The sequence below is a fragment of the Taurulus bubalis genome (assembly GCF_910589615.1).
Source record: "Taurulus bubalis genome assembly, chromosome: 16".
NCBI lineage: Eukaryota > Metazoa > Chordata > Actinopteri > Perciformes > Cottidae > Taurulus > Taurulus bubalis.
The window spans coordinates 14,719,960-14,791,774 of record NC_136604.1 but is presented as its reverse complement, the minus strand read 5'-3'; the positions used below and the strand labels follow the sequence as shown (position 1 = coordinate 14,791,774).

General features: G+C 41.8%; 9 protein-coding genes across 9 annotated transcripts in view; all 9 read left to right on the top strand.

Moving 5' to 3' along the window:
* The first annotated feature begins 2,484 nt into the window (after positions 1 to 2,484).
* On the top strand, positions 2,485 to 4,777 carry hoxa13a (homeobox A13a). The gene is made up of 2 exons (XM_079232465.1): positions 2,485 to 3,184; positions 3,688 to 4,777. Exons 1-2 carry the CDS (start codon positions 2,530 to 2,532, stop codon positions 3,930 to 3,932), a joined length of 900 nt encoding a protein of 299 aa, XP_079088591.1. The 5' UTR covers positions 2,485 to 2,529; the 3' UTR covers positions 3,933 to 4,777.
* A 9,340-nt stretch (positions 4,778 to 14,117) lies between these two features.
* Positions 14,118 to 16,940, top strand: hoxa11a (homeobox A11a). Its single transcript, XM_079232093.1, has 2 exons — positions 14,118 to 14,799; positions 15,584 to 16,940. The coding sequence occupies exons 1-2, from the start codon at positions 14,130 to 14,132 to the stop codon at positions 15,814 to 15,816; spliced, it is 903 nt and encodes a 300-aa protein (XP_079088219.1). The 5' UTR covers positions 14,118 to 14,129; the 3' UTR covers positions 15,817 to 16,940.
* Positions 16,941 to 21,509: 4,569 nt separating this feature from the next.
* LOC306749096 (homeobox protein Hox-A10-like) lies at positions 21,510 to 24,392 on the top strand (the record flags this gene model as incomplete). Its single annotated transcript, XM_079232346.1, has 2 exons — positions 21,510 to 22,362; positions 23,434 to 24,392. The coding sequence occupies 2 exons, from the start codon at positions 21,510 to 21,512 to the stop codon at positions 23,706 to 23,708; spliced, it is 1,128 nt and encodes a 375-aa protein (XP_079088472.1). The 3' UTR covers positions 23,709 to 24,392.
* Positions 24,393 to 27,889: 3,497 nt separating this feature from the next.
* hoxa9a (homeobox A9a) lies at positions 27,890 to 29,970 on the top strand. Its single transcript, XM_079232161.1, has 2 exons — positions 27,890 to 28,536; positions 28,928 to 29,970. The coding sequence occupies exons 1-2, from the start codon at positions 27,990 to 27,992 to the stop codon at positions 29,170 to 29,172; spliced, it is 792 nt and encodes a 263-aa protein (XP_079088287.1). The 5' UTR covers positions 27,890 to 27,989; the 3' UTR covers positions 29,173 to 29,970.
* A 3,247-nt stretch (positions 29,971 to 33,217) lies between these two features.
* LOC306748495 (homeobox protein Hox-A7-like) lies at positions 33,218 to 34,806 on the top strand (the record flags this gene model as incomplete). The annotated part of the gene is made up of 2 exons (XM_079231671.1): positions 33,218 to 33,599; positions 34,493 to 34,806. Exons 1-2 carry the CDS (start codon positions 33,233 to 33,235, stop codon positions 34,804 to 34,806), a joined length of 681 nt encoding a protein of 226 aa, XP_079087797.1. The 5' UTR covers positions 33,218 to 33,232.
* Positions 34,807 to 40,074: 5,268 nt separating this feature from the next.
* Positions 40,075 to 41,647, top strand: hoxa5a (homeobox A5a; the record flags this gene model as incomplete). The annotated part of the gene is made up of 2 exons (XM_079232192.1): positions 40,075 to 40,660; positions 41,263 to 41,647. The coding sequence occupies 2 exons, from the start codon at positions 40,075 to 40,077 to the stop codon at positions 41,511 to 41,513; spliced, it is 837 nt and encodes a 278-aa protein (XP_079088318.1). The 3' UTR covers positions 41,514 to 41,647.
* Positions 41,648 to 50,075: 8,428 nt separating this feature from the next.
* Positions 50,076 to 51,495, top strand: hoxa4a (homeobox A4a; the record flags this gene model as incomplete). The annotated part of the gene is made up of 2 exons (XM_079232121.1): positions 50,076 to 50,493; positions 51,030 to 51,495. 2 exons carry the CDS (start codon positions 50,076 to 50,078, stop codon positions 51,371 to 51,373), a joined length of 762 nt encoding a protein of 253 aa, XP_079088247.1. The 3' UTR covers positions 51,374 to 51,495.
* A 7,246-nt stretch (positions 51,496 to 58,741) lies between these two features.
* Positions 58,742 to 66,679, top strand: hoxa3a (homeobox A3a; the record flags this gene model as incomplete). The annotated part of the gene is made up of 3 exons (XM_079231721.1): positions 58,742 to 58,773; positions 62,610 to 63,186; positions 65,895 to 66,679. Exons 2-3 carry the CDS (start codon positions 62,727 to 62,729, stop codon positions 66,677 to 66,679), a joined length of 1,245 nt encoding a protein of 414 aa, XP_079087847.1. The 5' UTR covers positions 58,742 to 58,773; positions 62,610 to 62,726.
* Positions 66,680 to 71,140: 4,461 nt separating this feature from the next.
* Positions 71,141 to 71,815, top strand: part of LOC306748546 (homeobox protein Hox-A2a) — a gene marked incomplete at its 5' end in the record, with an annotated part of 2,030 nt that continues 1,355 nt past the window's right edge. Inside the window, one exon of the mRNA XM_079231723.1 lies at positions 71,141 to 71,504. Coding sequence (XP_079087849.1) covers positions 71,141 to 71,504 — 364 coding nt within the window. The remainder of the gene's footprint in view (positions 71,505 to 71,815) is intronic.

Below are 71,815 nucleotides of genomic sequence, written 5' to 3'. Positions count from 1 at the left end.
AATACGGAAATTCAAAAGTGAATTTATTAAAATGATTGCATACGTTATAAGAAGTTCAACCAACCTTGATTTGCGTAACAATTATTGAAGGAGTACAGTCTGTGACATACAAATGCAAAAACGACGATATTTAACATTTTAAACCCAAACAAGCTGCTTGTTTTATCTAGCATCTTTCCATGTAACACTCGAACGTTATAATAAAGTAATACCAGGCCTAATATGTGATATAACCCTGTGTTTAATGACTGTTCCTCAAATGGCTTTGTGTTAATTGGCTATTTTACATATTTGTTTTAATCAAACACACAGCATTATATTAAATAATTACAAAATAATTGTTTTGTTATTTAGATGGACGTTGACACATTACCTATCAAATTACTTTAATTAACAAAAACATCACATAAGTGTATATATTGTATAATATGTTCAAGAAAGGATGCACCTCCCCCCACATTATGGAGCCATTTCAACATTTTCGTGGTTACAACACACCACCTTTTAATCTTGGTTCTTGCTCAGTATAATATTGTTTACTCTGTTGGGGCACTTTTGTTCAGTACTGTTTTTTTTTCCCGTGCCAATAGGCCGACAACACAAAACCCCTAATGGTTCCGAACATTCTTAAAGCCCAACTGTGAACAAACTGTAGCTGTCATTGTTCACAGTTGATCATTTTGGGCATTGAAATTGTGTAGTTTGATGATTTTTGTTATATTTCCGTATCACTCAAAATGACTTGATATGTTGTTAAAGTTTTCTGTTTAGGCTTACTGCGTTGACGTTTAGCTTTTGACATATCACAGGAAGCAGATGAGACCAAAAATATTTTTTTCCCCTAATTTACACTTTAAGTACAGACTGGAAACCAAACGTCTGCATCCGTGTTTTACGCATTTGAGTGGCAGCTTCTGTTTAGTCAATATTTCTCCTTAAATATCAAATAAAATACCAATAATTACACTTAAACAGGCCAAAGCCAATGCTGAATGTTGAAACTCTAGAAAATCCAGTGAAGGCTCCACTCCTCTAGGTACATTTTCTCCAGCACAGAATAGACGCAGAGCGTTGTAAATACAGAGCAGCAAGAGCACACACACACACACACACACACACACACACACACACACACACACACACACACGCACGCACGCACGCACGCACGCACGCACGCACGCACGCACACACACACACACACACACACACACACACACCCCTTATCCCGTCCCCTCATTTCAGAGATCAAGATCATTTTCACACGTATCTGCCAAAAAACACCTCCAAAAGATGAAAAACGGCAACGTTCCTTTTATATTTCTAGAGCTGGAATACAAAATACGCAGAACCCAAGTGAAGCAGATAAAGACTAGTTTGTGCACTAAGCTCTGGAGAAAACAAAATGATAGTAAAAGTTAATGTCCTCCAATCGCTTTCATTGGGACAGGAAATCTCACCCCTCTTCCGCTCTTTTCAAGCCTCAGACGGTTCCTTTAAAGCCTGAATAGCCCGACAGGCTGATGGCTAGACAGCAACTTTCAACTTGACCTTGGCCTCCAGCCGCGTCTCCCTCCTATATCAAAATACACACACTGCCGAGTGCAGAGCTGTTTGCTCTCTTTGCATATTGTAAACATGTCGGAAGTCTAGTGTCTTAAAAAAAATCACCCAAAACCACGATGTTACATCCGTTTTCTTTGTTTTTGTTTAAAATCTGAAATTGGTTTGGAATATTTCAAAGAGGGGTGTGTGACTGTGTTTCTATAAATATGTGAATGGTTGAATTAAATTATTTGAAAAATGTTTGGGCTTTTGTTTAGCATTTCTACATCCCACTGAATACGATGTTTCATAGACGAACACGAATAGTACACCAGTGTGTCGGTTCATCAGCGGGCGGCAGAACATGTTCAATTCCATGTAGATCGTGTGCAACATCGCGACACAATATCATAGAATATTGTTTGTATAATGAGAATCTCCTTTAGTAAATGTCTGTGTGATGATACCTTGTTCTTGGAGCGAAGCAGACAAAGGCTGGCCAGTGTGCGTTATGCGTAAAGGCCATAAGGCTGCATATCAGTCATATGTGTATAGCTTTTTTTAATGTTGACCACTTTTCAATAATCGACTCTCATTTGAGCTTCAGACATACAAGGACATGTTTGTATCCATTTATTATGTAAATCAATCATTTGCGATTCTGAAATATGTAAATAAAATATTCGGCTCTTTCTTAAAGAAACATCCATCTCAACAGAATAAAACACGGTGAAGCCAAATCATTGTATAGACGGGTCACCCTGCTTCGCCGCATTTTTCTCCATTTAATTATCTGTACAGGGTGATGTTTACCGTCTTCTTTGCATAACCAGACCACGTGACAACATCTGGGCCAATGGCGGGCGCAACCTCTGCGCTCTTGTGCGCGTCAGAGTGGTATTACTCTCTGGGAACCAGTATCTCCTTTTCTCAGTCTCTCTGCTTTTTAAAAAAGGAGCCAGAAGCTTCAATGTTGGATGCCGTGCTATGACAACGTCACTGCTCCTCCGTCCTCGCTGGGTCGACCCGTCGGTGATGTTCCTCTACGACAACGGCGGAGGTTCCGATGAAGTCAAGAACATGGAGGGTTTTGCTGGTGGCAACTTTGCTGCGAACCAGTGTCGGAATCTGATGGCTCACCCCGCGTCCCTGGCACCCAGCACGGCTTACTCGTCCAGCGACTTGCCCACCTCCGGTATGGGCGAGCCGGTGAAACAGTGCAGTCCTTGCTCTGCGGCTCAGAATTCCTCCAGCGCGTCCCTGCCTTATGGGTACTTCGGTAGCGGCTATTATCCGTGCAGAATGTCGCATCACAGCAGCATTAAGTCATGCGGAGCTCAGCCCCCTTCCGCGTATGGAGAGAAATACATGGACACGTCTGCGTCGAGCGACGACTTCACCTCCCGGGCAAAGGAATTCGCTTTTTATCCGACCTACTCGACGGGCCCTTACCAACCTGTCCCCAGCTACCTGGACGTCCCCGGCGTGCCAACTCTCAGCCAGTCAGAGGCCAGGCACGAGTCCATGCTCCCTATGGAGACCTACCAGCCGTGGACTCTCGCCGCCAACGGCTGGAACGGCCAGGTTTACTGCGCCAAGGAGCAGCCCCAGCCGGGCCACATGTGGAAGTCCTCCATACAAGGTAGGCGACATCCCTTCCAGGACCGAGCTGCTTGACATGTTAGTTTGTTACCACCCAGTAAACAGGATGAACACCGTGTAGCTGCTGCTGTGTCAACCTGCAGAACAAACAGCACAATAAATAGCTTGGTAACCAAATTACTGAAATAATGGAATGGAAAACAAATATTTAGTTTACTTAAAAGTGAAGCAATAATCTCAGCGCATAGTGGTTTTCTTAAATTTCCCGACCATGAACAATTGGTATTCTATATTTTAATTAATCCACTCGTTATCACAGGGTTGTAATCCGTATATTTGTTGTTTTCTATTATAACACGTCCCTCTCCATAGCAAACCCCGAAAGATTGGATTAGATTGTATAGCTAGTGGAAATGTGTGGCTCAGTAATACACGAATATACATTTATTGATAGGAAAAATGCATTTTGAGAGTTAAATGTGAAATGTAACCACTTGTTGAGAAGCAGCTCCTGACAGCGTATGTTCTCTCTTTTTGTTCCAGACACGGTGTCCCACACCGGAGGGGAGTCTGGCTCTTATCGACGTGGAAGAAAGAAGCGCGTGCCATACACCAAGGTGCAACTGAAGGAACTCGAGCGCGAGTACGCCGCCAATAAATTTATCACAAAAGACAAAAGGAGGAGGATATCTGCCCAGAGCAACCTGTCCGAGAGACAGGTCACGATATGGTTTCAGAACAGACGAGTGAAGGAGAAGAAAGTGGTCCACAAATTGAAACCCAGCTAGTTTATTTTTTTTAATTTTTATTATGGACAACAGGCTATCTGCTGTGGGAGACTCACACACACACACACACACACACACACACACACACACACACACACACACACACACACACACACACACACACACACACACACACACACACACACGTAAAAAATATGTGTGTGTGCGCGCACGTTTGGACTCATGGATTGGAACCCCAAAACTCCTTCCTGACTGAACATGATTTATTTGTATGTTACCAAATGATTTCCCGGAGCTTCTGGAACAAAATTTCGGAGGCCTGAATGCTGGACCCTCCTGCCACTTGCTGTTAAATGGCGTTTTGATTAAGGAGTCAAGTGGAAAAAGAGAACATATATAGCTGCAGTTTTTCATTTTTTTTTTTTTTTTTTTACATTTTTTGTTTGTTTGTTTGTTTTTCGACATGCTCACTCTACACAGGACAACTGACCCGAGTTCAGAAGAGGTGTGCGCCACCGAGCTACGCCTTTATCTGCAACTTTATCGACGGTGATAAAACTGCGAAGATTCACAGGAAGTGATGGTGTTAGGGATTTGGACCTTGGAAATGTTAAATATTAATCTCTACTGGCTTCCTTTTTTTTAAAACCTAACTCACATGCTTACGCTTGTATGAAGTTTAGTCTTATCATATGAACCCGTGCCCCATATGCAATCCATGGTGCAGTTCTTATTATAATGCTTAGATAATCGTTCGGGATGTGTGATCATGTCAATCATAGCTTTTTATAATGTGTGCGTATTCATGTGGTTGTACATAAAGTAAATTCCGGCTTGTTATCCAGGTTATTTGTGTGTGAGTCCAGTATGTCGGTGTTAAAGTCCGTCCCAATAAAATATGGACTTTGTTGACCTGTATCTTGTTATGTTGGACATGGATCTCTTTCATGGCATGACACGATGATACCTCAGTTTGGTTTTATTTAACCTTTTTGGGCAAACTTGCTCCTGCGTTATCGCTGCGCTTTCAAACGCAGTTTTTAGGCCCATATTTCTGCTCCCTGGACTATATGGTTTAAATAGTACCTTGTGGCCGCTTTGCTGGGTTTGTAGCAGCTTTCTTTATCCAGAAGAAGGCTACTTTAGGCACATTTCTATTTTAAAAAGTCCGATATTTGCAATGTGCACATGGAGTTCTGTCTCGTCCTGTAAAAGAGGAAATTAGTCAGTTGAGGCTGATTTGTATTGAAATGTAGGCTGACAGTGTCATCTAGCGGCGACTTTGGGATCTTACCCAAAATGATTATCAATGGTCAGATAGTGCGATACAGACTTCACTGAATAATAATAATAATAATAATAATAATAATAATAATAATAACAATAATAATAATGTTCATGATAATAACTATATTAATAATAACCATTTAATTTTAATTGAATGATATATGAATTAGCTAAATAGGTGGACTGTGACCAAGACAGCAACCGTGAAAAAACGACGCCGGTGTAAATAGCAGGAACATTTTGGCTTACACAAATACAAGTATAGGTTTATTAAACTCAACACATATTTCCCCTGATTCATTCGTAGTGGCAAATAGTCACGGACATTTAATATTGAAGGGTGTAAAGGTGAATTTGCGTGTTTTCTTTCTCCAAATGTCTTCGTGCTTTTGTTTTACGTTAAAAGTAATATCCATACAATACGAAGATACTTTTTTAAATTCGACTCGCGCTTTTAAAAAAATGCTAAAATATTTATGCCTACATTGCTTTAATGTGTTGCGTTTACTGAGATGCAGCTATTTTACATTTACGTTGAAAGTTGCTACTTGTATCTTTATTGTGCTCAAAGAAAAGGACTAATTGAATTGTCAAACTGAAAACCTACATTTTAACAACATTTAACGATGTTTAGGCAACTAGTTTTAAACGGCACAGGCCACCGCGGGTCGATCTGTTTGTAAGTCTGCATTATAACCTACTTTAGACGCATTCAATCGCGTTATTGTGTTCCTCCTTTAAGAGTAGGCCTCTATGGCATATTGTGTAATTATCCAAAGGCCTATAGACAAATGTCAGAATGCAATAGAAATAATTGTATTTCTTTTATTACAATTTCTGCAACCTTTCCATTTATACTAGATTCATCACGAACAAGAAATTACATTATATTTAATCTTAATCTCGGTCACCGTGATGAAAATATATTTTGATGTTTTAAAATGTATTGATGTAATGTTGAATGTTAATTTGGTGCAATATCTGAATGATTCGTGGAAATGTTTTGCATGGAAATACGTCACTTAAAAAAATGGGCCCTATAGAAAAATACAATGTGCTGTATCAACACAATCGATGAATTACACTTTTAATTTAACAGAATTTAATCTGAATAATTTTTCGCCGTCTCGTGGTGTTAGAAACCATAATCAGTGCTTCTAGAAACGTATGAACTGCATCTCAGTCATTCGCATCGTTCACTGACATTGTGGCTTTGTGTGAATATTTGCTTGTTCTAACATATATTTTCATTTTCAATGACTAAGTGCAGTTGTTATGCAGCTATCCACGCAACCAAAACGCAACTTCACACAACGCTTGTTTGTGTTGGCTGCTTCACTGAATGTGATTCAGTTTTACTGGCAGGCCATTGTTGAACCAAACCCCTCATTCAGAGCTCAGCTCCTCTCTGACCTTTGCACCTGTTCGGTCGGATTGGCGATGTAACAATTGTGTTAGATGGAACAGTTTGTCTTCTCTCGATAATTTCAAGCACATAGACCATGTACTCTCTCTCTCTCTCTCTCTCTCTCTCTCCCCCCCCATCCCCACATTGAAAACACATAGCCTGTGGGTTATACTCGTACAAAGTGTTATCGTTATTTAAATGTATTATATTTTGCTTTGCATGCTCTTACAAGCCTAAACGTGAATAGCTTCACTGAAGATATAGCCTATAAGGCTAATTATCTTTTTTATTATCATATGTAAATATATAAATCCTTATCCAGAACCTGGATGATACATCACTTGGCTACTTTAAATATTATTACACCTATTGTCAGTAGTATTATGTGTCGTATAGTTGTAGTGATTTTTTTAAATGTTGAGCCTGTTAGTTGTATATCTATACATATTCTTGTTTTTATTTATTTATTCAGACTTTTGAACAAATATCTAATCTTAGTGAATCTTTTGTTTTACCATGTAACGTGCTCGTTAATAAGAGTTCTATTTACTATTCATATGTTCAGCCTCCTTGTTTCAATTTTGTAAAAAAAAATGACGAAATTCAGTCACGCAAACAAACACGATCAGAGAATATTCACGTCGATAAAAGGCCGAATTGTTTTCTAAAGTAGTTAGCTGTCTCATATCTGGTGTTTATGATATCTACATGGCCAGCTGGCTTATTGAGAGAAACACCACAGAAATGTGAGACGGAAGCCTCCGCTCGCGAGCACGGAATGCAGCGTAGCCCTGGGCACGTCCTCTGACGTAGGCACGGCGGGCCGCGCACGTATTACACAATCAATTCAGAGGTGGGATAAATGTGTGATGTCTGACTGCTCAGTCTTGTAGTCCAAAAACTAACGACCGGAAGAGCTGACGCTTTAGAGCGGAAGTTTGCTGCAGTCACGTGATGGTCGAGCCAGCTAATTGGCTGCAAGCGAGCAAAGCAGCATCGTATTGGTTCGTGAGGACCAAAACAATGCTCCAGGTCCCGCCTCCCCCATGACGCAGCCGCGTGGTAGTCCAAAGCTCACAGAACAAAGCTCCGCCCATCACTCCTCCTCCTCACGGCTGGCGGGACAGCGCAAACATTGAGTTCTGCCGCCACACTAAGGCACAAATAGGGAATTACAGTTAATTTCAGTTTTCAGAAAGGGTTCAATTAACCTTTTCTTCACTTTAAAAAGCTATACATTGACTCATGCATTATTTGTTACAAGCACAAATACGTGTTGTGACGTAAGAAGGAAATAATTTTCTGTTAAGGGCGCTTTCAAACTACACATATCATAAAAGGAAAAACATTTGTACTATTCAATTCCGTCACATTAACAGTGAAATAGTATATTTAAAATAAATAACCACGTCACGGTTCTATTCGTCAAATAATTTGATAATGTAAATATTGTATACTATTCTCAGATAGTCTGTATAACGGCTAATATGCAGGCAGAAACTCAATATTATCAAATAAACTGAAACCTTTTGAGGTTTTCGGATCAGTGACTTGGTCGAATAGAGCCCGGATATCTCTAGCTCGCATGCTGTGGTTGAACACAGACAGGGCCAACAATGGCCATTGCTCTTTACATTGACCTTCGCGGTCCTCTGGGCGTAATGGCGGCTACGCCTGCAACCTTCAGTCACTCAACATAGTTCTGGTTAAGCTTGAAAGAAGGAGTTTGGAAGATAATCTCGTAATACACCACAAAGACCTGAGCAGACACACATTCATCAAAGACCGTGGCAGCGGTCATATAGGAGCACTTGACCGAGATTATGTGAAAGCCTCAGTCGGCGCCTTTTACTTCCTCAGACGGGCTTTTCCTGTCCTGGTCTCATGCGGTGTGAAATATAAATGACAAATACTGTACTGTGATAATTTATGAAGGGTATATAGGTATGTCTTTAAAGGGAAGATACACTTTTTATGATTGAGTCCTGGATTACAGTGGCGGCAGAAGGTCTGTCTGCATTGCGTTCCTTTTGTTTGCCATTCCCTCAAGAAATAAAATACACATTTCACGTTGATAATACTCAAGTGCAGAAGATATAATAAGGCCAGTTTGTGCAGTAGAAAGCATGTTTTTATTGGATGTTTGATTCCTTATTGATACATGTTAACAAAAGCCATATGGGAGATTGTGGAAATCTTTCTTTCAAAAATGTTTTAAAAACGCTGCAGAGGCGTCATATTTGGGACTAAATAAAGTCAAAAATAAAAGGTAGTTGTGTTTTAAAAACATGAGTTGTTATAACATAATTGAACCCTTTTTAGGAAGCTGGTCCTGGATCAGTTCAGATCTGTGAATAAAACTATATTATACTATACTATCCGGTCATGAGATTCCTTCCTCGTTTGTTCATGAGGTATAAATGAAAGACAAGAGCGAGAACTGTAATTCAGCGCGGTTCAGTTAAACAACCCTGTTTACCATGAGTCACAATACATTTAATCTAAAGGCTCTAGGTGGCGAAGAGTAAATACTGCAAGTTCACGTGACTGTTAAACGATATTTTCACACAATGAACAAAACAAAAAACGCAATGTCTTCCGAATTTCGTTAAAAAAAAGACTACCTGTGTCGTATTGGTTTAACTGAAACATTCAACATGCCACGTCAGCAACTGCGACTGTTAAATATGTAATATTTGCTATTATGTTGTTGTTATTAATATGTTGAAAACCAACCAAACGAGATATACTCTTTATAGATCTTAAAATAAACCAAGAAAGAAAAACACCCACATAATAAAGTTGTAATATTCACCTGATCAATTCAGACTCTTTTTTATTATTATATATTATTTAAATTATTAAAATGTACTTTTTGAGCATGTGCACATAATTCACTTTCCATTTGTGCTCTGAATATCTTGTTTGTTGAGGCCATCAATGAATGCACCATTAAGACGAGGAGTGTCTGACCAGCCTAGTTTCTACATCGTGGCTTCCTTTTTCAAATCAAATTGTAAAATTGCATTTATTCCCCACTGAAGTGTAGCTAATGTCCTTTTGTCCATGCAGGCCCTCTCCTGCTGACGCCTCGTTTCCCAGGATACCCTGTACAGGCGGACTCAGCACTGGGAGTCTCCACTGGTGAGTCAGAGGTGCTCCCGTTGACCGTGGAGTTGGTCAGCTTCCCGGCATGCCTGTGTGGTCCGCCTGCATGGCCCCTCCGTCGTCGCCATCGCTGTGGGCCCACACTTCCTTCACCTGTGGATGAATCAACAGTTGTTCGCTGAATCAGGTTCAAATTTACAGATATGTTTAAATATATATTATTTGTGTTCCCACCTCGTTCATTTGTCCGCAACTAAGTACTGTGATTGTTTCGTGTTTCAGTCTGATGGTTTTATAATCCCCCCTCTGCTCCAGAGTTGTCCATGTAGCCAGCAACACAACAGCTGAACCAAGACCATATATCCACTCGAGTTAGAACTCGGTTTTAAAACAATCTCAAAATGTGGAAAAAACAAAAGTCAACGCGCCAATGTGGATTTTTTTAACGGATGTTTTGGGCTAAAAGTTCTAAACGTATCAATTAGTTAATAGTGTTGTTTGTGTTGTACGACCACATCACACACCTCCATGTTTAAGTTGTGTTTTGTGGTCGTTGAATATAATAGTCTGTGCATCAAAAGGCCACAGTCGGTACCCGTATTGTTATTGTATCACACTGAATATCTTTTCGGACTCTCGTTTTAGCGCACTATGCTACAAACTGCTTTCATTTGCTCAGATGCTTTGAGGCGCAGGTGTGGTGCCCATTTTTTTCCACCATAAAATGAAAACAAAAACCCGCCTGTAAAGCTCGGGGCTTTTTTTTATTTCACTTCAAGACCTAAACTACAGGAGGTTTCTCTGCAGGGCACTGAATGCGCCCATTGAGCCTGCTTTACAGCCCGTAGGCCTACCTGACGTGGCGTTAAACTGTACGTTCAGATCCTCCCCACACTTGATTGTTTACTTGTTGTCTAGCAAGGTTTTATGGCACTCGGCTTGGTTTGGCTGGCTTATTCTCTCCCTGACAAAACCACTGGCTTCTATCACTCCAGGAGGGAAGTTACACTTCATTTAATTCAAGTTAAATATGTTATGGGTTAATATCTGTGAAGTTATATAGTGTAATTGTTTGATTTGAGTGTTTGATACAATCCAAATGACAAATGTCTATTTAAAGTGCGGGCTAAGGTGGACGAAAACAGCAGGAAATGGAGACGGAGTAAAGCTCTTCTCTTGACTTTAAGGCCATAAAAACAGTGTCCCTGAGTACATACTGATTATCTTTATCTCCATGTCAAATCTATTCCATAGCCATTCGTGGTCATGTATGACCAAAAGTCAGTGCATTGATGTTTATCTTTTAGGCTCCATGTTTCCATTTTGGTTCAAATCTGATATGAACTAAATATTGTCAAGATCAACTTATTATAAACACAAGGAGTTCTGATGAGAGCAAATGCCCCAAATAGTAAGACTTTGAATAAGCGGTTTACTATTTCCAGCTAATCTAAAAACCTATACCAAACTGTGCATTAATTAAAGGCCTTCGTCTGTCATGATTCTCTATTAGTGTGAAGGTGAAGTTCGTTAGACTTCTCAGCTCCGAGTTAGAGGTTCACATTATCGAGTACTCTTGTAACCTAAAGCCTGCGTAAACGTAGAAGCAATTAAAGGAACTCCATCCGGGGCACAGTGGGCCCTTTGCTCTCTGGAAAAACACCCTCTCCCTCCCCCGAACTTGAAGTCGACCGTACAGACAAAGCTTTGGCTTTGAGAGCTTTTACGCAGCGCCAGACAGCAGTTGTGATGACCAAAAAGCCTGAACACAAATACAAAACACATTTGACATACAATTGACTTTTATTTATTTGATATGCTTGTCATTATTCTTTAACTAATTGTTTTCATTTTTTGTTTTGTCAAAAGGTTGGAAAAGCGTATGTTTATTGTCAGTAAGAAATCTTACCTTAGTTGTTTACAGACATGTTATGTTTCTATGTCGTTGAAAATCCAGCTGCTGACTCTGAGTCCGCGTTGGTGGCGACTTCCTCTCACGCTTGGCCTGTTTTGTGGTGTCTGTCTGGCCGGGGAGGAAAAAAAAACGCAGCAGAATACTATAGCAGCTATAAAAATGCAGGTCTGTCCAGAGCTGGCTTTGGTTTTCCTGGTCATCCTGTGCTCAATTACACCTTAAAAGCTTCAGCACAAGTCAGAGAATGTGTCCAGGTTGACTGAGAGGCGGAGCGTGTGGTCGCAAAGACACTCGACTTGTTTGTGCCCCTGCAATTTATTAAATAAAATAGCTTGCAAGCAGGACGGTGCAAAACAGACTGCATGTTGTTTTTTAACTTCTGTTTTGATAGACTCACATTGCGTTAGTCGGTGCTTGCGCAGTCTTAATGTGTGATATTTTAAGGTTGTGTTTCACATGTGCCATCAGGAACTTCTTGGATCCGAATGTGCACAGCGGGCTGTGGGGCCAGGCCAGCCGCGGCGAGCTTAATCCTAGCTCACGTCTCTCATTCACAGCACATTAGAGTCAAGTTGCAGCCTTTCCAAATCAAGCTGCACGGTGGCCCCGGAGCAGGCAGCCATGGGAATGTGCAGTGTGACATGTTCACCAAATCAAAAAGAAGAAATCCGTGCATACATGGCTAATTTTAATCTTCATTTGCTTTAGCTTCACGAGAAACGAGACATTTATTACAACATAATTTCCAACTCCTGCATGTGTGAACATAACACACGTTATTCACAATCATGATTTTAAAGAAAATGTTACATGCACATTTTATTTCAAATCTGAATATAAGCTATAGTTTTGAAATACAGCTGCAGGTATTTAGAAATCCTGCAACATGATCCGAAAATGATTCATTTTCTTATGTGCGTGTTGGTATTTACGCAATTGTATAGATGCGTCATGGCGATACATAGAATAAATAGGGTTGGATGAATATTAAGCCATTTATTAATTCATAAAATGTTTTCTAAATTTATTGTATTGGTCTTGTTACTGCACAACGCACATTTGGAGACACATTTGCACCAAAACGTAAAGAAAAGGCCGTGCGTAAAAGTCGATGGGATTGAATTAAGACGATTTTTGGAGCTGTTGTTGAATCCAATAAATATGAGACAAACCAGAGAAATAAGACAAGAATAGTTCAGAAATATAATATATGTGTGATTCTAAATATGTTGTTACATTTGACTGTAGTACACTGTTTTATTATCAATTCATGAGCATTTTCCTCAGTGAGCCTCGTCTTTTCTGAGATGTCGTTTTTTCTTTTTACTGTTGATACTCTCCCTCACACGTAAATACAACATATTATACTTAGAACATGTAATTAACACTTTAAACAATTTAAAATGTTTGTTTATTGGTCTAAGGTTTCTAAAATCACCCAAAAATAATTGTCAGGTTTACCTTACATTTGTATTCTTTTCACTCTAAATATTGCTATCCTGTCCTGTATTTATTTAGTCACCATTTGAGTTTGGTCTTTGTTAGAGGCTGCTACTAACACAAGGCTGTAGCCTGTTGAAACATTAGCCGCTACTTTGAACATGACCCTGATAACCAAATGCCCACTGGGCCAAATGCTATGTTGTAAAACCACCAAATGATGATGACTAAGAGGTTTCTAAAAGCAGACTTTACAGATAAGCTGGTTGTCTCCTTCCACCAATTCAGGTCAATGTTGTCAATGCTGGTTAAGTCATGTTATTGTCAGGGGTTTGTACATACTGGCAGATGTAATTTGTCCTCGCATTGTGTACATAACTCCAAAACGAGAAAAACTAGAAAAGGTTAAATATGTATCCAGGGCACATAGTGTGGAAAAGCACCGCATGTCTGGGAAATTGCTAATCATATTCAGACTAAAACTTCGATTAAAATCCCTCATCTCTCTTAAACCAGCATTCAGTGATAGTTATCTTCCTCTGTCTTTGTTTCATGTTAAGGAATTCATCTTTACGCCGCATGGCGATAAAGCAACAATGCCAAGCTTTAAGACACATAGCAGTCTCTTACACTCCTACACACACTCTTTCTCTTTCTCTTCCCTTCACACACACACACACACACACACACACACACACACACACACACACACACACACACACACACACACACACACACACACACACACACACACACACACATACACACACACACACATACACACACACACACACACACACACACACACACACACACACACACACACACACACACACACGCAGGCACGCACACAGATATACACAGCCTGAAAATCTGTCAATTTTCTGCTGCGTGGTCACGTGACCTCCTCCTCCGTAGAGTGGATGGAGATGGCTCTCCACGTCAGCCTACGTCTCCAAATTTTTGCTTAGCGAACCTGCTTCAAAGAGGCAAGAGGCACGGCGCTTCAGAGCCATGTTCAGGGCGGCTATAGAGGAATCAAACCCCAACAAAGAGTTATAGTAAAGGGTGAACTACGATGATGGATTTTGACGAAAGGGTCCCCGTCGGATCGAACATGTATTTGCCCAGCTGCACTTATTACGTCTCGGCGGGGGCTGATTTCTCCGGTCTTCCCTCGTTTTTATCCCAGACCCCGTCCTCCCGCCCCATGACATACTCTTACTCCTCTAACCTGCCGCAGGTCCAGCCCGTCAGAGAGGTAACGTTCAGGGACTATGCAGCCATTGAAGCGTCTGGTAAATGGCCGCACCGGGGCAACTTGCCCCATGGCTACCCGACCACGGAGGACATGGTGCACCGGGACTGTCTCTCGGCTCAAAGCGCCGTCGTAGGGGACATGTTCGGTAAAAACAGCCCCGCAGCCGCCGCCGCCGCCGCGTACCACCACCACCACCACCACCACCACACCAGCGCCAGCTCCGCTTCCAGCAACTTCTACGGTAACGTGGGGAGAAATGGCGTGCTGCCACAAGTCTTCGACCAGTTTTACGATACGGCGTACGGGAACGCGTCGGAGAGCTCCTCCACGCACGGCTACTCAGGGGACAAGACGCCGAGCAAGCAGCCCAGCTCTGCGCCGGAGGACGAGCCGTCGTGCGGGGACACCGATGCGAAGGAGCCGCGGGATGAGGCGAGCAGCCCGCACTTATCTTCCGGCAACAATGAGGAGAAATCCAGCAGCAGCAGTACGTATTAAAGTCAGCGCCTCGGTTATGAGAGAAAGTTTGCAATCTTGGGCGCTGCTGTTAACATTTTTATATGCTGTTTTATAAGCATATAAGGTTTATAGAGGGCCTGTGGACCCCCCACCCCCAACAAAAGTTTGTTATAAACTGCAGGATCACGTGCTTGGAATTGAAATTGGCCGTGAAAGACATGAGGCCGGTGGTTTTTCCTGCAACACTCCCTGACGCTACCAAAAAGCACCCAGTTATCAATGTGGATTCTTATACACAATTTCACGTGTTATAAACGTGCGTGTTTCACGGTTTCTTAGCATTAAAACAGGGGTTGCATGTAATGAGGACTGTGCCTCTGATTTAAGGTTTAGCGGGCATGAGCTCTTGTGTTCATGGACTCTTTGTGTTCTATACAACTATACCACTACTACTACTATGATACAAACGGTGTAATGCAATGTGTCCTCATTTCCCTGTTGATAGATAGTTGCTAATGTTAAAAGGGGAGTTTATTGTTTTCCTTTGCTGAAAAAGGTCAAAGCCCAAGTGTATTGTCTAGCGAACCAGCACGAATGGTTTGGTAATCCTTCCAGTGTAATTTAATATCTTGATATGTGACACTTGAAATGTGGAAATAGGAAATATGCTATTAATGCTTTATGTAGAGGAAATCCACTCGTGCGTAATCTGGCACAACCACGGCGTATAAATCTTGTTGTAACATAGTCAGGGCTAATTTGAAACGTTTATATTTTCTCTGACCAGTACACTTTTTTTTTGTGCCTTCCAGATGGACAGCGGACCCGTAAGAAAAGGTGCCCTTATTCCAAATATCAGATCAGAGAACTTGAAAGAGAATTCTTCTTCAGTGTGTACATCAACAAGGAGAAACGCCTGCAACTCTCTCGGATGCTCAACCTCACCGACCGACAAGTGAAGATCTGGTTTCAGAACCGTCGCATGAAGGAGAAGAAACTGAATAGAGATCGGTTACACTATTATACGTCCAATCCTCTGCTTTAGGGGTCAAAGCAGCCCCGCCACAGCTTCCATAGTCCTCCGCTGTGGGACTCCGTTTACAGACACACTGGCTCTCCGGCTGTGACTCCCCCAGTGTACATTGTGTACCACATTGGCCGCGACAGCAGCTACACTGCTCAATGGTTAATTTCAAGTTCGAGGACAACAGTATCCGGCGACTGGAATTACCCACAGAATGAACATGAATTAAGTCAAGTCTGCGGGCTTTGATTTCACTCCTCAGACTCTCTTTTGAGAAGAAAAAAAAACACGTAGAAACGGATTTGTGTCCCTTTTTGCGAGGGCCCTTGTTAATATTATTGTAACTCACAGACGCCTTGTTTATTTACCTTTCACGCGGGCAGAAATTAGTCACTAATTGACAGACCCAGTGTATTTTGTAATCAAAAGATTTGTTTAACTGTCTTTCTGTTTTTAAAGTCAGAAAAGTGGTGGATTTTTGGATGATGGTGGCTATGTACTTAAATAACTGAAATGATATTGGTGTGACCAAACAATGAGTTCGAACGGATGAGAATGTAATGTGATTATGTTTTGTGTGCTTATTTATTTGGTAGCCACTCGTTTACTATCTCCTGTAATGCCATGGCTAACCAAGTCGAAGTCCATTATTACCAGCAGGCTATTGGGATTCCGTGTTGAGTCTGGGCTGACCTTTTGTCGTCTTTCCTGTATATAGCCTGCAGAATGAGGGCTATAAGTATTTATATGTTGTGTATGTTTCAACACCCGAATCCATGTTGTCCTTTTGGATTTTTGGAGACTATCAGTCGAGTATTGATAATGCAGGCCAAAACCAGAGAGATAAGCTTGTCCACTGGATCCGTGTGGAGTTGCACTGAGGTACACGCCCAACATATGCACACAGGTATATATGCAGCGGGCCTGTTTGGTCTGATATTGATACGCATAACAGAATATTTTTTTCATTACTCGTGATCCTTTGGTACTTGCTATCTAACAAAGATTTAAAAAAGAAAAGAAGCTACATTTTCAAGTTTGCTATCAGGGCAATGCTGGTCAGGGTCATCGCATTGAATCAATCGCTTGGTATGCCCAATTGTGTATTGTACTATATTTCCAAATAAAAAAACAAATGAAAAGATCATTGCCAAAAAAAAAATCTGCTTTTTGATTGTTGTTTTTTTCACGAGCTTTTGGTTTTCGCTGAATAAAATGGCGCACATGTGAAACATTTTACGCACATATTATCTGCTTATATAATGTTGCAAACTATTCAAATGATGAACTATCAAACCTGATAGAGGGACACACAGAGTACACACTAAACATGTTTATGTTGAGCCTTAAAAAATAAGTCAGTGAAGTAAATAAATGTAATAATTAACCTTTTTAGTCTTCATTGTTTTAAAATAACCTTAATTAAGTTAATGGGTTTCGATAGATTAAATATAGATTAACCTAAAAATAAGTATAATTCCTCTGCTCTGATTAGCTGTCTCTCAATATTTAGACCCATTAACGAAATGTTGCCACTCTTGCTTTACATTTAAATCACAACACTGTTATTGAATCACTGCAGATCACCTTTGTCCGTCTCCGTTACATGTGTTGTTGCCAAACATTCAGTATTTCGCCATGGAGAATTATATTTATATTCTTTTTTTCACTCTTTCTCTCTCTATAGTTTGTCTGTGCAAGCTCTCATTACGCTGATTGGCTTTGGAAACACTTTTCCAACAGCAGTCTCCTTTGGTGAGGGTCGCCATTTTCGCTGTTATCACCGTGTTTATGGGAGCTAGCCGCAGCGCATTGGCGTTCATATATGACAGTCAAAAGGGCCATAAACGCAGACAGAGAGGCTGAAGTTTATGGTTGCCTCTCTCTGCCATAGTCCGGCCTTGCCTTGCGCATCCTTTACTGCGCGCTGGAATTCCGTCCCTAATTACGGGACATCCTCCCCGTTGCCGCAGCAACGCGGCCATAAAAGCTGTCTGAGTCTGGGGCATTTGTACAATTGGAGTGCAGTGCAATAAACCGTCTGAGACCCAAGGTTATTAACTGTTACCAAGGAGGCGAGCGCAACGGCAGGGAGAGCCCAGGTAGGAACAGCCTTTGCTTGCTCGCTGCAGCGACTTCATTTCAGACGCTTCTCCCCTCGTGCGGTTTATCCACCTCGAATCAGTTTAGAGGCGACACTCAGGAGGAGTCTCCACTCTGCCACCGGGCGGCGCTATTGGGACCAATGTCATGGCCGTGGATCTTTTCGTCTGCAAGCTCTCCTCGAATGCAAGCAGGTAAAAGGTGTTGTCAACACCATGGAGCTTGAATAGTTTGCTCTGTTGCAAGAAACCTTCTCGAGGTCCAATCCTCCGACTCTCCTCTCGCGTGTTAGTTTGAGATGGGATCCGTTTTGTATTTAGTCTCCACTTTTCTCTGCTGCACAAGTCTTCCTGGGGGCCCTAATAAGGCAACACATCTGTGCCAAGCCTTCATGCTGCATGTGCTATTCATTGTGCTGAGCTCGAGCTTTTTAATGGTTAAAGTATAGCATGGCCGTCTTGTACCTGGAGAGATCTGCAACTCAGTCCAACAAAGGTTTTGGATTTGGGGGGAAATCTGTCTTACTTAAAAAAAAAAAGTATATGTTAACGATACAGTATAAGCAACGGATGCTGGATACATAACATATGATTTTATTGTTCAGATGGTTCACATGCTAATGCAGGTCATCTTAAAACACATGCAGCAGTTGTGCTCGGTCCTCTTCCTCTTCTTCCTCTTAAAAGAACCCGCTAACAACACTGGACGTGCTTCCAAAACACATTATTCCCAGTACGTGCCAAGTGGATACAAGCTGCCATTATAAAAGTCGATCTGATTGTGATAGGGCAGCCACAGCGTCTCCGTTTCCTTCCTGTCACAGATACAGAGCTGCATGCAGGAGGCTATTCGGTGTCAGTCCGAGTGGCGAGATACTCCTCTGCACCTAAAGTGCGTGTGGACTGGCTCTCTTTCTCCTTTGTCTCTCGTGAAATATAAATGCTTCCGCTGGATGTAATAAAACACCGCATTATTGTTCATAACTGCACTCGGGACGAACATGATACGACTCAAACGGCCTCTCCGGCCACGATTATATGGCCCGGATCAAAGCCAGTGGTCAGAGGAAACTGGTTTGAGGATATGATAGCCGGGCAGCTGTGAAAATGAAGATTTAATAGCAACAATTAATAACTGTAACACAAAGATATCGATAGGCCCTCCCCCCATGCCAGTACAACACCATGAAGTGTGTGTGTGTGAAACTATTTAATACTCGGCACACATAATTAATTGATGTATTTAGTTTCCCTACTGGCTTGCATGTTCCTTAAGGAACACGCCACTGTGGGGAAGACTACACACTCTGTATTTAGTGGGTCAACTCTGTAGTAAATTATTTTATGGTTTTTGGGGAATTTACTAGTCGCGCACAAATGTTCGCCGCACGGCCTTTGTCTTTAGAACTATATCGTGCTACCAGAAAATGCCCTTTCTTTATATATTTCTACCAAATGTATTTTTTCTTTTGAAATACATGATTATATTTTATCCGTATATACGTAATCAACCTTCAACCAACTTTTCAGTCATTTAAATCATTTGAAATATGTGTGTTTTGAGCGCGAGCGATTGACAAATGTCCACCGTCGAGGCGCTATACAAAACTAAGCCAGTGTACATAAATGAGCTGTCAATGACAGGACGTTTGAAAACTTAAATGGGCTCAATTTATGAATTTCTCCCCAATTTCCCCATTTCAGTTCCACAGGCTGCGCACAAACCCGGGGGGCTCGCGGCCACCTGGGCCTGGTAATGGCAAAGCTGGCCGAGATTAACTTCAACCTGGAGAGAGCAATAGAGTGCACATGGCCAAGGACACTACGAGATGGAGGAGAGTTTTATTGTGGCCCTTATTGCACCAAATTGGACCGACAGGATGACAAGCTTTATGTCTGCTTTGCTTTGGCACATTGAGCCAGTTCCGTGCACAACACCGTGATCAATACTTTGATACTTTAAGAAAAAACATGTTTTTTTGTACTAAGTAGTTGGATTTTTTTAATTTATTTTTTTATCACTTTGCTGTATAGCAGTATTTATTAGTTTTTTCTTAAAAAAAAACATATGTGTTCTTATAACCTTTGTAAATATACATACAGGTTAAATATGTTTTGTGTATGCGTAATGACCAGGGTATTAACTCATTTGCATATCCTTAATTGGTGAAAATTCTCAAGAGTAGAACCATTATTATTACAAATCTTAATTTGTATATCTATGAAAAATACTTAAATGTAAATAGTTTATTCTTCGTAGTTTTATAAATCCATAAGAAAACCAAAGCCTAAAGCTCTATACATGGAACTACTATATATGCAGATACATAATGTCATTTTAGGAATTTAATGTGTAAAATGCACAGTAAGTCGTTGAACATTAAGATACATATTTATTATATAAAGGCTTTCCCTGTTATTTTATCTTAGGTTTTAGTTACGGCCAAGGGATTAGTTTGCTGTTGTTTACGCACGGATATAGCTTGGTGGATCTAACTGAATTTAACATAATCAAGATACATTATAGACTATTTGTCGAAAACCTTAAATTAAAACGGGTTATATTTGAAGTATAAACCTAAAAAGACCGTTCAAATATGTCAACTTGATGTTGACCACTTCAGAGACGTTCCCTGTGCAGCAATAAACTGAAATCAAGAATCAGAATCCGCTTTATAGGCCAGGCTCCACGTCCACGGAATTTGTTTTTGTTAGTCCCAGTATACGTTCACAGAAAATAGACATACAGCCAAAGACAAGGACAACACAGTTTAACTAGAGTGAACACATTTAATCATTATGTACATTAAAAGTAGCCTCGATAACTGAGTGAAATAAGAAAGAAGTGTGTGCGTGGCCAGGCAGTTTCTGTTGTGAAGAAATAACAAAGTGTGTTTAACAATACTCTCAACCTCTAGGCTATCGTCCTACCTTTGCATTTAGTGCGGAAGAGCGTCTTCACGCTAATGGGTGCACCAAAACGGCTTTTTTGCCAAGTCATTTGGCTAGAGGCAAATTCTATTCAGCTAAACACACTTTATTACCTCTAAGTCCCATTGCTTTATCTATGTCGTTGTTGATTCTGCAGTTCTTTATTTTTAAACCTGATTTACCACCTTCAGGCCATTTTTGTTGTAGTTTAATTTGACCTTCCATGACTCTCACTTGAGGTTAAAGGTTTTTATAACTCGGATACTCCTGTTTTGCATCTATTGAGTTGTGTGGTATTTTTTTATTTGAATGTGGTAAAGGTTCAATCATGTCTTCAAACGTGACTTGTTGTGAAAATGATTTCAAATAGTGTTGCATTAACGATCAAATGAATGAAAGGCTGCTTTTCAATAAATATCTATTTTTTCCAACTTTGTATCATGCTGGACCTCGCCCCTTCTAAGGGGTAATGGTGGTGCATTAAGCCAAGGTGAAGGAGCACACTGATTGCTCTGCTGCCTTCTTTCCCCGTCTCCTGCTCCATGATGGATATGGCTCCGGCTGCTACGTAGCCACGGAATGGGAGGGACTGCCTCTCTTCCAGCCTTTCCATTGGTTTCACAGTCCGCACGGCGGAGAGGGGGGTGCCTCTAATCATATCCAGCATGTTTTGCACAAGAAATGTCAGCCAGAAAGGGCTATCTTCTCCCTTCGCCAAAATACACCACAATAATGTCATGTTCAGACAGTCCGTCAGGAAATGCGTTTTTAGTGGATTCTCTGATCGGTGGCCGCACCGAGAGCGGCGCAGGTCACTACGGCGGGAGCGCGGTGTGCGTGCCCCACAGCGCCGCTACAGAAGTGCCTTACGGACTACACAACTATGGATACTTCCCAGGTATGGGAAAGCGCGGTGAGGTGGGTCCCCAAAACATGGTCTCCGCCTCTGGCGCGTACATGTCCAGCATGGAGATGTGGATGGACGCGCAGAGGTCATGTCGAATGGACCAAGAGCACCCGGTGGGACCCCAGGTCGCACCCTGCTCGTTCCCGCAGAATATTAAGGAGGAGAGCACCTACTGCCTGTATGAGCAGCCGAAGTGCCCTAAAGCCTCCACCGCCGAAGATCTGACATATTCGAGGTTAACAGCAGCCGGCCTGGGCTCCAGTTCTTGCACAGTTACCGATGGCGGCGGCGGGGGCTCGGTGCCTGTGCCGGGCTACTTCCGCTTGTCTCAGACGCACGCACATTCTCATAAACTTTACAACACCACCAGCCCCCAGCCGAACCCTTCCCATTCTCATTTTGGCCAACACCCCATTGCTCCTGCTCGCTTCCACACGCCACCAAGTGCTCCAGCCACGACGCAGGAAGGGAGGAACGCCGAGGAGGAGCCCGTGTCCTCGGGAAACGCCGACCTGCAGCCTCACGCTGCACCGCGGACCGAGGAGGCACGCGAGTCCTCGGATGCAGAAGTCTCTTCAGCGGAGGAGACAGAAGAGCATAACAAAGAGAGACCAGCAAAGATAAAAGGTAAATAACAGTTCGTCATATAGGTGTGGTCGGATACTGTTGTTTTGTTTGCATGCAGTGCAGTGCAGGTATAGAGTGAGGCTTTTTAATGGCACCTGTGAAGTTCTATGTTACTGGTTAGACTTGCAGTGACACGTCAAGACACGTATGGATGGACGTTTTATTTACATATTATTATCTGTCTTTTGTCTCTAAGTTGGTATAACATGAGTACGTTGTGATGCACAGTATGTGCACAAAGAACAATCAAGCGCAACGCGGGGGAAAAGCTATTCATTACACATTATTATGGTGCGATTTCAATTAACCTGAATTAAGTAATTATTGTATAATATAAAATACAATAAAAAACATGTTAACTACCTATCCCCTTCGCCATGTATGTTTAGGAGCGCTGCGTAAAATGTACCGGCAAATAGGCCTATACGTGTATTGGGCTTTTATATACTTTTTATTCTTTCACGCCTTAAAACAAACAAAACAAAAGTTTGTTTCACCGCACTATTGCTATAAAATGTGCATGAGATATTTTCAAACTATTATTGACGTTTCAACTCTGAGTCAAGTCTGAATCTAACAAAGCAGCCATAGTTTACGCATAAGACACACATGCACACACACACACACACACACACACACACACACACACACACACACACACACACACACACACACACACACACACACACTCACACACACACACACACACACGCAGATACACACACACACACACACGTAACACAACCACAAACCCATTCCAAGATACATCTCTCTCTCTCTCTCTCTCTCTCGCACACACACACACACACACACACACACACACACACACACACACACACACACACACACACACACACACACACACACACACATATATATACACACACACATATACACACACACACACACACACTCACACACACACACACACACACACACACACACACACACACACACACACACACACACACACACACACACACACACACACACACACACACACACACACACACACACAAACATAAACATGTTCCAATGCGTAAAACCATGTATCTGCCATCTTCTGTATAGGAAACACAAAAAGTGAAAGCACGGCCAACTGGCTGACAGCAAAAAGCGGCCGGAAGAAACGATGTCCATACACCAAGCATCAGACACTGGAGCTGGAGAAGGAGTTCCTCTTCAACATGTACCTGACCAGAGAGCGCCGCCTAGAGATCAGTAAAGGCGTCCACCTGTCGGACAGACAAGTTAAAATCTGGTTCCAGAACCGCAGGATGAAACTGAAGAAAATGACGCGGGAAAACAGGATCCGGGAGCTCACCTCCAACTACGGGTTTTCATGATTAATAAGGTGATCACATTGAAATTGAAGATCACCGGTGAACGCCATGTCCCCCACCCCTTCCTCGCCACACTGTCCACATAATGACTCATTTCACTGTGGTTTCTTTCCAGACACGCGTAAAGTCGATGTTTCGTCCTCGGTGAGCTACTGAGAATAAGAAAAAGGAAAAATAGTGAATTTTATGAGTTCTATTTGATTGTTTTCCGATGTTGTGTTTTTGTATTGTCGAACTGGTTCTGTCACTTCTGTCGTCTGGTTGGATAGTGTCATCAGTGGAGTGAAATTTACGCAATTCCAAAAAAAAATACATTGAGCCTTAAAATTACCACGTATCCACTGACAAATAAAATATCTTTAAATTTACTCAAACAAATATGCATTTATTTTCCTTTTTAATTGGAATTGCATGATATAAAGTTTTCTAATTTAAAAAAAAATACATTTAAAACCACTGGGATATAACGCCCACGTATCACCAAGGTAAGAATAATTCACCTTTGACCATTAGATGTAGTCTTCCATAATATAGGCCTTTTTCTATGTATGAGCTAAATGTTTGAATCTTTAATCACGTTGAGGACGTTTACACGAGAAACATGTGCAAAGTGAAAGGATGTTTTTATTGTATATTTCTGTGTACATATGACATTGTGTTTTTGTGTAATGCTTAATAAATTATCAGCTGGCATTGAGGAGTAGCTGCTTGTATATTTTTACTATGGGATTATATGTATTCAGTCAAAATGTACTCTACAAAATCCCCCCCAAAAATTGGTTAAAATCCCAAATAATATGGTTTCCATCGCTGGAGACTCAACAGATCTTTTGTGAACTGGCTAACAAATGTTCTTGAGGCTAATGTAATGGCCGTCGGAAATAATTAAGATATTAGGCTATAAGCCGTCTAGCTGCATGCCCAGCCGGCTATTGTAGAGTTTTATGACTGGCTGCTATATGAGCTTTCTCCCTCTCATCTAAGAGCAGCTTCAGTCGTGGGAGAGCCTTCCAGACGGAGAGGAGGCCTGGCTCTCTGCTAGAAACCCGAACTGTACAGACACACTGTGGATATAAAACATTATTCTGCTTTAGTTTTGGAATACTGGGAGTTATATTTCCAGGATCGGGTAAGTCCATTTATCATTGTAAATGTGTCTATTTTGCGCCTTGCTGCCCCGGCTTCGTGTGTACAAAACAGTTGTACTTTCTCAATACAGCGGATTTTTTATTTTTTTGGACATTTGATGACGGGACTGATGACCACGGTGCATTACGAGTCGGCTGATTGTGTTTCACTTGAGGCCCGGATCGACTGCCGAGGTGGTTTAGGTAGTTTCATGTTGTTGGGGTCCGTTTCTAACTCTGCAACATGATACTGTCTTAATTGCCCCAGTTCCACACATCCAAAAGGGAAGCACATCGGCAGACATAAAGATGATGGGGATTCGATGAGCTTTTGTGGAGATGTTTTTCAATCATGTTCTAAACCTTCTGGCTTTTAAACCGAGAAACGTTGCCTATTGTGTTAGGCTACATTCTCAATCTGTCTCCTGTAACGTTTTCTTTAGACTTCTCTACTTGTATTTCGTCGTTAAAAATAAGCCCACGCGGGAATATGTGCTGAATCCAAACGTGATCAAAGCAGAGCTGCAGTATGCGTCGTGGACTTGGGGATTAAGGGTTAAGCCGTGAGTGTTTTCCGTGAGTAGTAGTGACGCAGACACGCCAGACAAGGCCTCGGTTACGACCACTGCAGTGGAGGGGAAGGGGAAGGTGAATTGGGCAACAGCGACCTCCGTGGGCAATGAGACCGGATGCTTCCGCTGCGCAATAGTGGCTCAGACAAAAGGAGGGGAAGGGCTTTATGGCGATATTTAGATCCGCCAGACAGGCTGTTATCTGCAGAGGCAAAAGAAGTGAATAGCCCCTGCGGTAAACCGGGTGAAAAAAACACCCTGATTTAGGTTTACAGCCTGAGAGCCATTGGCAAAGTGGCGTCTTCTCCCTTCTCTGAAGGTGTTTGTCTATTCTAACTTTTAGTGCACAAATAGGCGGACAGCCGCTCCTTTCCCCCCCATCGGCTTGTTTGATCTCTGCTGGCCAAATAAAGTGCAACTACCATTGAGGTGATAGCTTGCAAGCAGAATGCACATTATGGACAGCTTGCACCCTTTGCCTTTGCTCCTCTACTAAACGCATTAGTAGGAGCTGAGTTGAGAGTATAGCCTGTGGCCTTGTGGGGTGTTGGCCAAGCCCTTCGTTTATTTGCTGGTAATAAATAAAACCCGCAGCGTAATGTTTGAGAACTCAAGGTTGCTGTTTTGTAGATGTGATCTGCAATGGGATTATGGTTAGGATATTGGAAACGCTTATGCGCATTTCGTAAAACATTCACGTTTAGATGGGATATTTATGTATTTCTTAAATATACACACACTCTCAGTATTTTTGTTATTATTGTGAGACAACATTTTAAGCTCACTGCATGTGCCAGTTGGCATATGGATTTTCAACAAAGACAAAGTTAATATGTATGCCTTTATTTCATTATTTTAGTGTGACATCTTCTTGCGAATGCCATTTAATATACGTGTTGTGCATTTTAGAATCTCCATCTCGAGTGTTAAATGTGCTGTTGTCTCCTGGTGTTCGCCATTGCTCGCACCATTTCGTTTTACAAGGAGAAAACCACACGCACCACATTACGCATATGTGTAGCTCTATTTAAGTGTAACGTTACACCGAGGCGCTGCTGCACGCGGGCATTACAGTTAATTTGTTGATGACGGTGATGATGGCGACGTATAGGCCGATACAAGTGATAACGGCTGTGTGAATAATAAACGCATCCTGCGGTGGGTTAACTGTAGGAAACTGAGATGAGACATTAAATGGTGTTTGGAAAATATTCAATACATATCAGGGTATCACGAGTCAATGCAGTGGGTCAATATTACATTTCCCCACACATTTATTCAGTTTTATTTTGTCATTTTAATTCATGGTTTGCTATATTTTTATGTTCCATGTTGTATCAATTTTGAAACAGAACTGTTTCATGTTTCATAATATGCCGTTATAAGCTATGAAGTAAATGTTATTTTATTTGTTATTTTAGGCCAGTGGTTTTACATTATTATATACGTATTTATAGCCAAATCAATAAAGTGCTGGTTTGCAACTGCAACGAACAAGACCAACTGCTTGACTTTCATTTTGGTTATTTTGATTGACATTTTCAAAATAAAAACTTCCCCAATTTTAAAGAAATAATCATGCTCATTAATTTCCTTTTCAGACTATGAGAATTGTACATCGTCCTGCATTATCTTCCAAAACTTTAAATACACTGTAATGTAGATTATTAGATGTTAGAGCTGTTGCCCCAACATAGCCGTGAAGCTATAATCTAAAAGCTAAATCACGAAATACGGCTATAGAAATATCAGACCAGATACGTAATATGCTTATAAACAGCATAGGCCTACACACAAACCATCTTTTCTAGATAGGTTAAACTGAAAATTAAAGTTGTACCCGCCTATACTGTTATATATCACCCTCATATATTTTAGAGCTGTAGTCTGTACAATTGTTTAATGTGTGAAGCTGAAAAAAGGAAAATAAACGGACGTTAGAAGATGTCTAATACAGCCTAAAAAAGAATATTACAAAAATGCAATTTGTATCGCGGTCATGAGAGTCCAGGCGTTGTTTCAGAATTGATCTGCTAAGTTTCTTTAATATAGTGGTTACAATGTGTTTTGGTGAACAGCAATGGTAGGGTGCTTACGTGTCCTATAAAGAACCTCGTAAAATAGGGCCTCCAAAAACACACTGCATCGTTTTGGATAACTAAATGGGATTTCAACAGCAGCAGTTGGCTAAGATACTGTAAAACACCTTTTTATTCAGTTATTCATATTTTCCGTCTCGCAGATAAAACATCTAAATAATATACTGATAATTCCTACCTTTAATACTAAAGATTGTTATAGGAAAACGGGTGAGTATTTAATGACCAAAGGGATTGATTTATCCTTTATTGTTCAGCCTTTATGATCACGTGTGTCTGCTAGCCAATGGCATGGCAGCCTGGCTCCCCATTACTAGCCCACTGTAGTTCTCAGTGGGGCCAAGTTGCTACTTGATTTCTCCACATTGTTATTTTGTGAGGCTGGGTTTACTGCGTGTGTATGTGTGTGTGGTGTGTGTGCGCGTTTTACTTTTTGCATGAATCTGTTGTATGACTGCGTATATGTGAACGTCTATTTTTTCTGCCATGTCGACATCCGGAACATTGAGTTACTACGTCGATTCCCTGATTCTGCCCGACAGCGAGGAGCACTCTGTCCCGAGATACCCCTCCGGTCCCGGGCTGCAGCACTCTAGGCAGCCCGCCTCCATTAGCGACCACAGCGAGCTCGGAACCTGCACCTTCCCGTCCAAACCTTCGGTATTCGGGCCGTCGTGGAGTCACGTCCCATCTCAGTTCCCAGGCAGCGTTTCTTCTGTGTATCACCATTATGGGCATCCCCAAGGCCCGGTCGGTGCCGATACAGATGGCCGCTATCAGTCATGGCTGCTGGAGCCGATGTCCGGTTCCCTGCCCATGGCCGGATTACCGACGAGCCATCACTACGGAATCAAACCGGAGGGTCTAGGGACGCGGGGTGACGGCGCGCTGCCCGGCTCCCACACGGCGCTGCTGCTCTCTGATTACGCCAACGGGACCGTAGCGACGGCATCACCGGTAGAAAAGGACGCACTGTCCGGCCAAGGAGGGGACACGAGCGGGGAAAGTGAAGAGAAACCGGGCTTTGATCCAAGTAAGTCGCTGCCGACCCCTCAATGTTTATAGTCTATTTACACCGCATAAAGCGGTGAGGACTGGGGTGCGTGATGGGGGTGCGCGTCTGAACAGATGCCATTCTGAGCGTGCCATTTCCTTATGGGGACTGTTAATGGCCCAGCTCCCATTGCTATATTAGATAACCTTGTGCAGCTTATAGTGAACGTGAGCTAGGAGAAATACGGGTAGCTTTTATTTGGATGTAGCTGTGGTTACACACGTGTAGCCATTTTCTTCTGATCAGAGGGATTTTTCTTCTTTTTTTTTTTGTTCTGAGCCACATTATGAGTGATGTTTGTTTTTTTTTTGTTGCATTTGGTCCCTCCACACCGGCCCCTCACACCAATGTCGCACCCCACTCTTTCCAGATAACCCAGTGGCCAACTGGCTCCACGCGAGTGCCACGAGAAAAAAGCGCTGTCCGTACACCAAGCACCAGATCCTGGAGCTGGAGAAAGAGTTCCTCTTTAGCACCTACCTGACCAGGGACCGTAGGTACGAGGTGGCGAGGCTGTTAAACCTCACCGAGAGACAGGTTAAAATCTGGTTCCAGAACCGCAGGATGAAGATGAAGAAGTGTAATAAAGAAGGCGCCCCGAAAGAGATTGACTGAACCCTAGATATTTAGCGAGCTTTGTGTGTGGACGCTCTTAACCCTGCTGGACCTTGTTTTTAAACTCATTGTCTTATTGTTCTGTATAACAGAAGCTATTAGGCTTATTCGTCTTGTAAAAAAAAGCATGTTGGGTTTCAGTTTGATGCGACTACCTTTATATTGCACAATTTTAACGGTGCACACTCGTTTTGTATTTGTTCTTTTCTCATGTTGATTTTATTAATACCTCGTTTAAGTGTATTAGTTGGCCTGGTCCCTGTGCTTGTTTGTGTATGGATGTTTCTAGCTGTGTGTGCTCTTGTTTGTAGTTATTTGTTGTCTATCTCAGAGTCCCCTGAGCGTATAGTTTGTAAAATGTATTAATTTTGCTGTTGTTTCCCCTTTACTGCTTAGAACTATGACTGATGACCATGAGTTTGAATCTAACATTGGACCCGTTTAGAAAACAGACTGATGGCATTTTGAAGTAGGTTCATAAACCTCATAAACCTCTTGAAAATGCTAAAACACTAAATTAAAAAAGATGTAACAGAAGCTATATCACACGACACGATTGACTACCTATGTCTTTCCACTACCTACAATAATAATATTTTTTTTCAATTGCGGATTAGTAGATTTGCTTGCATTAGATGCTGAACTATGAATTTCAGGGAGTAACGTTATCAATAATGTTTGTTAGAGAGAAGGAAAAATAAAACACTGTAGGCTACTTATTGAATACCTCACGGTCTGCTGACCGTCTGACTTTTTGGTTGACAAATGTAATTTGTACTTTATTTATTAAATAAAACAAATTATAGGCCTGTCTGTGAATGCATGCACATTCTTATTACAGATGATATTTGTATTCTCATAAACTCTTAATTCGCGAATTATCGATATAGAAGAAGTATTTCGTGCTGCTTTTTGCACTATATAAAACAAATATGAAGGTTACTGCTGTCTCAAGATACACACACCACGAAAATACGTAAAGAAAACATAACAAATATTTAAAAAATGTAACAATTGTAAATACAAAACGAGTGCAAATGTACAACAATTTACATGTTTAAATATCCTCAAACATTTTAATTTGTAGAGAACACACACACACACACACACACACACACATACACACACACACACACACACACACACACACACACACACACACACACACACACACACACACACACACACACATACACATACACACCTATAGCTGCATATCTGGGTGTGTGTTTTGGATTGGGGACAGAGCTGCGTCTTGGCAGAGGATGTTGTTAGCTGTATGCAGCCATAAAAGACAATTACCGCTATAACCTTTTATGGGGTGCAAAGCGCTGCGAGGCGAGAGGACACAAAACAAAAAAAGACATCGAGGGCTTCAACAGCTGAAGCCCAAAAATAATGCAGCTGATATGACGAGGCCGCTCAGCCTAAAGCTGCGTCATTAGCGCCATTAATAAACAATAACTGAGTATTATGAAATATTACAGCACCAAGGAATGTTTGATTTTAAACGACCTCAAATATTCTACCCCCACAGGTTTTCGAAAAGAACTTTATTTTTAAAATATGGCCTCTCCGTTTGTAAGGCTGCTTCAAGTCTCTGCATGTTGTGAAAATATGTGGCACAAGGGCACAACAAATACAAGAATCAGCAAATCCTACGCGAGCTATATAGCTGCAGAGCTGCTACGTCACGGCTCTGTCAGATACAGGTTATTTGGTTCTTATTAATGACTTCACATACACGGATTGTGGTAGTTAGAGGGTAAGTCGGACTTTAGTCCACGTTGGAGTGCTGTTGTGACGCGTTAGGGGACGCAGATGGACCCACACTTCAAAGACTCGGCCAGAGACAGTGCAATAAAACGCCTGGTCTGCTATACTGTCTGGCATTCCAGTTGTAATGGCTTTATGGCCGTCCAGACACAATTAGGCCGTTTCCAGAATGGCACCCATTTGTTTTTTCTTCTCTTTCTGTGGGACTGCGCCCCGGACAAAAGGCCGAGCGGAAATGATCAGCTTTATTGGACTTTCCCCGACGGGGACGCGCAGGACTCACGGTCATTTGGAGCGATCCTTTGTTTCTACCTGGGAACCTTCCGCCCTCTGCTCCTTTGCTGGGCCCATCCTAAAGGAGAAGGAACAATAAAGCCATGCAGCAGCTATAGCTTCAAACGCAGTGGTCGGTCTTTAGATGACGCTTTTTCGAAATGCATCTGGACATGTCTGTTAAAAAACATCATCGATTTGCTCAAAAAACGACAACTGAAAAAATACATTTTGAACGTCGTTTATTTGTCTTGCAGTATTTAGCAGATTGCAGCAGAAAGAGAACGCGCCTGCGCACTGCTGTCTCCCCAGCCTGCAGTCCTCCCTAGTCACCAGAGGGTGGCGACACTGTTCTGCAACATCACCCCTCCATTTTTAACACTCCCCAATGAACCTGCACTGGGGAACAAACTCTAGTAACATTTTTTAAGAGTCCAGCAAAACTAATTTCACACCCTTTTCAGTCTCAGTGCTTCTCCAGCCTGCGGCTCAGTAGGGAAGAATAAAACAGGCACACTGTGACTGCTGGATTAACTTCTGCGGTCAGAAAGTCGCTCTCTGTTTCATGTTTTTTTTCTTCTTTTTAGGATGTTTTTATAGGCCACATCTTTATAGACACAACCCATTTGTAAATTAGTCAATTTAACTGATGGGAAGATTATTAGGAGTAACATTAAATATGAACAGTTTCTCCATTGAATTTATTACTTTGTGTTTGAATTTACTAACTAATATATATATATATATATATATATATATATATATATATATATATATATATATATATATATATATATACATACATATATATTGTGTATATTATATATTTCCCATGAGGATTTTCGATTTAAATTAACACACACAACACAATAAACTGTCAATCATTAATATTTGTATAGGTTCAAAAATATTGCAACGAGTTTAGAGTGTATTTATACTATTAGTATTATTATTACTATTAGTAGTAGTAGTAGTAGTAGTAGTAGTAGTAGTAGTAGTAGTAGTAGTAGTAGTAGTAGTAGTAGTATCATTATCGCTGTTATGTTATTATCATTATATTATTATGATTATTATGATTATGATTTATGTTGTTGTAGTTGTGTTTTTATTCCAGTATAATTCTGACCACGTGTTCTTTTATCTTTGAGTGTTTATTGTAGGCATGCTTTACTTAGTTAATTATTGGTTGTATGGACCATTTAATTAACAATGTAATGGCAGCAAATCAAATTTGGATGGTGGATTGAGCATTATTATAATTTTAGATTTACAATAACAATGATTGTGACACATTCTCACCTCTAACAGTGTCAGTGCACAAATGCAAAGCTATCATGTTCCAACCAACTATAAAACAAACATGTCTCATCGTGGATTGTTTGCACTTGATACTGATAGGTAACTTTTAATCAAAATATAGTTATATTTGATCCGTATATTCTTTTTATATCACACATTTAAGTATTGTTTGTAAAACAAACCAACCAAATCACATTATGTCGGAAGTTAATTTACAGGCATGATAGGTATTTTATCCAATGATGTACTGTATAGTATAGCCTATGAGTAGATTTTTTTAAATAATAAGTAGGTTTACTGTGTATGAAGGTATATTAAATAAAGACATATAAATATAGCTCCTTCTTTTTTGATTAGATCGTTTTTATAGATGGTTACTAGTAGATATAATATAAAAAGCCATGACCTTACATAACCTAAATTCTCTCTAGATCACTGGGATTGTGAGAATTTCTCTGGTGTGTGTTTATATGTGTGTATGTAATCGTGTGTGAAGCGTTAATCCCACTCTGCAGTCCTGCGCCATAATGATACCCATGTCTGCTCGCTGATTGGCCCATAGCGGTCAGGCCCGTGTCACGTGGGCGAGTTCTTTGGTCCAGAGTGAAAATGGGGTTTGGTGTAAATCTAGGGTGTATTGCTGTCATATATCAAGCTACCTCGTAAAAACGACACTGAGGATTCTGGGCCAACAAATCAGAGAGAGAAAAATATGAGTTCTTATTATGTGGATGGTCTTCTTAGCAAATATACGGCGGGTAGTTCTCTCTTCCCAAACGTGGAGCGGGCGTCTTGCGGTATTGGACCCAGTGGAGAGGACTATGCTTCGGCTCGGACTGCTGCGGCCATTGCGTTTTCACCATCTCTGTCTGGAGTTTACAGCGTCAATAATGCCGTGTACCAGAGCCGCCCCGTGTTTACCTCGGGCTATGGCCAGGGGCAGGACGCGCACACACTGCACTGCAGCCTGTTTGACCAGAGCCGACTGTTCACCGACAGCTGCTGCCATCCGGAGCCGGGACCCCTCACCTTGCCGCCGGACAAACAATACCGAATGTACCCCTGGATGAGAGCATCAGGTATGATATCGTCTCGTATGTGCTATTTCCAAGCCCGCAGGTCAATGCTTTTACAAAACATTGGGAACTTACAATGCCTGTTAGTGGTTCAATTAATTTCGCGAAACCATTGGTGTTGCATGGAAAGAATCGTAAAACTTTTATTGCGCAACTAATGAGTTCTGCAGCCATAAATTCATTTGGCCAGCGCTCCTGTGTGTTCAGTGCGCAGAGACCTTGCCGCTGGGGTTTTTCTCTGCACTCCTATTACTCTTATAGCCTCTTCTCCCCTTTGTGGTTGTAAAAAGAGACCTGTCTGTTGTGTAAATCAGTTCTCTTGCACTCTGCAGCTCCTTTCTAATTGGGTCTGCACTGCAGAAGCTCTGGAATTTTTTTCCTTCTGAAACTCGTTCGTACACATTGCTGGATCAATATGCACTAGCTTTGTCGGCGACATAAAGAAGTCAAGTGGATTTAGAATGCAAGCAATTTTGAAACAAAGGCATTTGTTACTATTTTGAGGGAGAAGGTGTTGGGGCTGTAATCCAATTACTTATGTCTCCTTTGGTGCGCGGAGCATCAGTGGCTTTTAATTGGAAATGCATGCAGAGTATCACAGGAGGCATGGGCCAAACACCCCAGCAGGACTGCTATAAATAGATGCAGAGAACCTTAGAAAAGAAAAAAGATTTCCCATTTCCTGATATGACTGTGAGGCGTGTGTCGATAGGAGTGATTTAAGAAAACAAAACATGAGCCAGAATCATTTGCGCAATCACAAATATATTAAAGGCTGTCCAAATGATGTGATCGTTTTTATTGCAACGCCAAAAAACAAATGATTTATGCTGTATCAGTTTTCATAAATGCAAAAAAACACCAAATGCCAGTTTAGCTCATGTTATCTTCCACAGATCCAAATCGAAAGCGGGGCCGGCAGACCTACTCCCGCTACCAGACCCTGGAGCTGGAGAAGGAGTTCCACTTCAACCGGTACCTGACCCGCAGGAGGAGGATCGAGATCGCTCACGCCCTCTGCCTCACAGAGAGACAGATCAAAATATGGTTCCAGAACCGCAGGATGAAGTGGAAAAAGGACCACAAGGAGGAATCGACGGCGACCCCCGGGGTAAAGGACGCTGATATCCAGGTGTCAGAGGCCGCAGAGCGCGAGGATGGAGGAGACACCCGCAGCTCCGAGCTGGAGTCAGAACCAGCTGCAAAGTAACGAAAGAGACGGACAGAGCATTTCATGAAAACACTGTTTAGTAGGGATTAGGGATTTATCTCAGATGTTTCTCACATACCATTCATGCATTAAGAGCTTTGCAGGCTGATTCATTGAATGACAACTGAAGGGAATTATGTAATACGCATTTAACATTGTAGGTCTGTATTTCATATTTAAACCCCAAAACACACTCAGCGGCTCTGCAACCAAGAGCAATACTACCTATCCAAACTATATATTTTTATACATGCAAAACGTCGTGTCATTTAACCTGATCGTACTACTGAGTCAACATTCCTTAACAAACTACCTATTGACACGAGGAAAGGAATTCAATTTATGTTGAAATTGACTGTAAATTAATCTATTCTACCTATTCGAGGGATTCTTCTCCACAGACGGTTGTATTTGATCAAATAAAATAAAAAATACACCATTCTGCTCAAATGTGCCTTAGGCTAATTAAAAGTGAATATTTTGTTAAATATATACCATATAATAGATGCTTCGTTTGATTTCAGTTAGTGTATATGTTTTAATACAACTGCGTGGGCGTATAATATTTATATGCATGCTTTCGCTACTTATTTACCTCTCCATACATCCCCGGATTAGCAGACATGTTTAGTTTCGGTTGATGCAACCTACCTCGTCAACATATTCAGCTACAAACAGGAAAACCCTTAAACGTAAATGTCCTAGCAGTGTACTGTAAAATGCTCTTGCCTTTTCTATTTAGAAGGGGGGGAAAAGGCTCAAAATCTCACACGTGTTTGTTGTTAATGCCAGCAATAAACGCATGCATGTTTATTTAAACAGCATTACATTTTAGTAGAACGTTATTAGTTTTTCTCGGTGTAAAATTAGTAGGCTATTGTAATCTAATATGGACAAATACTGTGATACATTTAGGTTGAGTGGCCACGTTTTCAATGTGAAGTATAAGTAACATGTGAACACATATAAATAACCTCTGGGAATGTCTCCAATATGTAAATAAAAATACAATTGAATAAAATAGCTTTTACTTGTCTATTTGTTTGTATATGTAATATTTGCGAATTTAATGTAACCACAACGATAACCACAGCTCTACCATGAGAGTTAATAGCATGTCGCTCCCAGACACCACTAAGTGCTGTTGAGTGTGGCCAATATTAGGTTGCATGTAAGGAAACATGTTGCCGTTATGTTATGAGTGTTAGGTAAACACTTACGTTGGGGAATGTGAACTATGAGGATGCGAGACGGGGCAGGCTGCAGATGAAGGGAAATTACTGTTGAACTCTGCATAGCTCTGTCCTCGGTAAGATGGCGCCTGCTGGTGACCTGCCCCCTTCCTTCTCTGTCTCTCCCCCTCCCCTTTCCCTCCCCATCTCTCCCTCCAGCGCTGGGTCATAAATCCGTTGTTGTTTATGAAAATTTACAACATAGCAATACAACTTAACGACCCGGCTCCCCTTCCGATTGGCTCGCAGCTTGTCACGTGGCAGAGAGCCGTGAACATGAACTTTTTTTATATCAAATTTCCAATTGCGGAATAGAGCAGCCTTCCATTTAACGGTCTCGGGCTTCCACGCGGCTGTTTTCATCAGCGACCTCCCACATTTTTTTACACCTTTTGTGGAGTTGTCTCTCGGTCAGACAGGCTCGACACGAAGGAGCTTTCCCGTTTGGAACATGACTGGATTGTTTGGGTTCCCTGCTGTCGGTTTCCTGGCACGTTTAGGCACGAGGAGTGGAAGGAGCCCCGGTGCGTCACTGACCCCCGGGAGCCCCGGTGTCCGTCCTGGGACGCAACTCTATACTTTCATCTGTCACTGCCCGTCTGCACCTGCACACTCCCTCTCCTCCCCCGATTACAAGCAGACACCGTCACAAGGTAAGACAACTGCAACGTCACTGTGTTTGCTCTTCGAACAATTTGCAATGCCAAACGACTTAAGCAAATATTAATCTATATGCTTTTTTTTTTAAATATTGCAACTTGCTTGTTTGCTGTTGATATATCCAGAGGGTTAAATCCCGTTGAACTGGTTTAATGTTACAGTGTATTTCATTATGAATGACAGGTTATGCGATGCATGTGAAAGAAATAGAACAAATAGTGTTGCCGTAGGATTCCTGTTGGGTCATGCATGCTCTCGAGACATTGTTTGTTGTTGGATTTGAATGGGAATGGGCTTTCTCCTGCACAATTCATTGGATGGATGCTGGCCAAACTATGTGCTCTTTACCGCCCTCCGGTGGAGACACTGAGGGTACTGTGGTTGCAATCCGGCCTGTTTTTGCTTCGAATGTCTATAGTGGTACAGGCTGGACAGGCGACCTCTATTTCTACCTGTGTGTCCATCCACAAGGCTTAAGATGTTTTTAATATGTGTGCATGCATTCCCTGACTCACTATGCTGAAACGATCTACGGTACACTTTAAATTGAACAAAACCCTTTTTAATCGTTTGGATGACCTTTAATTAACACAGGAATGTCAATATATTGCTGAAAAGGAAAATATTGCTAACGTTTTCGAAAAGGGGATTTGCACTCGCTGTTTGCTCTTCAACATTGTTCACAGTGATCCTTAACGTGCACACAGCGAGCCTGATATAGACACTGCAGTGATTTGCTTCATGCAATCAATTGCCAGTCGATCAAGCAACGAAGTTCTGAAGATGTAAATGCAAAATATGAACTATTTTTGCAAGACATCAATCGTGCAAAAGTGAATTAGCTGCATCAGATATAGTGCCAATTGTGTCAGCGCATGTTGACATTTGTTTCGTTCCGATTTATCTTTCCAAAAATATACTTTCACATTATTGAGTCACTGTGAGGCCATATGTGTTGACTGCTGTTGCTGCCAACATCCAATTGTTTCTGTTGGAAAATATGTTTTTATGTTGCAATTGCTCATCATATTTCTTAAAATGTCGTTACTATCCTGAATGTGCATTGCTAGTTTTTGTCGTGCTCCAGAAGCGCGTAATGATGTTTAGGCAGAAACATAATCATAACTGTATAGTATTGTATGTGTATACTCGTATTCAGAGTGCTGGTGTGTGAGGTGCCTGCAGAGTGCACTGCCCTCCTGTTCTCCTCGCTGCGGCCCGACATTGTTTGACACCAGCGAACTCTTTTCATCTCCTTTCTTTTGCTCCTTATTTAGTTCCTGGGTGTGTCCCTGGCTTGACTCAGTGAAATAATTTTCGTGGGAACTTTGTTGCTATTGGCCAGCCATAAATCAGCTGTTGGAGCATGACACACACTGCATAGTTCTTCTCTTGGTGTGTGTGTGTGTGTGTGTGTGTGTGTGTGGGTCCACTGAATGTGTGAGCCCGGTATCCACGTCGTGCCTTCTGGGGCTCTGACTGTCACATACCTGGACCAGAATTAAGAATCTTTATCTCAATGTTTTTGTCAGTAACACATGATTGGGCTTGTGCTGGGTGACGTGGCTGCTCGGGGTAAATAGCATTTAGGGGGGACGCAAAGGACAAGTCACTGCCTTCGAGAGACGAAGGTACCATAAAAATTCCACAAGGAGAAAACCAAACGGAGAGCGGCGGACGAGGCGCCATGCCTCTATGGAGGCGTCTGTGCGGGTCTCCTGTTGTTGTATTCATGCTCAGACTAACACAGACACGAGTAGCATTGAGGTGCAATGACCAGGTTACAGTAAGAGCTACAGTGATAGCTGGAGAGAGCTTCAGATTGTATTCATTTATTTTTAAACATAGGCAGTTTTACCGAAAATAAAAACGGTGAATCTATTTTTTTTAAATCATTTTGATCATCAATAATCTTTCATTTATGTCTGTGCTACATTATAATCTACTGATTATAGACAATTGATTTTAAAAGATACTTCAATAATACATAGAAATGGTCTGGCGTCTATATTTTCATTTGTTTGTAATTGTAAGTGAATTAAAACTAAAATGCATAACCGCCTGCAATTCGTAATGTCAAATACGAATAGTTTACAGTACAAATAAAAAAAATACGAATTACGAACTTTGTGGCTTTTCTTTTTTATACATTTGATACTTTAAATACGTTGGTTGCATTTCATACATTAATCGTTTCGAATAATTCCCTTTTAAAGGAATTTAAAATGCCATCTATTTCGTTTCTTTCCATTGCAGAGTGACTGTATAATATTATACGCTACAACTCCTTTTTTAGAAAATACGTTTTATGTTGTTCTTGATCTTGTGTTGATCACAAACGGGCATATACTAAAAATAGAATTTGATAAGATGTTGGGGCTTTACAAGTCTATAATTTGCCTTTAAACGACGCCGTAATAAAACCGGGTTACATTGAATATATGCTCATAATCCCACCAAAAGGCGTGTTGTTGGGAATCGTTAACAAACTATAATACACAGGAACGTGGTTTACGTGTGAACATATAGCCCATTAGAAGTGGTTTATTCTTCACATAAAACACACAAAGGACTGTCCTTGAATGGCACTCTCCGTGTTAATATTCAACAATGTGATATTTGCTTTTATCTTTCCCCAGAACATTGATTCATTAGTCTTTTCCCACATTAGTGGCTGTTCGTTTGTTTTATGATTATAAGAAAAAGTGTGAAAAAACGCCGCCCTGTTTTCAATGGGCTTTTATTCTATTAACTGCACACACTATCTGCACTCATCGCCCATCATAACATGCATAACACATTCTGATCGAATTATTTCTGTACACTATCTTCGCAGAGATTGCACTCTCAGCGTGTCACTTGTTGTATTGTTTGGAGCCCGTTGGTTTTTGCCGCAATGGTCGTTAACCTCTGAATGACCCCATGTGGAGCCCACGCCTCACAAACCGCCGCAGACAGGCAGTGGCGCAGTTGAGCCAGAGGATGGCGCACCACGACAATCCAAAACACCCGCGCAGTGGCTCCAGAGTGTGCTCTCGCCACGAGCGCTTGGAGGCGCGCCCCCTTCCACATCCCACCCAGTATTTCCTCCGTGCACGAGTCTACCTCTGGAGGTCACCAAGCAGGATTTACGACTGGTCAACAAAAGCACGTGATACTCCGCCGTAACCCATATTTGGGTGCCTACGTAAGAGAGAATCAAGTCCATGTCCCACTCATTTCCATAATTCATCATAAATTGTGCAAGGGTGCTATAGGACGCGCTAAACCATAAGAGCCACAAATCAAGCACACAGGTTTTTGCTATTTTACTTCTAAAACAATAAAAACAACAACAAATACCTACAACGAGCAAACACGGTGGAATTGTCAACAAATGAGCTCCTATTTTGTGAACTCATTCTGCGGTCGCTATCCCAATGGCGCGGACTTCCAGTTACATAATTATGGAGACCATAATACGGGAAACGAGCAATACAGAGACTCAACCGCCGTGCATTCCAGCAGGTATGGCTATGGCTACAACGGGATGGACCTAACGGTCGGACGGACCGGTACCGGACACTTTGTGGGCGACGAGCGGACGCAGGGCTACTCCCCGAGCCACTCAGCGGCGGCGACACCCTCGGTGGAGCCGGTCAGGTACGCGCAGTCCGCCAACAGCACCGGGACGTCGTCTCTTTCGCCTCCACCTGAGTCGCTACCCTGCTCCTCGGTCGCCACCTCCTCGTCCCCGGTCACCGAGGCTCAATCTCAACACCGAGCTGTGAAAAACTCTCTCACGACCCCGTGCTCGAACTCCAACGGAAGCACGCTGCTGCTCAGCCGGGACTGTGTGTCCAAAGCTTCGCCACTCGAGGACGAGAAGCCTGCGGGAAGCGCACCGACAACTCCTCAAAACGCCACCGACTCAGCACAGCCTCAGATATATCCGTGGATGAGGAAACTACACATAAATCATGGTAAACTATTTGAATTTTTAATGATCTTGTATTGACTTTATACCCGAGTGCTGTGTTCTTCCTTGGTGAAGGTGTCATCATGTGTAGATCTTATCCAGAGCTTTTGAGTAGAAGCAAAACAGCCAAAATTAGACAATTTGGACGCAAAATGTATTTTACTTTCCAAAGGGACGCAAAGCGCCATGCGCCTCTCACCTGTTTGGTGTAATTCAGTTTTTCAGTAATTCCAATATAGACCAGGTACGGATCATTGTGTAAAACAATATATATGGTTACAGTTAGTTAAAATGTATTTTAGATAGCCAGATGTGTTATAGCTATTGTATTTTTAAGGTGAAATGCTCATACACGTACATCCTTGTTCCTGTGTATTCCTATTCGCAAAGTGCAGTTGAAAAGGTGTGTATCTTACATCGCTACTGGTATTTAATCATTTTGGGATCTATTACGCGTAAAAGTAGTTCATTTTAAGCCATTCTTGAAGAAGAAGAAAAAAGGGAATATTAAAAAAGAACAAAAAAGCAAGAAATGTGTTAAAATAAGTTTCTGGGCTGTTTTATTTTAACATCCAATCGTCTCATATGTCCTCCCCCCCTTTATAGATTTGTCAGGACCAGAGGGGAAGAGAGCCAGGACTGCATACACCCGCTACCAGACCCTGGAGCTGGAGAAGGAGTTCCACTTCAACCGGTACCTGACCCGCAGGCGGAGGATCGAGATCGCCCATGCCCTCTGCCTCTCGGAGAGACAGATCAAAATCTGGTTTCAGAACCGCAGGATGAAGTGGAAGAAGGACAACAAGCTGAAGAGCATGAACATGGCGGCTGCAGGCGGGGGAGGCTACAGGCCTTGATATCCCCTCCTCGACCCCTGATAGCGAGCACTATGAAAATAAAACAAAGATTGTCATATCAACTTACTCCTCCTCCTATTTAAAAAAAAGAAGCGCAGAGACTTGTGAACGGGCTGTGTGCGGAACATGGGACACCCCACTTAAGTCCTCTGTATGTACCAACAACCGTCCCATTATATTCCTTAAATATGATTTACTTTTTATTTCGACCATGGTAAATGCTTATGTGATAAAAAAAAATGCATTATGTACAGTTCTGTCTAGATTTAGTAGAAAAAGAAACGAAATAAATGTTTGTTTAAATTATTTCTTGTTCAGACGGGAAAAAAAAAAAAAAAAAACGTCAAAGCTTGAAATGCTACCTATACCGCAAATAAATCCAGTAAAAGTTGTGTGATGCACTCAGAACAATACCAGCCTAACAAATAGAGGGTTGAGGTTGAGCTGCCTTTGTGTTTTGCCTTCGTTTTCCATGTATGTACTGTATATGTATGTATTTATTTGTTTGATGTATTGTAACAACTTGTCAGATAACTTGCTTCCAACAGTAGAGCCAGCAGAGTGTGTAAGCCTTGTGTGGTTATTTTGTGCGTTGTGAACATATGAATGGACAGAGGTGCCGATTCAGTCTTGTATGTATACAGTAGCCTGCCTTGCATCTTTGTTTTATTGTTTTTTTTATTTCGCTGCGAGAATTGTTCACCTAGGCCCAACATCTTAGTAAAAAAGTGTTCTGTCTTTGTTTTTAGCTGTTTCTAAGTGGAGGCGCTCCACAGTAAAGCCCATTGCCTATTTGTATAACTCCATCGTGACAATAGCTTTTTGTAAATGTTTTTCAAAGACTGGAAGTCAAGAATATACTATAATATTAATACTAATAATGATGATGATGATGATGATGACGGTGATGATGATAATGGCCATTATAATAAACTTTCTACTGGAACGGCAACATTACAATGCGTGAACGTTTTTGTAAAAAAAAAAAAGGTCAAGATTCGTTTAGACTTCATAGACACGAGTGCGTCGTGGAAGAGAAAAGGTCAGAACTTTCTGTTTGCTCTAAAAATATCCAACTGACCCTGAATGAGCTGTCAGAAATGGTCAAAGTTTCCTCAAGTACAATCCTTGGATTCAACAGGTTCCCCTTGAATGAAAGCTGCATGTTTGACTCACCTTGTGGAGCATTAGGGGTCCTTGGCCACTAACCGGCTCCAGTGGCCGGGCGTCCCCTTGCGCACAGCCTCCTGGGCTATTCCCGAAGAAACAGCTCGAGTTTGCAAGCTTTAAACTTTATTAGGGCCGATTCTGGCTCTCTGACATTTGGGTGTCTAATGAATGGGGGGTTTTGTCTATGAATTAGATCGTAAAAATCATCCGGAGCGCGGCCAGATAGGCTCACTGGCCATAAACGGTCACGTGGTAGCCATTAAAGTAAGTTTTATGGTTTTGGGGAGTTGACAGTATATTGCACATAACATATAATCGCACTGACGGCGAGGCTCCGTCTGACTCTCTCTTTGCAGGCTGTAAGTGTTACTTGACCGGTGCAGACCGTCACTATTGCTCAGTCTGCCTCAGTATGGACCGGACGCTTTCCAGGAAGAGGAGCGCGTCTTTGGGTAAGTTTCTGCAGACTATCCGGTAGCCCGAGAACAGCCAGCCTGTGTTAAACAGCCTTATTATTGTGTTTGCTCCCTCTATCTGTCCCTATTAGTCCATTACGCTAATTTGTCAGTTGTGCTGTGCTGAATACTGGTCTCGGCAGATGTTGCGCAGGGTTGGGTCCGGCTCATGGCTATTTAATTGCTTCCTTCCCCGTGTAACTTGTTTCCCTCCATCTGTGGTGTAACTCATAATCCATTTTTACATGTTGGATAATTATCTCTGTGTCCATTTCCACCCCCACAAACTTCTAGTTGTTGTCGTTTTATTGCATTGGAGAATTCACAGACGGTGGACCAGAAAGTTTCCAAAGGATGTGTGGAGATTTCCTTGATAAAGTTAGCAGCTAATGCAGGCCTACAGATGTACAGCTCGGGGTGATTGGATTCTGTATGTGTGTTCTGATGACTTTTGGAAGTTCTCTGTCCATCATTGGAAAAAAAGAAAGTTTCAGTTGTTGTTTTGCTGAGCGCTGCGCTCCACATGTTGGCACCGTTATGGCTTTAGGGCTGTAAACCGTGTCAAGTAAACACAACATGGAAACAAACAGCAGCGGGGAGACGTTGGAAAAGGAATTCCGTTTTGTGTCAGCCACGTCGGGTTATGTTTGGGGTTGAAAAGTTCAGATGACCTCTTAAAAGTCACTCTCGCTTTGTGGTGACCTCTTGTCCGACCAGTGCCAGGGCGAAACATGCAGCCACCAGCGGAAAACATGGACTCATAATAGGAAATATAACTATAGATACATATCTGTATCGTTTCAAAGGCTTTTTTTTTGGACGCGTTGGCTTTTTTTCTTTTTACGCCTCTGACTATTTTGAAAGTGCCCTTTTCCAAATTGAAATCTTCAGGCCAAATGTTTTTGTTTTTTTGCACTATTTGAGTTTTGTGAGTTTTTGCCAGCAAAAGACTTGCAATTAACCACCCAGCTGTATTACATGTATTACCTGGTTGGATTTGCAAAAGGTAATTTCTGCCAGCCATCACAGTTTGTATATTCGACGTTTTATGTTTGGTGCAGAGGCCTTCTGTCTAGACTCTTTAATGGTTGCTTCTGAACTTTTCTTCAAATAAATACATATATTTATATTTTTAGATAACTTGCTCAATCCATTTCCACCAATCCTATGGAGTGGATTTTAACATCTGGTCAACTTTTGATAATCATTTCTGGACAGATGAGCGGGGATTCTGCCAAAATTCATTTAAATGTTCACTTTTCGTCATCAATGAAAAAAAAAATCAGAGGTTGTGCCATTTGTCCAATTAGCGGAATAATCCAAACTGCAAACACCCCTCTGTTTATTGCCTGCAAATTACATTCTTTGTGACGTAAATAATTCACAATTTGAACAAAATACGGAATTTCCACTATTTCCAGTTAGATTCCAGACCCAGAAAAAAACCCAACAAGACATAGAAGGTGGCTATTTGGAAAATTAAAACCCTGGCCAATATTTCAAAAGGAGAAATGTGGACAGGGCCCCATGTGCTGCATACTGGCAGGCAGAGCGAGAGAGACGCTGCAGGTTCATCTGGAGGTCAGCCACAGCACCAAGATAAATCTGCATCCTCTCAGAGCCACCAGCAGAGCTCGCTTTAGGCCAAGTTCACTGTCACCCTGCTGTATATAGAGAAGGGGAAACTACTCACACATCCACGGTGCCATGCACGCGCACACTCGCCTTCACGCTAATGACACGTTTGCTTGGCGTTGCCTATAAGCATAATGCGTATAAATTAATTTACCTAGGGACACAGAGCCTGTGGTAACGTCCTGTACTGGAGGAGAAGATGTGAAGCGAGAGGGGGAGTCTAACTTTACGTGTAGCCTCCAACAAAGACTTTTGGCTGCTTTGGTTGCTCTATAACGCTAATGAATGATTTGCATATTTTACGGCCCTATTAGTCTTGAGTGCGAGCCTATTGGATTTGTCTTTTCATCCCCTCGGTGGAAACATCACACAGCAACAATCGCGTTTTAGGTCTTGTGCTGGCATCTTCACTAATTATGAAATTTGTGGAAAATGATCATCGTGATGGCAAGAGATAAATACACATTGTTCAAATCAATTTTTTTTCGTTTCGAGAGGGGCAGATATCTCACTGGGCCGGGACAGATGAGAGCGAGATAGCTGCAGAAGAAGAGGAGGAAAAATTGGGGTCAAAAGTTGAGGCGCTGAGCAAGTCTCCGTCATCTGTTCACTCGGAGCTTGATGCCAGCCTTATAATAGCGATCTTGACTCTCCACACAAAAGACAGAATAGCTTTGAATTACATATGTTGCGCGGTGCACTCCAGGTGAACCCTGAAAGCGCGGTGACCTCGCGTTTGGGACCGGGGGAGGGGACCCCCCACCCGTCCCCAGCCACAAGATTGAGTGGCTGGCGTTTTATTAGGGCGGTTGATTGGTGAATTTCCTTTGAATAAATTGCATTTGATATGTTTAGGGACGAGGGCAACATTTGCATTTTGAGGATTGATACTCTCGACCCGGTCACAGGGTAATGGGAAGGCCCACAGCCCCCAAATTGAGCCCCCGGACCCCTTAAAAAACATTTAGCCCCTCTCTTCCCGATTCGCTGAATAGAAATCCTTTTAAGAAAACAGAAATGGCACAGATGTTTTTTTGTGAATCATAGAAAGAAAGCTAAAAAAAGTTTTTTTTTAGAAAGATATAATTATATGTATTGTATTTTCACTGGGCCTATTTAATAGTTTAATAATAATAATAACATGTAACCTTTGTTTAGGTGTGAGAGCTCAATGAAACATAAAAGTGAAAACAATATGGCTGATAGCAAACCCAAATTGACGCCAAAAAAAACATGATTACATATATTGATATTATAATTTAAAAGCCTTAAAATGGGTCTGGGTTGAGTCACATAACATCTTATATGCAGCCGGTACCGCAATGGAATGGATCATGCGATTTTGTAAAAAAACACACATTCTAAATTCTAACCAGCATAGAAAAACATGCAATCTGGTATCCCTTGGATAGAAAATATCAAATACAATCTGACTATATTGGTACTGTAGGGTTCATACATTTGTTTATGTCCATGTTAAAATTGCACTAATTCTAAAAAAAAAAGAACTTTCTATAAGAAACATTTACAAAGCATTTGAAGTAATTTAACACATTTGTGGAAACACAATATATGCTTTTCTCTTTGTAAAATGTTTAAATGTATAAACAAAGTTCACTGAAATGAAGAGCAGGCGGGTCATTTGCTCAATCACAACTTGGTTTATTGAATTCAAAAGAAAAAAAGCTCGTCACTGAAGAATGGAAATGTCCCGATACGCTGCAAGGGAGTTCACCTGAAAGTCAATGCGATAAATGTGATTACTCCACTCAGGTTTGCTCTATAATTTTCAATAAAAAAAGCATCGTTTGATATATTTTAATTAAAACATTACGAGTCTTATCTTTAACTTACCTTAAAGTGCACATTCCAACTTATTTAACATTTGCAATGTGTCTACACATTACGCTTTACTCTGAAACATTAGTGTCGCCCTTCTCTGCAATATTCTGTCTCAATAAGTTTAATTAGAACAGCTCTTAACTTAGAAGAATAAAGAAGATACCCCTGCATTTTCTAAAGGATGGAGCTGCTTTGTTCTTCTCTTTAACTACCGCTGAAGGCTTGAAAGTCACTATGTTTCTGTCTCATCAGCGGTATTAAAACTGCAGCAGAGCCATATTGTGGAAGCCCGTTCTGTTGCCAATCCTTGGTGTGAAGTGGTGTGGACATGATCGTACGTGACACACTGTATAACATATCTATATACTTTTCATAAATGTGTTTACTTATATGAAAATATTTCCATAAATGCATGGAAGGTGTTTTCTAGCCCGAATCCTCGGCCCATCTTGAATGCAGAGAGGGTTTTTTTTTTTTATCCCGCCGTCAGGCTCCGTATAGACACGAGACCTTGTGAGGGCCATCTGCAATCTGTCACTATCGTTACAGCACTTCTCTGATAATCTAAATTTACAGTAAACTGTCAGTGTGATGTATATTGGCTAAATAGACCTTCACCTCACAGTATACGCTCTGAAAGGGAACACCGTGATCCGGCTGTTATTATTTAGACCTCAAATAAAGAACATCTTAACACAACGCTGTAACGGGTCTTATTCACAAAATAGATCTACATAAATGTAGTGGAAAATTACTAAGATAGTGTCAAAGCTATTTTTAACATAGCGTCCAATTGCTTCCTTTTACTCCAATGGTCAATTTGATGATTGCTGTCCTATTATATTTTGTGCATGCTGCATTGTTCGAGAGATTTCTAGATGCTTTATAGCATTTAAATACACAGCAGCACTTTGAAGACATGGACTATAGATAACGGAGGCATTACCAGCACTGTTATCTAAGAGGACCGGACTCTTGAATCATGATATGTTTCAATAAAGCCATTCGGGTGAAACAAAGAAAAGAAAAAACAGTCCATATAGCAACAAGTAGAATGACCTGTAAAAGCAGAGTAAGTGGATAATAGTGGGCCATATTTATACAGCACCTACATGTAATAGAATGGCAGCAGAATGTACATTTAGATATGAAGTGAAGTCGTCTTACCGCTGACATTATGTTGACATATTGCCTCTCAGGTGGTCTCTTAGCCATATGGATACAGCAGATATATGTCGAGAAGTACATCAGCTGCCATCTACTGTGAGTTAGGTGCGAGAAAGCCTGTTAGATAGTAACAGCTCTGCCTTACAGCAACAGTGTACGAGAAATGCCATTTTGAAGAGGAAAAATTGAGGCCTGCCTCTGGTGTGTGTGTGTGTGTGGGGGGGGGGGGGGGGGGGGGGGGGGTTACCTGTTAAGTTGTCTGCATAAAAAAAACTCGTGGTTTAGTGATGGAGATCTGCACAGTGATTTTTTTTTCTGCAGCATAAATTGAGTTGCAAGATCCCCTATTTCACATATTCTAACACATAGTTTTTCGTGGGATTTTCGAGATAGTTTGAAGTCTTTTGCACACCAAAAATAATCTTTTGGGAACCGTCCTGGGGTGCTGACCCACGCTAAGTGCTCCCCCAACTCCCCAGGGCTGAACAGACCCTGCAAAACTGAAGTCCAAGTCCGGGGTGAACCCCAGGTCACTGCGTCTAACAGATATGAAAATGTCGCCTCTTTGGGAAAAGGGGGCACGCCTTGTTGTTTAACAAAGAGTGTCAATGGGAAAGATTAATCAGAAACAAAATGGAAACGGTGTCACTTTGGGGTCAGGCAGAAGTTATCTCTGTTTAGAGGAGCGAATAGAATAGGGGGGACCAGGAGAAGAAGAAAAAAAGAGAGAAAAGAAAGCTTTCAATATTTCCGAAGTTTGGCCTCTTGTTTCTCCATGCAGAGGCCTTGTTGATGTGGACAGTGTGGATCCGCTTTGTGGAGAGCTGCTGCATCTCCGAGGGACAGCTATACAGTGTGGCACCTCGGACATGGGGAGGAAACAGGACCTGGACCTGATGGCTGATGGCGAGAAGCACGGTCAGATACTTTCATGTGTTTTACTTTTGGAGACATGCAGTTTCAAAATTATTGATAATTGTCAATTTATTTAAATATATGGAAATTTCCCTCCAATTATTACATTTACTGCTATTGCTATTATTGCTATTATTATTTAACCCTGGAGTGTTTGCCCCTTTAAACTTGTAGCGTTCTCCCTCGTCAAAGCATATTTTAGTTAATGCATGGCGATGGTATTACCTTGGCCGGGGTTGTTTACAGTAAAGTGATGCTGCAGAACGCGCAGGGCAGTCATGTTAAGATATTGCATAATTGTTTTTAAATGTTGGGAAATTGTTTGTGGAAAAGGTTTTAATTTATTTGCAAATGCAATGAGATTTGGACAATGTTATTGGATAAGAGATGATCTGTGCAGTAGAGTGCAATTCTATACTACAGACGGTCTATGTTGGTGAAAAACGGCAGTTTGGTATGCGGCTATGAAAGGTGCGTCTGTAATTGTTTGTCCGGTGTTTGGATGTCCTTTCAAAGGCATGTGAACACAGCAGAACTGATGATACGTGATGGCCGTGCGATCAGAGCCAGATAACTTTCATGTGGTGCAAACACAAAGCAAAAAATAGCTTGGAATTATTGCTATGTTGTGGCAAAATTGCATAAATTAACCGTTTTCCCATATCATGGAATGAAGAAAAATGAGCCTTGTGCATTTACGTGAGAGAGGATAGTTTTCTCTCGTTTGTAAGTGTGTCATAAACGGGTGTCACCATGTCCACTGATACACAAGTCATATGTTTGATATGCATGCCTTGTGTGTCCGCAGAGCAGCGGCTCGTGTGCACCGTTGTATTTTTTAAAAATATTTGAATAAGCTCATATGCAACATTACAGTGTATACTGTTGTCTTGGCGTGTTTTTGTTTCCCTGTTTGTCTTTTGACTCAACACGTTTCACACTCCAACAACCGGCATTCACCACACTAGCTAATAGAAATAGTCCTTTGTTTGTGTTAACCTTTTATTTGGTCAGGACTTGGATTTCATATCCACTTTCGGTTTCATAAGAGGTGGATTTTTTATCACATGCAGGAAAGCCTCACCCACATAAGTTTGGCTCCATGCAGTAAACAAGTTAGTTGATTGGTTTTTGCTTTATATACTGTGATTTAATAAGAAAAACATCAACGTAAGCCAGTCCGAGCAGTGTTGGTGGTACCAATGCCATGCTTTCCATTGGTTCCTGTTTACATGATGCCCACAGGATGCGCGGTGATTGGTGGCGCTTCCCACGTGACCAGACAACTTTGTACATTTGACAGGGAGTAGGAGGGTTTTGTGGAGATCAGAAAAACGACAGCGCGATAAAAATTAGTATTGTTGCACTTCACAAATTAATGACCATGAGTTCCTACTTGATAAACTCCAACTATATCGAGCCTTCCTTTCCTCCATGCGACGAATACCAGCAGAGCGGATACATCCCGAACCCTGGTGATTACTACGAGCGGTCAAAAGATACGGGCTTCCCCCATCACGACGAGCAATCCTATCCGAGGTCAAACTACACAGAAACGGGCTACGATTACGGCAACGTTCCCGCCACCGGACTCGATGATTTCTCCGAAGGACATCACGCACAGCCGCAGCCGGTTCCACAGAGCCACGGTCCGCGCCTTCCCGCGGCCCCAGACGGTGGCGCAGCGGAAAATGCCAGCAAAGACTGCAGCCTCGCGAGTGAGGTGTATCCCGGTGCAGCGAAGGGCAAGGAGCCGGTGGTCTATCCGTGGATGAAAAAGGTCCACGTTAACAACAGTGAGTTATCGTCACGGTTAAATAGCAGAACCACTGAGAAACAACCACTGGAACACACGCGAGCCCATTGAGGCAGCACTAGTAGCAGCCCTTACAACAGCAATTTACGACTATCGAGCAGCAGGGTCGGTAATTAAGGACCCTCGTAAATTTTATTGCCTGTGTTCGTCTGTCGGGGCCATGTGCTTTTGTTGCTTTTTAACCCAAACTACCTCCACCACTGGAGCCGAGCCAAACTGTAATATCCAACCCCGCTGTTTGTTAATCATTTCTAAGCTTGATATGTCCCTGGATGCGAGTGCTTGTACACTCGGCATCTCCACATTAATGTCATGTCCGTAAAATGAAACACGTCAGAGAGTAAAACAAACAGAACGGCTGTGATTTTACACCAAAACGCAGAAATGTTATAGAATTTTTTTCAACGATTTAATGTGTGCATTGGAGGAACTTTACTGGTTTGGATTAAACGCTATATCTCAGCCTGCATGTAACACCTGCTTGCATGCCTGTGTATGGCTTTTCCCCCCCTCCAGTCAATCCCAATTACACTGGAGGAGTGCCCAAGAGGTCCCGCACTGCCTACACCCGCCAGCAGGCTCTGGAGCTGGAGAAAGAGTTCCATTTCAACCGGTACCTGACCCGGCGCAGGCGGGTGGAGATTGCGCACACCATGTGTCTGTCAGAGCGCCAGGTCAAGATCTGGTTTCAGAACCGGAGGATGAAGTGGAAGAAGGAGCACAAGCTTCCCAACACCAAGATCCGCTCCTCCAGCTCGGCCTCGTCCTCAGCCTCGGGGGCCCAGCAGCAGCAGCAGCAGCAGCAGCAGATCAAAACAGGCCAGCAGCTTGTCCCCACGCCGTGCACGGCAGGGCTATAGTGCCCGAATGAACCCCATCCAACACAAAACCCAATCCAGACTGAGATGGCAAATATCACAAGTGGAATTTGATGGACCTATTCTCAGTATTTTACACATGGTGTTATCTCTTTCACCTTGCCTCTGCCATTGGGCCCCTGTCACGTCCTTTGTACCCTTTCTCCTCTCCGCTCGTCCTCGCCCTCTTCATATAAGCTTGAGATTCACCTTTAATTGCCATGATGGCAACTAAAGTGTTTATATATTTGTTTATTATTATGAAAGAAGGATAACGCACATTCAAACGTATGACTTGGATCAAAATGTATCATGACAGTTCAAATTGAGTGAGTTAAAAGTAAGTTTGAACTCATTTTTATATGTTCATTTTGAGTATTGTTTTTATATTATTTCTCATGGAAAGCTCTAATATACTTGAAAGATATAGACTCTAGGTGGCTGTTTAGAGGTATGGCATCAGTCAGAGTAACAGTGTAGTTTGTGTGTTTGAGTCGGTTGGTTTACTGTTGAATGTAGTCCATGGTGACTTTCACATTTAATGTACATAGGCAAATCATAATGAAGGCACAATAAGAGAAGCATTTCGTCACGTAGAAATATGTTTGTTGGTATTGTATGGTCTAGGTTTATTTGTGCTATAGTCCGTCCCATGTTGTGCTGTGTTCTAAACTGTGAATATTTGTATGTGTTGTCTCAGTAATGACCGTTGTGATGTAGGCTAGTGTAGGCTCAGTCTGTCCTTGTGAAATAAATATGTGCTTCACTTATAAGGTTGACTTTGTTTTGGATATTATGTAATTGCAAATACTGATTAGATTTTGGCGAAATGTGTATTTTTGAAGCCGCGCGTAATAACGTGCAAATGCATGTATTTAACTCCTCTTTTAAAAATAGATTCATAATTTGAGGGTTGTATTTTCAAATTCGAACATTTCACTTGCATGCCGTTTGCTTTAATTACAGTCCAAAAACAATTGATTCATAAAGCCTTTTATCCAGTGTTTGGATATATATGCGTCTAATTATGATTGTGTGCGTAAAATTGCATACGTACAATTGTGATCGAGCATTGGACAATGTACTGCGCCGCACATTAATAACACTTTAACTTTATTAACTATGTCTGAATATTATCAAATTATATTTGGATTAGATTGTGTTATTTGCAGAGATGATTCACGTGCTAATCAGTGCGCAGTTTCTCTTCTGTAATATTTACAGAAAAGGAAACAGATCAAACATTTCAGGTGTTTCATATCTGTAACCATATTGTAAATGAAGTATGTCTCACAACACGTATTCCCATCTGCAAGACGTTGCGTAAAAGGTATTTTTTTGTCTAACTCCATTAGGTCTTTTAATCCTCAACTGACAGGAATTCTAATCCAAAATGTGGCAGAATGTCGTGCGGATTTTCGTGGTTTAGGAGGCAGATATATATCAGCTGCTTAAGAGTTGCAGGCTTTGCTACTCATACGGGAATCAAACCAAACCCTGATTGTTAAATGTATCCGGCTTCACATATTGTTTTCTCCTGCCACTATAAGGAGATCTCGGCCGACCTCAGTGCACCAGAGTGTGAGTGTTGGTCACTACCTGATACATCCAAACAATAGAGAGTTCAACCCGGGGACACGGCCGGCTCTGGCCAATCACCAGCTCAGAGCACTTCTTCTGACCCCTGACCTTTCAACACACACAATGTTCAGACCATACATCAGTGCTAAGACCTCCACGGGCTTCTTCTTCTCATTTACGATTTACCCAGAGACAGCGCGGAAACAAAAACGGTGTTTAGGTGTGAAACTGAGCCATGAATTCTCCCAAATTTTGTCTTAAAGACAGCTCTTCTGCGATATATCACAGAAACGCCGCTGTCAGGTCGTTCAGAGAGAGTAGATATATGAGCTTAAACATGCTGTTATTGTGCAAAATGTTCAATATGTTTTTCCACTCATGGTTTCTGCTCAATATATGCCAATAATTGCGCAATGGATGGGTCAGCTATGCATTTAATAGTAAATAGATAACACTGACACTCACCAAAATTCCCACAGAAAAAAAGCCACAAAGTGACAGATTTATAGTCCAAATTCACACAAACAGGGTTTTATAGTTATTGATACAGTTTGTGTTGCATCTTTCACTCAAAATGTTAGTCTGCATATGAAAAATAATCCTGCAGAAATGTAAAAAACCCTCTCTGCACACACTACCCAGACCTCTGTGCAGCCCTGGCTGCAGACACGAAAGCTGTGCAGAAGATGGCGTTGAGGCTGATTGGCACCGATTTTGCGCAGACTCCAAGAAGTCCAACTAGTTAAATTAAAGGATTTCAAGTCATTTGATTCGCGAATAGAGGTCACTTCCAATGTACTGAAATTTTAATTCGCTCTTTCACGTGACTTGTTGAATAATGAATGCCCCGGGGTCAGAAATAGATGTGAAAATCTGACTTATTTTCATTTGAAGTGATCCTCTGCAGGGTGCAAGTCAGATCTCTTCTCATCTGACAGTCACAGCACACTGTCCGCTGGACACAGACCGGCATGACCTGTGAGTAGATTTGGATGTTTTTTTCCTTGTGGAGGTGTTAAAGGATATCCCGGAAGTGCAGTTTGCTTCATGATCTTCTGGTGAATATTCATGTTTATTGTAATATGATCTGCTTATATCCAGCTATACATTACGTTAAAGTTGCTGAGCTTGCTAATTTTACAATTCATTATTGAACTCAACTAATTTTGTTCCTCAATTTGACTGCAATTTTTTTTGATTGGCTTAAAAAAAACATGTATGACATATGTGTTTTGTGCTTAAACGTTTAAACACTGGAACCTCCGTGTTCAGGGCCAAAACTTCTTAAATCTTTAAACCACGACAAATTAGGATGTTGAAATGTAGTAATCACTTTGCCAACAAATGTTTTATGAAACCAAATAATTTAGCAAATTTGTTTAAAATGAATTAGTACTATATGTGATGGCAGATGTGATGATGTCATATGTGCAGCTTAAACTTTATTGGGCAAAAGCAATACAATCACTTCAAATTGACATGTAAATAGTAGCGAAATGAAGCATCAGTCTGCATTCATGTTGGCAAAGTTTACCTCAAAAACACTCAAGATGGAACTAAACTTGGTGGTTGTTTGTAAGGATTTTGAATTGGCAACGTTTCCGTTTGTTATCAATTGTTAAGATTGTCATCAATCTATTAATTCCACTATTGTATTTGAAGATGAGAGTACGTGTATTTCAACAACAGTACAAAGGGCTTCTGTTGTATGAAAGAGCCTTTCAATGAGAGTGAACACAATAGGCAATTTAGACACAGATTAAACATTAACAAGTTCCATAGGGTATGTGACAATGTGAATAATAACAAAAACGTGAATAATAGTGTTATTATTATTATTATTAATAATAATTATTATTATTATTAATAATGATAACAAGGATACGTATTTTGCAAATACCTCCAAAATGTAACGGACAGCTATATTTACAAAAGTCGACCAATATATTTAAATGTGTGACTATTTCACAAACTGCTGTGAGACTATATGTATTTATACTATGATCGAGGGACATTTTCAATCATGAAAAGCCAATAAGTTCAACATAAAAAAAAAAATTTAATTACAACCACCTTAATGCAAACAATTATGTTGTCCTTGTTTGTCTGCATCCGTGCGTGAGAGATGTCTCCAAGTCTGCCTAAGGCGTTGAGTCTCGCATTAGCCTTAATGTTGGCCGATGTAAACCTCGCAGAAAGAGTTATCTCCGCCTGAGTGTAGGTAACCCAAGCCTGGCTGTTAAGAGCTCTGAGTGTCAACATTGTGGGGAGATATGGACCGCCGTCTGGCCAACCTCCAGAGCTCTGCCCCTCTAACTCCTCTGTGCTGACAGTGATAAGGAGCCCTGATTTGTGTAAATAGCTCTGAAACATTTGTTTTTATGCGAAAACAGTTGAGATTTAAGACATAATTAATCATCTACTACTTTTGAGTCTGGTAAAAGTGCAACAAAAAATAATCAAATTATAGGCTACCAGCCGAGGGCCTTTAATTGTTTCCATCTTCTCCTTGTTTTGGAACCCACAATAACTTCCCTCTGGACTCTCTATGCCTCTGCCCGGGTCAGGGATAAAGTTCAGGTGCTGTGGCGAAAGCCAAAGTGAGATTATCTTCCAGATGCACGGTCATGTCCAGCCTTATACTCCCATGGTGACAGCTCCACATCTGTATTTGCAAGAACAGAAAGAGAACAAGATTGCACACACACACACTACAGATAAAATGTGTCACAAAAAAAAAAGAAACAAGCGTCTAAAACCTGTGCGTAAAACTTATTTTCTAACCCAGGTCATTGTTAATCCTCCTCTTTTCTTTAGTTTTTCAAGCGTTGCAGGTAAATTAAGAAGAGCTGGTCTGCTTCCGTTCTTGCCTTTAAAAGTTTACCGCTCAAGTTGTAGTTTGAGAAGACAAAGGCTGGTGTAGGAGTGGGATGCTGTCTGTGTCCGCCCCGAATGATTAATCGTTGTGGTGGGATTTTTCCACGCCCGCTGCTCGGTGTCGACGGAAAGCAAAGCGCCAAACGGTGCCGAGAAAAGAGAGTCTCTTCCGGGATAGGACTTTTGGACATTCGTGGAGTTTATCTATTTACTATTTCACGCTATAAAGATAGGACTTAGTTTATACTGTGGTTTTGGCAAACACCAGGATTATTTCGTCGTCGGCACTTTTGCACCCCCACCCTCCCCCTTACAAAGCAATTAAACTCATCATTTGCAAAAATCTGTAATTTCAAACATCACTCAGATGGTGAAAGGAAACGGGTAAGTGCATTTAGGTCAAACGGGGGTCCATGTACTGATCAGCGGGGTCGAGCAGCCTCTCTTAGGCTACCTCACCTCCACTTTCCGCTCACTGCTGACTGACACACACCCCTCCCGACCACCAGGACACCCTCCTCATGTAGGACAGGTAAATGTGTGACATTTTTCCGTTTGGCCATTGTTGATGGAGAACCAAATGCTGATTAAGTGGTACTACAACCAAACTGCAATACTGTGGGGGCGATATTGAGTAAATCTCTGCAGCCCTGGTTGTGTTGTAAAGAGAAACGAGCATAACGTATGCTGGAGTGGTCATCACGCCACTCATAAAATGCTATGTTGCAGGGAAAGCCCTCATCCTCTCGCATAGTGCGAATTGTCACGCGGCAGTGCAAAACATTCTGGTGTCCAGCATGGCTCAGAGCATGAGCTGGCTGCACTTCAAACTGTGCATAATGCAGGCAGCACCCGCTCTTTCAGCCGCTAACAGGCACCAAATATATGGCACTTTAAAGCTGACAGAACGCTCTTTCCCTCTGAATGGGCGACACGTGGAAAAGCTGCTTCTCTGCGAGAGACTTGCTCCTCTGCCAGATACATTGCAGTGTCACATAGCCCTCTTTTTTTCTCTCTCCCTCCGAACTGATCCGTTTCTCCTCAGGGGCAATGACTGCCTCCATTAATGATTCACGGGCTCAAATAAAAGGGATTTAAGTTGACGTTGCGTCACGTGAGTGGGGCGCATAATACTGCGCGATGTTATGGCACGGGGAAGAAACACCGGAGCCCCGGTCTGGCCATATGATGCTGATTATATGCGGGTTACCCCCACTTTCCGTAAGGGGAGTCCGGGATTTATAATTGGTTTTCCGAGCTGAAAAAAAGAAAAGAGAGACAAACTGAAAGAGAGAAGATCCCCGGTTTGTGGATGTATTCTACTGCTGTCACGGACGGATATGTTTTTCCACGCGGACAGAGTCAGAGACCGATCTTCGGGAGGATGGATTTTATTTTGAGGTATTTCCGCCGATTGTTCATTACTGTCGTGAGTTATTGCCGCGCGAGGCAGAGGTCAGTGAAATAGGGATCCGGGGTTTCTGTGCAGGGCGAGGAAATATAGACAGGTAGCAAGAAGCTATGTGTTAATATCTCCGATTCATCATAGCTAATCGAAACATAAACAGACCTTCATATTTTGCATATAGTATGTATATATATATATATATATATATATATATATATATATATATATATATATATATATATATATATATATATATATATATATATATATATATATATAGGTGACGATGTAAGGATGAGTGTGGGCCATTAGGATATAGGCATTGTTCCATGTTGTGCTTCCTGCTTCATAGTTATATTAAAGCCATTATTAGTTTCCATGCAAATTTGAGTAAGACAGAATGAATTATTTCCGTTGTACTCATCTTTCTGATGGTAAAAGCAGTCATTTGGATAAATGGGCCTGTAAGTCAGTTTGTAAATAAAGCGGCCATTTAATATCGGCTTCCATGAACGGAAAGGAAAAAAAACCTCAAGCAGAGCGTGCGGCTGCTGCAAGGTGCAGCAACCAGTCCTATAAAACACAACATCTCGCCTTTACGTGGGTGTTTTGTGTAAATGATACATCAGGAAGATTTGCACAAAAAAAAGTAGAGGAAAGCGGTGAGGTTGTGTCGCTCCGCCAGGGGAAACGAGCATATAATGGAAGACGGAGTGCCATCCAGGACCGCGCGGCCGCGCTGAGGTCACGGCGCTGCTTCGTGATTTATGGGCGAGGGGACTCGGGGAAGATGCTGCGCGAGAGCTAATGACTATTCGATCCGTTTGTGGAGAAAATGCTTACCGGTCAGCAGGGAAACTATGCAAACACGTTATTTGCATTGGCCCATTTTACGTTATTAGTGATATTACGCTGATAGGGAGCAATATTTGGTTGTAAATGCTATTTTTGTCTTTGCATTCTGGCTTTTATTTATGTATTTCGTCTATTGTTTTTTTATGTTATTGTGTTTCCTCCAGATATATACATATATACATATATATATACATATATATACATATCTATATCTATATATATATATATATATATATATATATATATATATATATATATATATATACAAAATGCAAAAAAAATAATGAAGATATGAATGGTCCCAGTAAGCTGTAAGGTTATATCTTAACACAAAGACTGGGAGCCTGCTGCTAAATCTAAAATCCAAACCGAATAATTATCTTGAAAATGTTTGCATCACATTTAACTAAATTAGGGTTAGCCTGTTTTCGAGATGTTTCATTCTGCGCCTTCAAAAAAAAATAAGGCCTTCTCAATTACGTAAAATAACAATAGACTTATTCATAATAAAATTGTCCTACCATAAACAATTAAAAAACTCGCAATTGTATATTTTCCAGAACACGTTAAACGGTTATATTATCTTCTGAGAAATTGAAAAATGTTTATTTCTCTTTACAGAAATCCAGTCAAGTAAATCCAGGCCGCTGCACGGTCTCCGAGACACCTTCAACTGTCTTCGGTAAGTCCATATATCTTTATTGATTTGTGTTATGAATGCTTGATGGTGATATCCTTATTCAATTTCTAATAAGTACCACACACGCCCACCAACGCACTCGCAGGATAGAGAAGCAGCCTATGGCTTGTACATTTCCTTGTAGCAGCAATATGACCAGCCCGAGAGCAATAATTCCTTCTCTTCCACTTGTCTTTGTGGTGTAATTTGTCACTATAAAAGTGACGAGGGGAATCGCAGCTCTTGGAGCGGTGCCTTACTCCTTTCAAAAACTACTTTCAGTGAAAGCCATCTGCTTGTAGCTGCTATAGTTTACTGCACTCAAGTTTTAAAAATGGATTTTCTTTCATCAACATTTCAGGTCTTTTTTCCTTCCCATATTGTTTTACGCCATATTGTGTGCACGGCACTATACGACCACCACCTCCTGACATTTCACCCTCAGCTCGGGGGCTAAAATAAAGAGAGAGGCGAATCAGCGTTTTATCAAAATACAAAGAAGTAAATAATTATACAATGTGACTACTCATGGTTTCCAAAAGAAAAGGCCGAGTTGGCTAAAAAAAAAAAAAAAGGAAAATCCTCACGCGTAAATTTTTCTCCCACTCAGTCTCCCACGCCGTCCGTGTGTTCTATACCTAATTCTACTTGCCACTGAATTTAGTCTCAGAGCCTGGAGCCAGAAAAGAAGCTGCAGCTCTGTGTACGTGTTTACCGCCCGATCCATCTGAGAGGACATAAATCTACTTTCTTCCATTCTTTATGGCTGCAAAAGAGGAGCATTGCCATGCAGAGGGATTCCCTCTGCTGCCGGCTCTCTTCCTCGCTGCATGTCCTCCGCTCTGCCTTTTGGTGATGAACCTTCTTCCCATTTTTCACACCCGGCTCCCGGTGGGGTTCTCCCTCCTTGACATACTTCGAACACGGCTTTGATCTGAAGTTGTTGTCCTTTCTAATCTTAAAATAATACTGTGGTGTGTTCTTCATACAAGAAGCCATGCAGGCAGGCAGTGGAATACTGGCGATGGAATGAAAACAAATTGCGAGTCTCAATACGACTAAAAAAGATTGAAGACTATATGCAAAAAGGCGGGTTAATGATCAATCCGCGGATAGAAGCCCTTTATGTCCCGTGGAAATGGAAATGCAGCATGGTCAGCGGCTGATTATTCCTTTGTATTCTCCCCTCTCTCGAACATCTCCTTCACTTGGCTAATAATTCCACCACAAGACGTGAAGTAAATAATAACACAAACAACATTTTTAAACACTTTAGGAATGGACTCCCATTATAATTGAAACGATATGTTTCTTCTTCTTCTATACACTACCTCATTTGGTTGGGGGAGGAGGAGAGACTTGATTTGAACTGGCTTTCCAAGGCGCTACTTATTTGCATAATTTTTTTTTGTCTATGGTGACGCTCTGGTTCGGGGCAGTTCACTGGTGTCTGCATGGTACTGGTGAAGGATCACATCGTCTAGCATATAGCCTTGGCTGAGTTTAATATTGCTATGAAGCCCTGGCCGTTGCTCTAAAGCATGACGATACATTCAATCTTGAGGCCAGATAACTCTTATCTCGCTGACCCGACTGCTCACGCCTGCTTTCGTAATCTTGGTGTACCCATCCACGTCGAGTAGGGGGGGGGGGGGGAGGAAAAGGGGAAAAGGAAAGGGGGTTCTCTCGGCTCTTCCCTTTTTTTCCTGTGTTGTGGCTGCTAATGCCTGGTGCATGGCAGGGCGCACTCTGCTGCTGCTGCTTCACCCAGACAGCCCCTGCCTTTAAACTTTTCTCTGGATTACTGCTTTGATCGATTTCGTCGCTGAATGAGAACATATCGCTCGGTGCTCTGCATTCGTCGTCAGAGGAGAAGGTAAGCAGGGCCAGAAATAGGCTCCCTCGGTTGTAAATGGCGGAGTTTGTGTGTCGCGCGGTGATTTATCACCGTATGACTTAGATCTCGGTTCAGGAAGAGTTCACACACACACACAGTCAGGCAGCAAGATTTCTCTAACGCGGAGCAGAGGGCTGCGCAGAAAGTCTGTCATTTGTCTCTCTTTCTCTCTTTTATGACTATCGCAATGGCTCGCCGGGAGATAGAGAGCACAAAGCTCCCTGGTATCTTTCCCAGTTCATCGTGTGTGCAGATACAGCGGAGACACCTTCTTCCACTCCGCGGTTTAACTGCATTGAAGACACGCGCAGGGTTCATATTTATAATAATTTGCTTTGCACGGTTGCACTAACTCAGAGTTTGCCGACATTTCCCTTTCACTTCTTTGCGTTACTTTTATGAAAATGCATTCTAGTTATATGTTTGCTCCGGATTTATACCTATGGATTTTGGTAACAAGAAGTTTTTATTACAGCCTGCAGTATTAACATCGTTAATGTTGGGATCACATTTTTAATCAGACACATAATACCAGCCTATTAGTTTCAGCAGTGCAAAATAGAAGTTAGAGTTGCAATCAGTTTCTTTGGATTTATTTTAGTTATTATTTATTTAATATAGTGTCCACATGATATGCTTTCTTCATTGGATCGACTGTAATAGTTAAATCTAGAGTGCAGACAAAGGAACTGCATAATTGCACAACCAAATAGTACATAAATAGGGCGGGTTTAATTTTATATTTGTGGGCCTATTGAACATTATTCACTTTTATTTAAAGGTAATGCAGCACATTGTTATTATTGTCAATACGATCATTATTACTTTTGAATCGTTATTATTATAATTATTATTATGCATTACACTTCCCTATTTAAAATGGCATTGATTTAAGCACCGGAAGTGCACATTAAATATGTCGCTATTTCATTTGTAATGTGACAACATAAAAGATTTCCCCATGATGACCCGTGTATCTGTGTCAATTATGGTTTATAGTTTCCCAAATAATCTTTTAGAGGCGGATCCCCATGGTTACCTGCGTGAATTATGGTAGTTTAGCAGCTCTAGCTGTGCCATGCCGGGTTCCTGTCCGCCTGACTACCGGGCTTAGCTGCTCACCGGGCCACTCATTCTGAGCAGGCCGTCCCGGCCCGCTGACCCCCATATATCACCGCGACGGGCCGCCGTGTAGACAGCACCGACAGCAGCCATTATTATGGGCCTGCAAGGAAAAGTTCACAACGTGGTCATGGAGATGCACGGATGCTCGGCCGGTTTTTCAGGTTTCCTCGTGGCTCTTCCATTTATCTTGCAGCATGCAAAGAAGAAGAACGAGAATGCGGTTGTTTATGTTTTGCGTCAGGTGGCCGAGGAAGCACAGCGCATTGAGATCTATCCTGTTTTCTGAAGGAAGAATATTTTGTGAAATCCGAGTGAAAAAAAAGGGTTAAAAGTGTGTGGGTCAAATGAATGCATTCACTTGCTATATAACAAATGATATGCAGCGTTGACAGCCCTGTTGGTAAAATAGCAACATATCATATATATTATTTCCCTATGTGGTTACCCGCTAATAAAATGTCCCTATAGCACACTTTTTTTACCTACAGCATTTTCTCTAAAAGGTGTTCTGTAACTCTATATTCAGTTTTATTGTTAATACGTTCAGACGTTTAAAATGGCACGCAATTTCTATTTAGGTCCTAACATTGATTTGGCAATCTGAAATGCTTTTTGAAAAGGTTTGTTTTGATGTGGTTTGGCACAGATGGTAATGCAAGGTTAGTGCTGCCTTTGTGTAAGCCATAAGGTAAACGGTAATAGTCTACAGGACTGTTGGCCCTATCTTGCTTCCATAGTCTCCAGTGTCAGGTCTGTATTGAAAAGTAAGATGGATCGCCACCATTTCTTCTCCTCACAGTGCGTCTTGTAACCCTAGGTTCACCCGAGGAGGCCATTGGCGGAGAGGCGTCACGTGACCACGGGGTGCCAATGTTATTCTACAAGGGTGTCAAGACCCTGTCAGTTTCTGAAATAAATATTGGGAAACGGCGAGATGCAAAAGGCAACCTACTACGACAGCTCCGCAATTTACAGTGGCTACCCATATCAAAGCGCAAATGGCTTCAGTTATGATGCCAATCAGGTCCAATATCCCCGGGCCTCTCATGTGGAAAGTGAGTACCATCGACCTGCCTGCTCCCTGCAGTCTCCTGACGGCTCCGTGGCTCTGCAGAAGCCGGGGGAGATGGCGGAGAGCTGCGACAGGACCACAGCCATTCAGGCGGCGCAGTCCAAGGTTCATCCCGAAAGCAATCAACCACAGGTGCCCGTGTCAGGCCCACCCCCTCCCTCACAGTCCCCCGGTGCTATCAGCCAAAACACAAGCAACGGTTCCAACCAGCCCAGTGTCAAGAACGGCTCCCCGACCTCTACGACTCGCAAACACATCTTCCCCTGGATGAAGGAATCCCGCCAGAACACCAAGCAGAAACCCAACAGTAGCTCCAGTTCAGGTACTTTCATCCTAAACACTTCTGCTGCTAACACACACATAACTCCATAGCATCTGACCAGAAAGTTGCATACGTTTTGTTGTGGGAGGACAGGCAGGAGGGAGGGTGGTGGTAAGGTAAGGGGAGAAGAGAGAGGGGGCAACCAGCAACTGGACAATTTATTTTTGCAAGAGGTGAAATGATCAGTGTTTTCTGTGTTAGTGTTAGAGATGTGCTCATTTTACTCCATCATTTAAATCAGTTGTTTGTGTTATTATATTGAATTATATATATATATATATATATATATATATATATATGTATATATTGTGTTCCCTCGGGGGGACCCTCAAGTTATTCAGGAACTGCAGCCAAAAATGACTATTTAATCACCACCTCTTTGACACAGCCAGGGTTTAATATGTTGTATCCTGTAATAACTAAGTTACATCTTCTTGGAATTTATATACAAGTATTCCCCAAACGTGATATATAAATACACTATAGGGTTATTGACTAGACATAATGGTGTGCCTCTTCATTGAAAGTAGAGTCCACCATTTGGGATCCATGTGCCCTGCAGCTGACCTGTCCTTACTGTAAACATCATCCACTGATCACATAATGTTCCTGGGGAGACAACAAACAAACCCGCACAACAGTTGTTTCAGTTTGTCCTGCTGTTATGATGAGAGGGAAACTTAGTGGGTCAGAGTGGGAGGTCGTGTGTGGGGTGTTTATTTACATAGAGGCAAACTAAAAATTAAGATATACTTATCTACCCATGACCTGGTTATTTTGTAAATACAGTAGGCACTATTTCGATACAAATAGTATTCAGCAGCAAAATTGTAATTCCGTTGCCTAATTTTGATTTATGTGCTAACCATTTAGGCATTTTTTTTTCCATGTACGCAAGCCAGACCCTGCTGTTGTGATGACAGGAAAACTTAGGTCATGTTGGGGAGTTTGGGATCTTTATTTATATAAATCTAACTGAAAGATTAAGAGATGCTTATCTTCCTAGACCTTCTTGGTTGTAATTTAAATAGGTGCGTTTCTTACAGTATATCCTAAAGATGTTCAGGAATATAGTGTCGTTTATTTAAGTTAATTATATATATATATATATATATATATATATATATATATATATATATATATATATATATATATATATATATATATATATATATGTATATGAATGTTTCCATTAGTTTTAACAGCATGTTGACGTGTTAACATGTATGGAAACCACTTTACGCACGATTTACGCACGTATGAAGGTCAGGCCCTGCTGTTTAATTGGAGGAAACCTTGGTGGACCACAGTGGGGAATTTGTGTTGGAGCTAGTTGTCTACAAAGAGCTAACTCAATGCTCAATAGTATCGCACCCGTCATTGTTATTTATGTTGGGAAGATGTTCTCATAATATTTCATCAACTGGTAAAAGTGCGAGGATTTATGAAACGTACACACGCACGTTACGCACGTGTACGCACGTACACAGGCCATATTCTGCTATTTAAATGAGGAAAACTGCTGGGTCAGGGGGAGGATATGCATGTAAGAGAATACACACCCCAAAAATAAACATATCAGTTAATCTTACCTTAATTGCATTCATTTTTTTAAATATATGGGTAATTTCCAAATTAAGTTGTATGTATTTTCTGCAAATGGACAGCAGCATGAGGAGGGGTTTTCATTATTGAGGTGCTAATTTGGATGAAAAACCTTTTACGCACGCACGCCAGATAGATTACATTAATCATGCCCTTTACACACATTTCCAGAATCAGTTTTAGTTATATTATTTAAAAATATAAAGTAAAGCATCATACAATAATAATTGTTATCATAATTGACATAAAAGAGTATTCCCTGTGTTCCCTTGTATCCCCATAACCTAATAGGTACGGTTATGTCACGCTGCATTCCTCTTGCTGCACGTTTAGACACAAGTGAAATTTATTAAGTGTTGGCCGCGTTCCACAGCAGCAAATAGGCCAACACCTTGCTATTCTGCAGCCAAGCTGCAGCTTCTTAGAAGAGGAGGCTTATCCGTGAGGGCAGTGGTTTTTACACCCCGAGGAATACATAATGCTTGTGTTTGCATTACGTTTGTGCTCCTCTCTGACTACGGGGGAAGAGAAGGGTCAAACGTTTTAGAAGGTTACCTGATTCCATTTCAAATATTGACCCACTGTTCTTCAGTTACATTTGTTTCTTTGTAGTTAGTGTAGCGTGTACACAGACCCAGAGCCATACACTGATTGCTAATTGTCTTATGGAGCCCTCACGATAACCCTTGTGCTTTCCAGTAGGCAGTGGGTTTATAAAAATGTGCGCAAATGCTCACGCGCAGGGGAGAAGAAGAAGGAAAACAAATCGATGATAACACCCCTATTTAAGTCTTGGAGCAGGGCATATTTATCTAGTAAACCACCCCCTCTTGATGGTTGAAAGTTCTGTTATCAGCTGTGTGCGTGTTGTCAGACGAGTTTACTCTCACTCTCCTGTCTGTCTGTCTGTCTGTCTGTCTGTCTCTCTCTCTCTCTCTCTCTCTCTCTCTCTCTCTCTCACACACACACACACACACACACACACACACACACACACACACACACACACACACACACACACACACACACACACACACACACACCCCATCTCTCCCTCTGTAATGGATTACTGATTGACACCCTCCTCTCCTCCTCCCTGACAGTGGAGAGTTGCCCCGGAGACAAGAGCCCTCCAGGGTCAGCAGCTTCGAAGAGGGCCCGGACAGCTTACACCAGCGCCCAGCTAGTGGAGCTGGAGAAGGAGTTCCACTTTAACCGGTACCTCTGCAGACCCCGGAGGGTGGAGATGGCCAACCTGCTCAACCTCACGGAGAGACAGATCAAAATCTGGTTCCAGAACCGGAGAATGAAATACAAGAAGGATCAGAAAGGTGTCGGGATGATGCCTTCTCCTGGCGGGCAGTCCCCTCGGAGTCCCGGGGGCCCGGTCTCCGGTGGTGGTGGAGGATACCTCAACTCTATGCATTCTCTAGTAAACAATGTACCTTATGAATCCCAGTCGCCGACGTCTTACAATAAACCTCATCAAAATGCATACGCCATGGCCACGTCATACCCCCCTCCTTTGAACAGCTCCCTCAACAACTGCCCGCCCTCCCAGAAGAGGTATCCCGGGACCGACTCGGCCACGCCCGAGTATGACGCGCATCCTCTCCAAGGCAATGGCAACTACGGGACTCACATGCAGGGCAGCCCCGTGTACGTCGGCGGAGGTTACATCGACTCAATGCCCAATTCTGGGAGCTCCGTTTTCGGTCTAACCCACCTCCCGCACCCGCCGTCCACAAATATGGACTACAATGGAGCAATCACAATGGGCAACAGTCAGCATCACGGAGTGTGTGATCCGACACCGACATACACAGACCTAACGGCGCACTACTCTCAGGGAAGAATCCAGGAAGCGCCCAAACTGACGCATCTGTAGCTGTGGCGCTGCCCAGATCACTCCGCCCATTGTCTTATCCACCTCCAGACACATTACTGCTTTGTTTCTGCGCCTCCTCGCGGCTTCCACCTTCTCTCAGCTTTTGTTTATGTTCTCTATAGTTTGATGTGTGAAGTAGCGTAGGATAAATAATCACGACTTGCTTGAATTTTTCTCTATTTGCTCGTGTCATTGTCTCACAAAGACCTTTATCTGGGCTGTAGGACGTCTAGAGTGGGAGGGAGGGGGTATACGCTTACAGTATAAGCATAGGCCTATTTAATCGTCTTCTTTTTTTACTTGTTTTAAAATCGAAACTCAAACAGGGTATTATGAACATATGTTATTCATTTGAATGTGAATTTGTGCGTCTTTTATTTATCCGCAGTTGAAGAATTGTGTTTTGCACTTGTGAAAGGATCCTTCAAGAACCAGTTTGGATTATGAGGGAAATACGTTTTCAAAAACAAGGGACATGAGCTCACACGCCGCCTCCCCTTGCTTGTGTTGTTCTATTGGACTTTTTAATGTTATTTATTTAGTTTGGTGTTAAGATAAAAGAGTCCTTTAGTATTATTTGACACCTCGAAGATCTTTGTGTGGGGACAAGGTTGGTGGGAAATTAGCGCCTCGGCCCTTCAGCAGCTACATGTCGTCAGAAGCTCCCCAGCAGCAGCACACCATGTTGCTATTAGGCTACGCTTCCGTTTCTTCTTCTTCTTCAAGGAGGTGTTTTATTTTCTCAGCGAATGTAAAATCAATCAGTCATGCAATAAGGGTGGAAAGAAGGACATACATTAGCATTTTCTTTTCTTGAAGAAAAAAAAGAAAGACATCATCAATTTACTTTTTTTTCGATGTCATACATTCCTCGCTGCTCCAGTTCGAAGAAATAAATAAAACATAATTGAAATATAATTGCAGCAAACCTTGTAGTTTTAATTTAGACACAACAGAAACATTTCACATGATCACAAAATGAATTACAAGACAGTTTCCCAAATAAAAATGTCAAAATACTTTTCTAGTTTTCCAATTATTACATTTAATTTGTGTTATATATTTCAAGACTGTATATAATTGTCAAGGTGATAACAAAAAAAGAGAACACATTTTTTTAAACAGCTGGCAACATTAGAGAGAATTCAATTTGAATTGTTTAATCAACCATTGATAATAATTGGTACTATCTATATATTTGTATAATATGTAAGCATCCAAAAACACATAAGAACCAGTGGCCACATTTAATATTCAATAACCGAAAAGAAAATGGTTGCAGATTAAGTCAAATATTGAATTAAAGCTACTTGTTTTTCTCTCCCCTCCTCTTCATTCGACGTGAAGAAAAGTCTCGGATGGCCTTTTCACCTCCTCTCATCTGCGTGGGCACATCCATAATAATAAAAACGTCACACTGGCCCTTCTGGAGATTCTGGAAGAAGACAACACGCTAAATGAGAAATCGTTTGAAAAATTATTCCCTGATATGTTCAGTCAGTCAAATGCGGTGAGAGAGGACAGAGCAGATGAAGCAGAATCGTAACGGGACTTATTTGTGTCATCATATTACAAATATATTACAAATGTGCAGATGCCAGCGTGAAGCAGTTCAACACGAAACGCCTCGGTCTCGTGGAGGGTTACAGCAAAGCACATTATTAGTGGAAAGCTGAAAAATGGGATTGAATTCCTTTCGGTCTATTTTGTTTATGATAAAGGGCCCGCATACAAATTATGATCCTTATTTGAATCTCATTTTTTTTATTTGAAATTGCTTTTCTTTGTTTACAGTAATTCAAAGCATTGCTGGAAAAAAACAACCTTACATGAAGCTAAAATACCTGTTTTGTAAATCTGTCATTTCTTCTTTTTTTTACCATGCTGAATGACTTTTCTACTTCTGTCGTGAAATTAACAAAACGTTTTCGTACAATGTTTCCTTTTTTTGTGCATATGCCTTTGTGTAACTGCAGTATTATTTGGTCTCACTCTCCCCCATAAAAAATATTCAGCACTATCTGATTGATATGAGAGGGCATGGACATTAGTAACCCTGACATATGGTTAGCAGGGAAACCTAGAACAATTGAACCATGGTGTGTCCCAGTAAAAAAAAAAAAAAAATGATGCACTGAGTATTCCTGCATCCAACACAGACACGCGCACACATGCACACGCGTGCACAGCACGACGCTGATTTGACCCATATGCGCATGCAGGTAGCACACAAATAACGTTTTAACTAAGATAAGATTTGTATTTCTTGCATTGCATTATATCCATCCGTGGGAAAGTGGTCTTAAATCAATCCTGCTGTAAAGACAAGTGTGGAGGACAGGCTGGGGTCCACTAAATACCGCCACCCACTCCTTTCCTCGCACACAAAGCCTGTGCGTAATTCCCAAAAAGCCATCCATCTCTTCCCCTAGCAACTCTGTCCTACATCACACGGTCTGGTCCGCTCACAAACCTGCTACCAAAAACGACTAAAAATATATACGTGTCTGTGTGGAAATGCCGTCACAATTCCAAGATAAAAGCCAGGTGGAGAAGCTGCTTCGCCCTACTCACCGTTGGCGCATTACCGCCTCCACAAAAAGGAAATGGTCGCATCTTGTGTCGATGGATTCTTATTTATCTTATAAAAGATCCCTCCAGCGACAGCCAGACTACAACTGCGAGCAGAAACTGGTTCTAATCTGAGTGGCCAGTGTTTCTCGCCGCTTCCTGGCTGCATTTGATCCGGGGGAGAGTTAGAAGCCTTAAATGTGTTGTGAGGGCACCGAGCTGTCAGACCTTTTGGCGAGTAAGATTGATCGCGCACAGGCTTCCAGGACTCTTTGTTTGGTATATAAGCAACAAACTGAGAGAGGCCTACCACTTCTCTGCTTTCCCCTCTTACTCACCAAGCCATATATTTTAAAAATACAAATACAGCATGTATTGCTTGACGAAAAGCATCCCAAATGTGTCTTTCACAGATCATTCTGGAAGGGCTATGAAATGTAACACTGCAGGTTAGCGCCATTCAATAACAATTATATTTACACTATAACGCTGCAAATGGATTCATTGCAAATGGTCGATTCTAAACTTGATAGTGTTTCCTTTATTACAATGTCATGTAGAATTGATTCAGAAAATACAGTGAAGGGTTTTTCTCAGCATTGTAGCTAATCCCAGTAATCCCTTCCAGTAAACGCTATAGCTTTGCTGTGTTCCACTATTAACATGAATATGAATCCTTGGGATCATATTTAAAATAAGATTACAATATTTGCAGACTTTGGGTATCGAAAATAGTGACTATTACCAATCCTAAAATAAATAAATCGTGCTTGTTTAGCATAGAGGTTTTTTTTTACCATGACCTCGTTATAAAAATCGACCTTTTGTGGAATGAACGAAAAACGTATGTGCTTCAATATACCTATATAGGCCACATAGCCCATAATTAAACAATGTCCATGCCTGCGCATGCATATACTGTACATGCGTGGATGTGGGTCTTTATTTGATTTAATCTTTATTTTTCTCTGGACCTGATCTTTAAATGTTAAACAGCTGTTATGGGATGGAATGGTCTGAACGTGTCATATCCGTCAGTATTAACTTAATGGATGGGCTTTTTATTGCTACACATGTCGATGGGTGCACTGCATATTTCATTATTATGCATCTTTAAAGAATCACATCTACTCTGGAGTCCGCACTCTCTGAACAGACTGGATTATGGGGGGTGGTCTCTGTCGAGTTCAGTCTCAATATCAGTTTTTGGCTCATGCTATTTTTTTTTCTCCACCTCTGAAGTCTGACTCTTGCCTATATGAATAGCCATGGCGTGAAATGTGTGTGTGTGTGTGTGTGTGTGTGTGTGTGTGTGTGTGTGTGTGTGTGTGTGTGTGCGTGTGCGTGTGCGTGTGTGTGTGTGTGTGTGTGTGTGGTGGGGGCGTTCTCGACTGACATCCTCAAACAATACGAGAAAGAGGAGTGCACGAATCCGCGCACCCTATGCTGGTCTCCTTCCCTGTAATAGTGAGCGTCAGCCATTCTTAAAAAACACATTTTGTAGCTTAGTGGACTGGACTGGAAAGGCGAGAGGAGGATAAACTGAGCGGACAAAGATGTAAATAAAAACAGTCGTCCCACAGCTGATCGAGGCGTTCTTCATCAGCGTTTTTGGATCAATCAGGCAGACAGTGGCTCCTTTTGATTAAACCCCAAATTGTCATTGGGCAGAGGTAATCATGTGACAGGCAATTCGGTCCAATTTCAACCTTGTCTCCATGAATTCAATAGTTTAATAGTAGCTCGGTCCCCACACGGCCGTAATCAGTGATATAGAATAAAAACACCACCAGGATATTTTTTAATGACTTTTTCTTTCTCGTCCTCACTGAGCCGCAACATTTATAAAAATACGCGTGCAAACTTTTCCTCGGCTCTCAGGGAGCGGAGATGAATTACGAATTCGAGCGAGAGAGCGGTTTTATCAATAGTCAGCCGTCGCTTGCTGAGTGCCTGACATCTTTCCCCCCTGTCGCTGATTCATTTCAAAGTTCATCAATCAAGAGCTCGACGCTTTCACGCCCGACACTGATTCCTCCTCCCTTTGAGCAGACCATTCCTAGCTTGAATCCGGGCAGCCATCCGCGGCACGGCCGGCCCAGACACAGCCCCGACGGATGCAGCCCGCTGCCCGCCGCCTCCTTACCCCCGGAGTACCCCTGGATGCGGGAGAAGAAAGCCTCCAAGAGGAACCACCTGCCGACCTCCACCGCTACCACCTTATCCAATGGACCGGAGTGCTTTTCTCCAAAAGGTGGGTGATTTCAAAACACTTATACAGCAAAAGTGTTGTACTATCTGTTGCTAAATGCGAGCTCAGTAACTAACATACGCAGGCCTTTCCTATAACAAATCAAACAAATAGGCTAGATTTATGGTTATTGCTTTTGCTGTGATTGTGGATGGAGCAAGAAAAAAGAAGAAAAAAAACAATTTGGGTAAAAAGTTTGGTGAGATGATTTATTCCCCTAGCCGTAGGAGAGTTTTGATGTGTGACAGTAATGAAGAGTGATGGAGTGCCGTTGCCGAGGAGGGCAGCTGGAGCATTCATTAGTATCCCACACC

What these genes read in the sequence shown, in the direction of transcription:
- hoxa13a (XM_079232465.1), top strand. Translation starts at nt 2,530, where the DNA reads ATGACAACGTCACTGCTCCTCCGTCCTCGCTGGGTCGACCCGTCGGTG. An exon ending in GTGGAAGTCCTCCATACAAG is followed by an intron (nt 3,185 to 3,687) that starts GTAGGCGACATC and finishes TTTTTGTTCCAG; the next exon opens with ACACGGTGTCCCACACCGGA.
- hoxa9a (XM_079232161.1), top strand. Translation starts at nt 27,990, where the DNA reads ATGTCGACATCCGGAACATTGAGTTACTACGTCGATTCCCTGATTCTG. An exon ending in GAAACCGGGCTTTGATCCAA is followed by an intron (nt 28,537 to 28,927) that starts GTAAGTCGCTGC and finishes CACTCTTTCCAG; the next exon opens with ATAACCCAGTGGCCAACTGG.
- hoxa11a (XM_079232093.1), top strand. Translation starts at nt 14,130, where the DNA reads ATGATGGATTTTGACGAAAGGGTCCCCGTCGGATCGAACATGTATTTG. An exon ending in GGAGAAATCCAGCAGCAGCA is followed by an intron (nt 14,800 to 15,583) that starts GTACGTATTAAA and finishes TGTGCCTTCCAG; the next exon opens with ATGGACAGCGGACCCGTAAG.